This window comes from Chiloscyllium punctatum, chromosome 16 (genome assembly GCF_047496795.1).
Source record: "Chiloscyllium punctatum isolate Juve2018m chromosome 16, sChiPun1.3, whole genome shotgun sequence".
Classification (NCBI taxonomy): Eukaryota; Metazoa; Chordata; class Chondrichthyes; order Orectolobiformes; family Hemiscylliidae; genus Chiloscyllium; species Chiloscyllium punctatum.
The window spans coordinates 51,930,150-52,002,238 of NC_092754.1; the positions used below are offsets into that span (position 1 = coordinate 51,930,150).

Genomic DNA, 72,089 nt, shown 5'->3' on the forward strand with positions numbered 1-72,089 from the left:
CTCTTCGGAGGATTGGTGTAGGACTTATTTTGCCAAAAGGCCTGTTTCCACACTCTTGTGATTCTAATACTAAAAATTAGCCAAAGTGCCCTCTGTTCCTTCATCTAGATCGTTAGCTGTATAAGGTGAAATTTGGTGCTCCCAACACTGAGCCTTGTAGCAATGCTTGTCACTGACTGCCATCGTGAGATGGCACATTTTACGCTTACTCTCTGCTGGCTTCAATCGATGGTAGCATGTTGCCTCTGACACCATGGATCCCCTTTCTCTATAACCTCCAGTGTAGCAATTTGTCAAAGGACGTCTTGAGGTGCACATAGATTATATCCATTGGCTCTCCTAATCTGCTCAGTACTTCCTCAAAACATTCTGGTATGTTTGTCAGGCATGACCGCCCCTTGATGAAACCAGGCTAACTCTGCCCTATTTTACCAGTTACATCCAAGTATTCAGAAATCCCATCCTTCATGATGGATTTCAGAATCTTACCCATAAATGAAGTTAGGTTAATCAGCCTGTAATTTTCTGTCTTCTGCCTTAATCCCTTGTTAAACGGGGTGTCACGTTAGAGATTTTCTAGTCCACTTTGCCCTTTCCTGATTCTAGTCATTCCTGAAAGATCACAACTAACGCTTGCACTACACCTTCAGCTATCTCCCTCACAAGGCTTGGGTGTAGTCCATCTGGTCCAGAATATTTATCTGCATTCTGGCTATTCAGTTTTCTAACCCGTTCTCTTTGTTGATGACCACCATACTCTGTTCTTCCCCTCACTCTGTTGATTTTTTTGGGAAAGTAATCCTATCTTCCACTGTGAAGAGTGATGCAAAGTTCCTCAGCCATTCCTTTGTTCCCCACCACGACCTCTCTGGCATCATTTCCAATATCTACTTTTGCCTCACTTTTGCACTTTATATATCTAAGTGGCTAGCTTACCTCCTTATTTAATTTTCTCCCTCCTGAAACATTTTTGTTGCCCTATGTTGGTCTTTATAAGCTTCCCAATACTTTGGTTTCACACTGCCCTTCACCACATTATATACTTCTCTCCTTTGCTTTGATGCTATCCCTAACTTCCCGCGTCAGCCATGGTTGCCTCATCATCCCTGTACCATGCCTCTTTGTCCTTGCAATGTATCTCTGCTGTGTCTCCTAAATTACTCTTAGAGCCTCCTGCCATTGCCGTTCTACTTTCTTTTCTGCAAGGCTACTCTCCCAGTCAATTCTACCCAACTTCTACCTTATGCCTCTGCAGTTGCCTTTATTCAGCTGAAGTACTGTTGCCTCTGATTCTATCTTCTGCCTATCAAATTGTAGTATAAATTCAACCATGCTATGATCGCTGCTTCCGACGGCTTGCTTCAATTTAAGATCCCTTATCTAGTCTGCCTCTTCGCACAACACTAAAACCAGTATTGCCTGTTCCCTCGTGGATTGCACCACAAGCTACTCAAAAAATATCTTGTAGACACTTCTTGAATTTCTTTTCTTACAATCTACTACCAATCTGATTTTCCCATTCCCCCCTGAATATTGACATCACCCATGATCACTGTAACCTTGCTTTTCCTACACATCTTTTCTATCTCCTGATATATCTGATGGGCCAGCTCCTCACTACTGTTTGGAGGCCTGTATAAGACACCAACTGCGTTGCTTCCTCAATTTTACATATGCAGATGCTACACCATCTGACCCTATGTTATTTCTTGCTATTGATTTAATTTCATTTCTTCCTGATAAGGCAACCCCACCTCATCAACCCACCAGCGTATCGTTTGGATAGGGTGCATATCCTGGAATATTTAGCTCCCAATCCTGATCCCCTTGTAACTATATCTCCGTGATGCCCATCACGCCATACCGGCCAATTTCGATCTGGGTCACAAATTCATTTACCCTATTCCTCATACTGCATGCATTCAGATAAAACGCTGTCAGTCCTGTATTAACCATCTCTCCTCTCATTGTCATTCGTATTCCAGTGTGCTTGAAGTTTGTTTGTTAATCATTTCTAGATACTCTATCCTATTTATGTCTGTGATGGATATTTTAATAAACTATCCTGAATTCTGCACTCTTACCTCCTCTTTTAATTCAGGTTTCTAATTACCCCTATAACTGATTCCCGTTCCCCCACTACTTTTCCATTTACATCTCTGTCTATCGCCCTAGTTAAGCGATTCATTCGGACTCTGGTCCCAACATGGATCTGATAAAGGCTGTCCCATCAGAACAGGTCCTTTCTTACCCAGAAATGATATGCGTTTATTCAACAGAAAATACAGGGTCAAAATGATTTTCTCGACAAACCAAAATATGAAATGTACAAAGAGATAAGATTGTTAAAATACCCTCATGATATCGAGCTGTATGAAGTGAAATGTGGATTACTAAACCATGGAAGTGGGGTGCAAACCTTTTCAGTCATTACTTGACCCACAGCTGAGATGCTGATTTCCCCTCTGACAGTGATCCCCTCACTGAGATTCTCTGGCTCAGTCACTCGCACAGTGTCTCAGGGGGTTATCAGTTCTGCTACCGTTGGCACAGTCGATTTAAATTAATCCACCTTCTCTCTGGAGCCAGTCAATTGGTCTATTGGATTCTGTTTAGCTGTCAGCCACTCAACTCTGTGATATTATAGAAGATAAATGATCTAGGATCGCAACCAGTATCACCATGGTGCTCACAGTGTTTGGCTCCCAAACAAAGAGCTTTTGGTTCAGGGGAAATGTTTAAATAAAACTTCCATTTTCTGTCTATGTCTCCTCATGCTGTCTCCTGATCTACCTAATTTCATCCCCATTTCACACCCCTTCATTTCTCACTCACTCTGTCACTCCGTTTTCTCTCCTCTCTGTTCATCTCCCTTCACATTCTTTCTTTCTATTTCATTCTCTCTCTCTCTCTCTCTCTCTCTCTCTCTCTCTCTCTCTCTCTCTCTATCTCTCTGTCTATCTCCAATAACTCTCTCTGCTTTCTGATTGCATAGTTGGAGAGCTCGTGAATGCACGAAGGACTGAATGGCTTCCGTCTGTTCTCTATTAATTCTGTGGTGCTCTGACCCACAATAAAAATATTAGGTGCCTGTAGAGACAATCTGATTCAGTGAAGGACTCAGGTCACAATCATCCATTGTCTCTTTCTGTTCTCTGGTATACAGCGACTTCAAAATATTTGTTCAAATAAAATAGATTGAAATTCGAACAGTCGAGAGGACGTTCGCCAGATAAAATTTCAATCAGGATTTAATAAACAGTTGCCACGTACAAAATGTGGATTTGCCTGATAGCTACTCCTCCCAATTAACACTCTCTAGCTCCTGCCTGATACTGACATAACTTGCCTTACTCCAATTCCATAGCTTCTCAAAAGGTCCTGACTTATCCATGTTCTTAGGTATCGGAGTTTCCAAAATGATTCCACAATGCTGTCCCCCTAAAATGTCAATCAACTGTCCAGGCTCATTAGCCAATACGAGGTCCAGTATGCCCCTTCCTGTAGTGGACTACCCACATACCGATTCAAGTAACCCGCTTGGATGCACCAAATTCTGCCCCGTTGTAAGCCACTTGCTCTCAGGGAGTCCCAGTTAATATTGGGGATTTTGAAGTCACTCAAAATGACAACTCTGTTTTTATTACACCTTTCCATAACTGGTCCACACATTTGTTCTCAAAGTCTCGGTGGCTGTTGAACGGACTATAGTATAATCCGAACACAGTAATTGCATCAATCTTATTTTTGTGCTCTACTCATATTGCCTCAGTGGATGAGCCCTCCAGTACGACCTCTCTGAGTGCAAATGCAACATGATCCCTGATTAGTAATACAGCTCCTCCACCTCTTTTACCTTTCTTTATATCTCATCTAACACAACAATGTTGAACGCCCAGTCCTGTCCCTCTCCAAACTAAATGCCTGTCAGAGCTGCAACATCATGGTTCCACGTATTGAATCAGGCTGTAAGCTCATCTGCCTTACCCATAATAATTATTGCGTTGACATAAATACACTTCAGCCCAATGCCATCAGATCCTGACTTGATAGGATATACACAAGAAGGACGGGATGGACCTTAATTGGTAGCAATCTCCGATATATGGATCATTGGGATTTGCAGGTCGGTAGGATGTTCGCAAGAAGAAGGGGATGGACCTGAACTGGCAGCAATCTCCTTGCAGGCAGGTTTGCTGTTGTCAAACAGGAGGGTTTAAACTAGTGTGGCCGTTGGGGGGAGGGGGGAGCAGTGGGAACCAGAGCAGTAGGTCCACAAGTACACGACTGAGGCGGGGTTGGTGACTAATCCCAGTACAGCTAAGACCAACAGCAAACAGACAGAGGTTACTGAACACAATGAGCCTGGCAGTCTGAAGTACACTGATTATAATGTGAGGAGTATGACAGGCAAGACGGATGAACTTGGAGCTTGGGTGAGTATATATCACTGCTATATTAATATTATAGATATTTGTTTGAGAGAGGGACTCGGGAATCCCAATGATACACATATCGGAATTGCTGCCTCCTCTACCAGTTCTTTGCCCATGTATTTAACTCTACCTCCATCCTATTCCTAACCTCATTGGCACATTGAATAATCTTGACACATGAAAATGTACATATCATTTCAGCACAACTCCGGCAATTACTTTTTCTTTAAAATGGACAGACCTGACAATAAATACTTAAGAGTGAGTTCATTAACTGGGAATGAAGAGTCCTCTGAATCAGTCCAGTGATTACAGGATCTGATATCTATCACCTCAACCAAACCTGCTTGACAACGACCTCCATTTTTCCAGTGCGGCGGGGAGAGGAGGAAGAGTGAAGCGAGGGCTGCTGGGAAGGTTAGTGCTTAATTTATATCTGAGATGTTGTTATACCGAGATACCACACATATATCTCCCTAACTCCCCCCTCCACTAAACAGAAGAAAACGATCCTGTAAGGTAAGGTTTTTATATCTTATCCATCTTTTGCATTTATTTAAGTGCATTGTTTGGTTTTAGTTAGTTCATATAAAGTTAAACTTACAATGGCAGGGGCCCTCAGATGCGTCGCATGTGACTATTGCTTGATGGGGGAGCTTAGGAACGTGTCTGTCGTTCCTGACTCTTACACTTGCAAGAAATGTGTCCAGCTGCATGATGGCTCTGGAGCTGCGGATGGACTCACTGTGGAGCATCCGCGATGCTGAGGAAGGAGTGGATAGCACATTTAGTGAACTGGTCACACCGCAGGTTAGGATTGATGAGCGAGACAGTGAATGTCTCCAGCTACCACATGATGCAGAAATAACACATCCCCCGACCCACCATCGTTATTGTATTTAGCTAGTGCTGAATTTGTTTTTTTTTTACATTTTTAAATGTTTTTATATCTCTACTTATGCGACTTGTATTCAATAGATAAACAAAATTCAATTTAAGGCAGATTCATATTTCGCAGAGTCCCAATTAGCCAATCAAATCACATCCTTCCTTGCCAAACTTGCACATTATCATCTGAAAGAATTCTGGCAGACTTGTCAGCGAGACCTCTCCTTGACAAAGTCATGCTGACTCAGCCCTATTTTACTATGCACCTCCAAGTACTGCATTACAAGGTCCCAGTTCTGCAGCGAAATATTCCAGGCCAAGCCATCTCCAGCTGCTTCATCAAAGTCCTTCCCTCCATCATAAGTTCAAAAGTGGGAACGTACAATGACAAATGTACAATTAATACCATCCACAACTCCTCAGTTTAAATTTACCGTAGCATAATCCATTAGAGATTGGGCAACTTTAGATTTAGTCCTAACAATGAGAAAGTCTAATTGCTAGGCCCCAAGGGATCCTTCTATATCCGCCACAAATTCAACTGCACCTCCACACATATTTACTGCATCCGCTACACCCGATGTGGCTTCCTCTATATTGGGGAGACAGGCCGCCTACTTGAGGAACGTTTCAGAGAACACCTCTGGGACACCCGGACCAACGAACCCAACCACCCTGTGGCTCAACACTTCAACTTCCCCTCCCACTCCACCAAGGACATGCACGTCCTTGGACTCCTCCATCGCCAGACCATAGCAACACGACGGCTGGAGGAAGAGCGCCTCACCTTCCGCATAGGAATCCTCCAACCACAAGGGATGAACTCAGATTTCTCCAGTTTCCTCATTTCCCCTCACCCCATCTTGTTTCAGCTCCAACCCTCGAACTCAGTACCACATTCCTAACCTGCAATCTTCTTCCTGACCTCTCCGCCCCCACCCCCACTCTGGCCTATCACCCTCACCTTAACCTCCTTCCACCTATCGCATTTCCAACGCCCCTCCCGCAAGTCCCTCCTCCCTACCTTTTATTTTAGCCTGATTGGCACACTTTCCTCATTCCTGAAGAAGGGTTTATGCCCGAAACGTCGATTCTCCTGCTTCTTGGATGCTGCCTGACCTGCTGCGCTTTTTCAGCAACACATTTTCATCTTAAATTATTCACAAGGTTTATAAATAAACCATGCAGAGCTGGCAGAGCGTACGTAAAAGGAGAGTTCAGCTCTGAGTTTATAATGCTACTTCAGGCTCCCTCAGAAATTACCTTAACTACATCACTCTGTACATTCCCAAAATAAGAACAGCAAGAGATTGTCCCACTATTTTCATTGCTGTGAGCATCATGTGGGGAGGAATACAATTTCCAAGATTACACAGCATCCTGGCTTGAATCAATATCATTGTCCCTTCACTGTCATTTGTTTAGAATTCTGTGGCTCTCTTTGAAACATATCAGTTAGTGTCCCTGCACCACGAGGATCACTGCGGTTCACCACTATATTCTGAATGGAAATTAGACATAGGCAATAAATGCTGGTCTTGCTAACGGAATTCACCTTACAAGAACAACTGACAGGAATCTGCTCAATTAACGGCATCCATTCTAACCTGTCTAATTTCTAACGCAGTTTTAATGAGGCTTTTACTTTGACCTAAGCATCTGATCTTTCTGTAACTCCATGAAACTTCCACGAGTGCTTTCTCAGTGCTGATTAAAATCATATTTGCAAGTTGTGCTCATCATTCTGAAAGGGAGAGCCTTTTTGCACTTGAGAATGCTTTCATTATTTGTCAGTATCTAAAGGCAATAGCTACAAAGAAACTAAGATTAGGAGTAAGTGATTGGACAACTTGAACCAAGTCTGCCATGTGATAAGATCATGGATGATCTTATTGTGGCTATGCCCTATAACTTTAATTCATAATTCATAGCCGATAAACTGTCTGACTGTGTCTTAGAATATTCATTGTCTTACCTTTCATCACTCTCTGGGAGGGAAGTTCCCACAGATGCAGAACCCTTTGAGATGGTTAAAACAATCACCAACTCCTTCACTGGGATATTCTCCAGTTTCCAGGAGTCCATCCATTTCTGGAAATCTCTCGCACAAATTGAAATATTGTTTCAGCATTCAACTTGAATCGACTACTGAGAATATTATGGGTTTAAAAGGGATCATGCGTCATTTGCCTAAACCCCACCTGATCCAAGGCCAATCTGACGATGTTCTTCCAGAGATAAATGCTCCTCACAGAAATCAGTTGAGTGAATCTTCTCCGGACGGCTTTTCATGTCATTGGGCCCTCAGCTCTCCGTTCCCTACAAAACTGTAGGATGTCTTCCCTACTCCTGAATGTATTCTCTTTCAAAAGGTTTGAAAATTTATATCGCCTCCCTATGATGTGCACGCAACGTGTTTTTTTTTGTTATCCAGGTGTCTGATTCCTCTGTGCCTCAGCTTTGCAATCTCTCCATTGGATTTATGCACTGTTTTTCATTCAAATCACCAATCTATTCAAACACAGACACATGTTTCCTGCTATGCCCCATATACCAATATATCATTCACTTGACCCACTTCGAACTCTCTATAATATAACGAAGTGGAGGTCAACATCCATCCGATAATTAAAAGCAATGCACCCAGCGAAGAGAGTGTGACAAGTGATGTAACCTACCTCCTTTTTGACAACCCAGTTTGTTATAAAGGAATGGTTCAATGAAATGGAATCCTTTCACGCATTCTGTCATTAACAAGTACTATTTGCTTGTCTAAGGGTGACACTGTGCCTCAGGGGCTAGCACTGCTGCCTCATAGTGCTAAAGACCCCAGGCTTGATTCCAACCTCGGGCAACTGTGTTTGTGGAGTTATCACATTCTACTCGTGTCTGCGTGGGCTCAAAAACGTGCTCCTGTTTCCTTTCACAATCCAATGATGTGCAGGTTACTTAAATTGGGCATGCCAAATTGCCCATAGTGTTCACGGATGTGTAAGTTAGGTGCGTTAGTCGGGGGTAAATATAGTCATTAGTGTAGAGGAATGCATCTGAGTGGTTTACTCTTTGGAGGGTCAGTGTGATCCTTGTTCGTCCGAAGGACCTGTTTCCCTACTCTACGTATTCCATGATTCTAATTTTAACACTGAACAAATCACTTACAAACTGAACAATCTCTCTGTAACTAATTACGTTTTCCGGAAAAAAAAACAAGATTTTCCTGATATGCGGTTTCACTAATGCGGATTCCATTCATAAATCCATTATTACTAAGAGTAAAATTAAAACTTAGTCTCTCAAAGTTCATCCAGTATGGACTGTCTTGAAATTTCTGTATCTTATTCCCTCGTCTTTCTCTGTCTGAAATGCCTTCCCAGTTGTTTTCTGGTTTCAAGAATATTTGCTCAGCGTGTTGTGTACCTTTATTGATGGATAGAGCTTTTTAGGCAGAGCATGGAGATTTTTTGTGAGACCCCAATATTTCTTTCACAGATGACACTTCCCTGTCATCGTTTTTTCAGCTAGCAGTGGACTCTCCCCCTCGCCCAATTGCCTCTCTGTTATATATATCTCCTTGACACAAGAAATTCTTAGTATATGATTGGTTTCATATTGTTAACGCTAAAATGGATCCTTAATCTCCAAGTGCCGTTTTAAGTTAATTGGCAGCATTTGAACTGTTGCCTGGATAAAAATGCTGTTTGGGCCTGAAAACTGAACGGGTTTGATCCATTCTGTCAATTTGGGCACCTGAAAACTGCTTACCCACAGACATTCGTTCGTCTGTTTAATCACCGAAAAGCACCTTACCTTTTCAAAGGTCATCATGGTATTGCCCAAAATTTTGCAAGTTCGCCGTTTTTACGCACCAATAGATTGATATGCACACGGATACCTCCACCTCAATAATAATAGTCCGATCAAAAAATCCTGATGAAGATTTTTTAAAAACTCTTAATTCAAAACCAGGCAGCTGTCAATTCTTCTCCATATTCCTGTCTTCTTTTCTTATTCTTGGGGATTCTGCTTCCCAGGTCTTTGGTTGATAAAGGTCCCTGTCAGAGAGCAGATCTTTCTGCTGCCAGGCTGGACTTGTTAGCGGCTTGCTGCTCTTTGCCGCTCTGACCAACTGTTCAAAATGTTTGATATTTATACCCCAAAAGATTGGATTGTTTCATTGGTTTTAATATTTTAAAAACACTAAATACAAACTTGATTAGCATTTGGCATCTTGGCACATTATTTAAACTGATTGGCTGAATTTGAATTTGAATTTGTCTGATAGAAACCCAGATACTGCTAGCTGTTTGACCAAATATTACATTTTTTATTTTTTCCAGTACTCTGGCCAGCCTTTCAACTCTCTTGAAGGTATAGTACACTTAAATATTCATAACACTGTCCACCCTATCTAACCCTCTGATTATCTTATATAGATCAATTCAGACAGCTCTCATCCTTCTTCTCTCGAATGAAAACAGTGAAACGACCTCAGACTTTCCTTATAAGACCTTCTCTCAAAATCAGGCAACATTCTTGTAAATCTCTTTTGATCCCTTTCCAAACGTTCCACGTCCTTCCTGTAATGCAGCAAGCAGAAATATACAGTACTCCAAGTGCGGCCACATCGGAGTTTTGTGCACCTGCCATATGATCATGTGGCTCCAAAATTCTATTCCTCTTCCAATAAAAGCTAACATACTCTACGCCTTCTTAACAAGCCTATTAAACAGATTGGCAACATTGAGTGATCTACGTACATTGACACCGAGATCTCTCTGCTCATGGACACTGCCAAGAATCTTACCATTGGCCCAGTACTCTTTATTCATTTTACTACTTCCAAAATGAATCACCTCACACTCTTGCACATTAAACTGAAGTTGCCACCGCTCAGTCCAGCTCTGTAGCTTATCTATGTCCCTCTGTAACCTGCATCATCCTTCAGCACTATCCACACTTCACCAATCTTAGTATCATCATTAAATTTACTAACACGTCATTTTATGCCCTCGTCTAGGTAATTTATTAAAATGACAAACAGCAGTAATCCCAAAAAAGTTCCTCTGTTTTTAGTGTAGTCTGTGAAAACAGAAAACATTGCTTTTGAGCCTCTGCCATTTTTGAGTTTTTCATCGTTATCTTGTCAGTTTCATCCTGCAAAGAGCCATCACTGAGTGTCACTCTGGTATTTTTTTTTATGTACTAGTGAAAGCTAATGGTATCAGTATTTATGTTTCCGTTCATTTCCTGTCATAGCTTCTTTTAATGTTGTGTGTTAACCCTTTGCTGATTTTTTTTTGTTTGTTTTCATTAATTCATAGAAAGAGGGCATTGCTGCATAGGCCGGTATTTATTGCCCATCCTTGATTTCCCAGCGGGCAGTTAGGAGTTATCTACATTGATGTGGGTCTGGAGTCACATATCGGCCAGACCAGCGAAGGATGGCAGTTTCCTTCCCCAAAAGACATTAGTGAAACAGTTGAGCATCTCCTGACAATCTATTCATGTTCACCATCAGTCTGTTAATCCCAAATTGGAATTCAAATTCCACCATCTGCCATAGCAAGATTCGAGTCCAGCTCCCCAGAACATTATCTGGGTCTCTCGATGAGCAGTTCAGCTGTAATGCACTAGGCCACCGCCTTACCCAATCCCCGGAGCACGACTAACTTGTGCAGTATGATTTGCCCTAGTGTTTGCCCTCATGCTGTCATTGAATTCCTTATCTAGACATGGATAAATTTTCTCTGTCATGCAATTCCTCTTCTCTCACAAATATACTTTACTTGAGACGTATTTAGTATCCCCTTAAGTATTAGCCAAATTTCTTCACTGTCCTGCCTTTGACTGTTCCCCTCCTCACACCCCGCCCCCCCCCCCCCCCCCCCACCCAACACCTTCCTTAGGCCACTATAAGTATTATTACCCAACACTAAGGCTCTCGTATGTGAAACTGTTCTCACCAGTATGTTGTGGTCATTCTTTCCAAGAGGATCCTTTCCTGCAAGATCGTTTCTCATTCCTTGCTTATATCAAATCTAAAGTACCCTGCTCTCTTTTTGGCTCCATGACATGTGTTCTCAGAAACAATCCTTCATATACTCTATGATTTGTACTTGGAGCCTACCCTTTGCCAAGTTGATTCATTGATTCAATATGCACGTTTATCCCACCGTTGTTACCTTGTCACGAACCCTCATTTCCGACCTCAGAAGTACTTTGGTGAGATGGTGGCTGAAGATTACTCTTCCAAAGAGGTTTCTTCAGTTTCTTTTTATTTGCACCTGGACTGATTTTAATTTGTTCCCTCGTGCCAACATGATTTCTTAATATAGTCTTGACATCATCTGTAACCAATACACCAATTCCACCTCCTTTACATTCATGTCTATCCTTTCGGAATACCGAGTACCCATGTTACAATCATCCTTACCAGGCCATACCCATTTATCTCAATACCTACTGCCAGCTCATCAATTTTATTCCAAATACTGTGTGCTTTTAGGCCTAAGGATTTTAAATAAGACTTTTTCAATTTATTTTTCCCCGTTAATTGTTTCTTGAGTACGAGCTTCCTGATCTCACACACCTCACTCCTTCACATTTCATCTTCATTTGTTAATCGCTGACATACATCTCTATCACTTATTCCAAACTCCAACTCACATTTTGGACTGATTTGATTCCTTCTCGCAGCATGGTTATGAGACTGGCCGTGCCTGATGTCCTACTCACCTCTACCTTCTGCTCCGTTCCTGACCTACTGCTTTGTTTCCCAGCCTCCTGGTTTATTAGTTTAAATCCACCCAATTTGCACGAGAAAACCTCCCCACTAGGATGTTGGTGCTCATCCAGTTAAGATGCAATCTCTCCATTTCTTAAAGCCCCCACCTGTCCTGGAAGAGTGCCCAATGATCCAGAAATCTGAAACCGTCGCCCCTGAACTTGCTCTTTTACCATATGTTAATCGTTACCTAATCCTTACCTCTTTGAAACGAGGCACTGGGTGTAATTCAGACATTACAGAGAATTGTTTTTTTTTTGTCTCTCTCTCTCGCTCTCGCTCTCTCTCTCTCTCACACACACACACTTCATTACTTTGAAGAAGAATAACTGGAACCTTATAAATAATCAGAGTGATAAGTGGAATGAAGAAATTAGGTAAAGGTACGATGCAAGAAATTAGAGTAATGAAATTACTCCTGATTGATCAGAACAGACGAAGATGTGAACATATTGCAGTAATCAAAATTATGAAAAAAAAGGGTAAAATAAGAATACTTCGTTTCTCCTAGCTGGCATTACAGCATCCCAGTTTCAAGATCGTCGGCACAAGACCTTGGAGTGAGATAAGTCAAAAGCTCTTTATTGAGACAGTTGTTAGGATTTGGAATGCCCTACCTGGGAGATTTGTGAATGAAGACTCAAGAGGGAACTGGATATATATTTGAACGTTCCGAAATTAAAGGGCAACAGTGATAGAGGTGGCGAATGAGAGGATTTGGGAGACACTTCACAAGCTGATGCATACACAGTGGCCAAATAGCATCCTTGTGTGTACTCTATCATGTACAGATGCAAGTCAAAGCCAGTATCAGATTATTTCCAGCTGTAAATGTTGGCAAATATCTGTTCATTTTGCTGCAGCATAACCATTTATAATGCAAGTATTGCAAGTTCAGCTTGATGATGAAGTCTAATTAGTACTCAACGCACGAATATTTTAAATTTTGTATCCCAACAAATAAAACAAATATTTCCTTTGCTTTGCCACAAAACTCTTTCGAAAATGTCTGACTGTTCACTCACACGGATATATGTTCTTCATTCTTTTTCACATTTCAGTTTAATACCATTCATTCTGAAAATTGCAAGGTTTCAAATTGTTGTTCACTTCAATTTAATAACACAATTCGTTTATTTAATCTAATATTCTCTGTTCATATTGAATTATTGTCATTTTTCAATTGTTGGTAAAGAACTGAAGCTCGCACATTTAGTGAGAAATTAAACTGATCGATTATGTATAAATATGTAAGAACACAATTTCTATATGACTGTTCAATCGTTTTCTCACTCGAAAAATACAATCATTCAGAAGCCAACGACTTTCCAAATGTTGGAGCAACGATGTATTCATTTGAAAACTGACAATGAGTATGTAATTATAGCGAGTTTTGAGAAGATTTGTAGCTCAGGTTGAAGTTTTGGATGTAGACTTCTTCGCTGAGCTGGGAGGTTCATTTCGAGATGTTTTACCATCTTCATCTTCAGTGGGCCTCAGGGGAACCAACGCTGAAAATTCCTGCTTTCTATTTATATGTTTGAGTTTCTTTAGGTTGGTGATGTCATTTCCTGTGGTGATGTTGTTTCCTGTGGTGAAGTCACGTCCTGTTCCTTTTCTCAGGGGTGATAGTTGAGCTCTAACTCGGTGTTTTTGCTGATAGAGTTCTGGATGAAATGCCATGCTTCTTGGAATTCTCGTGCATGCCTCTGTTTGGTTTGTCCCATGATGGGTGTGTTGTCCCAGTTGAAGTGGTGTCCTTCCTAATCCGTATGTGAGAATACTAGTGAGAGGATCATGTATTTTTATGGTTACTTGATGTTCATGTATGCAAAAGCATGTTATTGTGATCATCACTACAGTCAGAAAACATGTTCTTTGTTCGGTATTAAATAAAATATACAATCTTAATTTTTGTATCATGAAATGTTGGCAGGAAAGTATATTTTAGTTCCATAAATATACCATTGACCTAATTGTTTTCAGAGCTGATGCAATTATTGTTTGGTTGAATAATGATAATTCACACATTTGTGAATCACAATTCACGAACATAGCAAATATCTGATTTTTTCAGATCAGATTGCAATCATAACCTACATTGAAAAAAGACATTAAAAGATTTGAATTCAGACACAGCTGCCTGTGATCCTGGGTAAGACATTTGTCTGCTCTTAAATGAATCCAGAGAGCTTCCACCTGGGTCAGGGCAGTCATTCAAACATTATTTCACAACAAATTATTTCGACTCCATCTTCGGTCTGAAGCTTGACTGGGGGCAGATGAATGGACATGGAGTGTCAGAATCACATCGCACAAGTTAATTATGGTGATGATATCTGGCCTGCCCCCCAGACTCCAAGCATCTGCTATCTGGACCACACACTGGGTAAAGACAAGTTGACAGTATTCTGCAGCACATTGTGTCTAGCAAAGAAAGCTCCAAAACCGTTTCCAATAAATGTCACCTTCACATTCACCAGTATACAAATAAAATTGCACATCTCTGTTGATGGACAAAAAATAACACATGGGTCAACCAACAAAATCTTTCTGAAGAAAACAACAGCAAATGACAAGTCCAGAATCACCTTAATAACAGAACTTGACGGATTCTGTCTGGTGTAGGTCATCACACATATATTGTACTGGTACTCAGGTGACTGTAAGAATGCACCCCAGAAGTGGACGTCTTGGCCTAACTCCCCTACAGAGCTTCCTGATCTCACACACATCACTCCCTTACACATTCAACAATTGAAAATAATCCACATGCTAAGTGAAATATAGAACACTACAGTGCAGACCCTTTGGCCTTGACATCCTGCCGACACTTTATCCTACTCTAACATCAGACTTATCTACATACCCTTCATTATACTATCATTCAATTGCCTATCCAATCGTCTCTTAATATATCCCCAATGCAGCTGACTCTACTACAGTTGCCAGCAGTACATTTCCAACCATCCACCATTCTCTGTGAAAAGAACCTACCTCTGACATCTCCATTCAACCTTCCTCCACTTACCTTTAGGTTCTTCTCCCTTGTGATAGATATTTGCACCATGGGAAAAAGTATCTGGCTATCCACTCTATCTTTGCCTCTCGTCATCTTATAGACCTCTATCAAGTCATCTCTCATACTTCTTTGTATTCATCAAATGCAACTTTCCAGAACTAAGTAATGGAGAAAGTGAGAACTGCAGATCCTGATGAACTGCTGATGCCCAAAGCTTTGACTCTCCTGTTCCTCAGATGCTTCCCCAATGGCTGTGCTTTGCCAGCGCCACACGTTTCGACTCTGATCCCCAGTACCTGCAGTTCTCACTTTCTCCATTACTTAGAGCTCTCCCCTCTGCACACTGAACAGGGAATTAATCAGCAGAAACTCATTGCATGTGAAGCTGACTGCTTAGTTCTGGAAAGTTGCATTTGATGAATACAGATATTAAAAGAGAAATTGCAATTCAATAAATATTCATTCATTCCCAAAGTTACAGTTTTGGTTCATGAATTGGGCAGCTTGAGAACAAACAATGAATGACTAAAAAACTCCGTGTTATAGAGTATTCCAGGTGTTACATTCCAGGCTGGATGTCGTTTACCTTAATGCTGGGAATGTTATCGGATAAACAGAAGTGATAACGGAATGAGGTGAAATGGAGAAGTGTGATATTTTTGCCATCACAGAGATGTGTTTGAAGGAGGTCAGGGCTGACAACTCAATGTCCTGTGGTACAAGATCTAGAAGCACGACACGAGAGGTGGTAAAAGAGGAAATGGGGTTGCATTATTAATTGTGGAGTTAGTTACTGCAGTAAGGAGGATCTAATGAGGCTTGGTGTTTAGAGCTCAGGATCAAAACCATGAAGACACACCGCTGGGGATATAATCCCAAACAAAAGAAAGTACAGGAGCTGATATAGAACCAATTACTGAGGTGTGCTAATACAACAATAGGATCGTTATAATCGGGCATTTCACTTCCAAACATTCATTCGGGCAGTGATAACATTCTTAAGAGGGGACAGATGCCTTGAAATTTATTCCAGGGAGCTTCTTATGTCAACGTGTAGCAGATACAACAATGGGCGTGGCTGTGCTGGGCCTCATCGTGGGGAATGAAGCCAGTCAGATGTTGCAGGCAGGATTGGGGTGAGCATGAAAGGACTAGTGACCGTGACTCCTATGTTTTGGGTTTGCTAAGGGAAAGACCCAAACATGTTTGAAAAATAAAAGCTTTTTGGATTTGGGAGACCGATTTTATGAAAATATATGACAGGATCTGGCCAAAGTACAGATGCTTCTGGGTGGAACTGCAGCAGAACAGCGTGGGGCGCGAGTTAGGGGGTCACTTGATCAAAATGCGATTGATGACAGTATCAGCCCAGCATGTTTAACCGAAGATGAATTTTAGGAACACAAGCCCAGAGAACCTTGGGTGTCGACACAAATTCCGAACAGAATTAATAAGGAAAGAAAAGATTAACGCAGTTACAAAGTGAGCAGGTCAATGGAGGTCCGAAAAGAATATAGAAAGTGTAGGGCTAAACTTAAAAAGTCAGTAGAAGAGCAGAAGTGTTGGTGGGGAGTTAAAACATTCGAGTGTAGAGATTAGCAAGAATTCAAAGACATTCTTTCGGGTTATTAAGGGGAAGAGGATAACGCGGGAGAGAATGGGGAGTTTTTGGGACCAAGGGGGCAGCCTGTGCACGGAGCCAGAGAATATGTTAAACACTGACTTTCTTCCGACCTTCAGTTTGAAGAAGGAGTTCCTGGATTCAAGGAGAGTGACCGTGTGATCCTTGAGTGAATTGATACAGAAGCTGACAATGAATGGGAAGTTTTTGTGGGATAGAGAGTAGGCAAGTGCACTGACCAGGATGCGCTGTATCTTAGGCTGACGTGAGGAGATTACAGTCTCTTAACTTTTCATTTTTGTTTTGCCTCTGGCCACAGAGAAGGTGTGATAGGACAGGATAACATCTAATATTGATACAACTTTCAAACAGAGTGCTAGAAATACCGCATGGGGTTAAAGACCACCAAGTCTCACATCAGTGAGAGGGAAATCATTTTCGAAAATTCTGTGGGCTGTTGAGGCTGGATCATTAAATATCTTTAGGATTGAGGCAGACTGATTTTCATACAAGGCTTATGGGGAAAATATAGACAAGTGGAATGGGGGATTATCAAAATCGATCTCACCTAATTGAGTGGAAAAGCAGACTCAGTGAGCGGATAGACATATTTTTGTCCCTATGTCGAATTGTATCATTTTCACAATAGCCTTGTATTTACCGGAACATCAACCTCTCTCGCTGTGGAGTGAGACACAGTTTGGAATGCAGTCGATGGATTCAAGGAATTAATAAATGCAGTACTATTAGACAGAAAGGACCAAGGGACTGTGACAACGCAGATTGGCTGTCGGGGTGAAGATTAGCAGCAGTGCAGTTAGCACGACCAGAAGGAAAATCTCAGTAAGACATCTTCCAAGGCCAATCAGTGATCTTGGATGGAGAGCAGGTCGTCAGTGGCCAGGTGTCAAGGAGTGCTTAATGCCCAAGTGCTAATCACTGCAGTGTCTCCCTCCTTCTTTAACTAAAACTAAATGTGAAGGGGTAGAGAGACATGCGGTTGGTAGCAGAGTCAGTAGTAATATTTGGCTCAAGAGGTTTTGGACAGCAGCAGCTCAGTGAAAACTACAGGCAAGCTCAAATAAAGTCCTTTCAACTTTCGTCTTGCAGCAATGGAGATGGCAGTTAGGACTGTTGAAAGTTCCTCCTACGGGATGTGGGGAGCTCAGGGAAATTCCCACAGTCCCTGGTAACTACATGTGTGGAAAATGCACCCGGCTGCAACTCCTGGGAGACCGTGTTCGGGAGCTGGAGCTGGATGCCCTCAGGATCATCTGAGATATTGAGAACTTCATAGATAAGAGCTTTCGTGTTGTGGTCACACCCAAGACTCGCCACAATCATGTTTCTGTAATGACTATAATATCCCAGTCCCGGTTAAGATCCATGCTATGAGTACATCAGGCTTACCTATCTGTCCTGTTGCATTTAAATGAAGGCAATTTAATCCAACAAGAGTCCTTGCTCCCTGTTGTTTTCAAGACAGAGAGGAAGTTGGCGACGACCTGGAATGGCAAACGGAGTTGGCAGAGAGTGCAGGAATCCCCTGTGGCAATTCCCCACGAAAACAAGTACACCGATTTGGATACTGTTCAGGGGAAATACATTCCAGGGGAAAGCAGCAGTAGCCAGGTTGGTGGCACTACCATTGACTCTGGGGCACAGTGGGAAAGGGTAACAGTTAACAGGACCTTCGAGATAGGAGAGTCGATTGTTAGAGGGACAGATTGGAGATTCTGTGGCCTCAAATGGGAATCCAGAATGTTGAGTTACCGCCCAGGTGCCGGGGTCCAGGATGTCTCCGAGCGGCTGCAGAACATTCTCAAGGGGGAGGGGGAGCAGCCAGAAATCATTATGCACGTTGCACAAATGACACAGGTAGATGTAGGAATGAGGTCGTACAGAGTGATTAGTGAGAGCTGGGAGAAAAGTTAAAAATCAGGACCTTGACGGTAGTAATCTCCTGATTACTTCCATTGTAATGAGCTAATGAAAGTAAGAACAGGAGGATATGGCAGATAAATAAGTAACTAAAGAATCGGTGCGGGGGTGGGGGGGCAGAGAGATTGAGATTTTTACATTGTTGTCTTTTCTGTGACAGAGTGGTCCTGATCAGGAGGGACAGGGGGTGCATGCACTGGGAAGGGGACCAATATCTTGTTGGCGAATTTTGTTCATGCTACAAGGGAGGATTTAAACTATATTAGCGAAGAGCAATACCCTCATGATCAGGGAGGCAAGAACGAGGCTGGTAGGAGATACAGTAATCAGAAACAATAAAGTGAAGAGACAGGTCAGGCTGGAACATGATAAGGAGTAAGGAATGCCTGTTGGATTAAACTACTGTTATTTCGGTGCAAGAGGGCTGGCAGGTAAGACCAATAAACTAATGGCGTGGATAGGAACATGGGATTGGGATAATATAGCCTTTATAGAAACATGGCTAAGCGAGGGTCAGGACTGGCAGCTTAACGCATCAGGTACAGGTGCTTTAGGCGGGACATGGATGGTGGAAGGAGGGGAGGAGGAGTTGAATTTCTGATTAAGGGGATTATCACAGCAGTAATCAGAGATAAAATAACTGACCAATCATCCAGTGAGGCTTCGCGGGTGGATTTAAGAAGTAGGAAGTGGATGATGATGTCACCGGGGTTGTACTATAGGCCTCCAAGTAGTCAACGTGAATTTGAGTAACAAATATGCAGGGACAAGGGAGACATGCAGGAGCAATATGGTTGTCATAAGAGTGGATTTTAATTTTTGTAACAGACTGAGACTGCCAGAGCGTGAAGGAATTTGATGGAGTGGGATCCGATAAGTGAATTCAGGAAAGTTTCCTCCAGCAGTATGTAGAGGGTCCTACTTGGAAAGGGGCAAAACTCGAACAACTCTTGGGAAACAGAGCAGGACAGGTGACTGAGGTGACAGTGGGGGAGCACTTTGGGACCAGTGACCATCGTCCTATTAATTTACAAATAGCTATGGAGAGGGACAAAGCTGGTCCACAGGTTCAAGTTGTAAATTGGGACAAGGGGAATGTTGATGGGATTGGACAGGATCTTGCAGGGGTCGACTGGAGTAATTTGTTTGCAGGTAAATGGCCCGCTGGCGAGTGGGAAGCCTTTAAACATGAGATAGCTAGAGTTCAAGGTCTATATGTTTCTGTGACGGTGAAGGGCAAGGTTGGCAGGAATGGGCAACCCAGGATGACAAGAGATATTTAGGCATTGACTGGAGAAAAGAGGGATGCGTGGCTCAGGCACAGGCAACTAGGATCAAGGGAGTCCCTGGTGCACAATAAGGGATATAGGAGTTTACCTTTGATGGAAATCAGGAGGGCGACAAAGTGGATATGAAAGAACCTTGGCGGAGAAGATTAGGATGAATCCAAAGAGGCACTTTAAGAATATGTGAGAAGTCTGGTTGAATTTATAACACAGATGGCAAGCTGGAAGATTAAGTCCAATCCCAAGATCCTGTGCTTAAACAAAGTAGACAACAACAGGATGAGGCAGTAATTTTTCAAAGTGCACATCAAAATTATATACATTAGTGAAAAGGAAGGACTGTAGGAAAAGGAGTAATCTGCTGTTTGTGTCTAAGGAAATAAGGGAGTCTATCAAATTGAAATAGAAGGCATACAAATTGGCAAAGACCAAGGAGAAACTAGGAGATTAGAAACAGTTTAAAGATCAACAAAAAGCTTGATGGGATTTTGACTGGGTATACAAATGAGCAGCTATCCCCAGATCAAGAATAGCAGTTTACACTGCTTGAGGAAACCTATTGCGTGGGGAACATATGGCCTATTTAATTGTTGAAGTACTTATCTGAAGAAGTCTGTCAGCATAGTGATGAACCTGATAAAGTTAAAAATTACATCGTGCTTGGAAAGCTAGTGCTTCCTAATAAACCTGTTGGACGATAACCTAGTGTCGTGTGATTTTTAACTTTGTCCACCCCATTCCAAGACCGGCTCCTCCACATGAGAATCCTGACAGACAACCTCACCGAAACTGAAGCACCTGTCAAGTACTTGACTGAGCCACGGAGGTGTTGGGAGGGGTGTGTTGTTTAAACACAAAGTGCTGAATTGAACTAGACTTTTTAAACTGCCGTTGCCACGGAGATAATCCTGACAACCAGCCTCCATGCAAAGCCACAAAGCACGTTAACATGGACGTGGCTGTGTCTCAGTACTTTTCCAGTCACACTGAGATTTGAAATATTTGCCCACGGACAGAGTGCACACCTTTCCTTCCAGAGGAAAAGGCCAATGATATTCAGATCGGCACAGATCAAGTAACCATGAGATCTGAACATGAAGTTCAATTTGAATTTCTCATCTGCAAATCCACCCTTTCCGTACCCTACAACAGAAAAACATAAGTCACCATTGTTAATACAGGATGGAACTTTATAAGACAATGATAGTATTAAATTGTAGTTTCCTTGTTCCCCCAAAGCTTTAAATCTCAGTCTCACAATTTCTCTCTCTTGTTAACTGAAATCCAAACTAGTCTCATCCCTCCTTTCCTCCACACCCCATTCTCACAATCTCTCTCCTCGCCTTGCATTCAGTTTCCGAGCTGCTGTCTGCAGACTCAGAACCAAATCAATGGGTTTGACTTGGAGCCTCCAGGGTGTTGGTGAATCCTCCCCACCCCCCCATCTCCAAGAACCCCCATTCTCTGATGAGAACCATTCTGCATACACTGGCCAAATCATATCTGGTTGAACTAAAATTAACCAAATTAGAACTCTAATTAGAGACCCATCCTTATCATTTTCCATAACAATCCTGACTATTCATAAGAGTTCTGAAAACTTGCTGCAAAATGCTCCCCCATTGATACTTTGACCACTCGTCAGGACACCAGGAAAAGGGCTATTCCCCTGGGTCGTGTCCTCAGAAGAAAGAAGGAAGGGAGCTGCTAATGACAGATTAATCCCACACATCCACAGCCTCCCTCCCTGGCACTGACCCACCCTGCACATACGCCAACAACTGGCCAGCACTGCGCCCGTGCACTGATCTCCCTTCCTACGGAACATGCTCTCGATCACACAGGAGCCTGGATGATTGCTATCGGCTGCTGCCCAATAGAGTGGAGGGGCCGGGGCTGGAGAACAGGAAATAATGGGATTGTAAACAATGAATTAATGTGGAGGACACTGGAGGATGGACAGGTCAATGAGGGACAGGATCAGTGCAGCAGCAGGAGGGGATCCTGGACAAACTGAGTAATGGGAGAGTCTGACAGGAGAGAAACTACAAGAAGATTCTGTTTGGAGGCTCAGGCAGGGACAGCTGGGAGACAGTATGGCCTGGTGGCTTGGGCATGTTTTCTAATCATCCTCTTCAAAACCGCTGTTACCAAACTCTGAACCCGATCCTCTTGGTCCAGAGGAAAGGACACTACCACCATTTCATAGTGGGTGGTGGAAAGAAAGGAAGATTTGCTCAACCTCACTCACATGGAAACTCCATGAGCTCCTCGTACTTCCTGTCTACGGTGGGGCTGGAGGAGACAGAGCAGGTGGGAGGGGGTCGGGATATAGGGACTGCCTTTCAAAAGGAACTCACCTGTGTTGGTGTTATTAACAAGACTCAATACGCAGTCACCAACACAAAGCTGGTGTACGTGAACGTTATCCAGACTATTAACTCCTGTTACTGGGCGACGCAGACCCCAATGTACAGAGTTAAGTCCTGGATATCAATAACAGTCTTGCGCGTGGGAAATCATGTCTCATGAACTGGACTGAGTTTACTGAAGAAGTAACAAAGTGGATTGATGAGGGCAGAGCGGTGAACATGATCTTCATGGACTTGAGTAAGGCGTTCGACAATGTTCCGCATGGGAGATTGGTTCGCAAGGTTAGATCTCATGGAATACTGGGAGAACTAGTCATTTGAATATAGAACTGGTTCAAAGGTCGAAGACAGAGAGTGGTGGTGGAGTGATGCTTTTCAGGCTGGAGGCCTGTGACCAATGGAATGTCACAAAGATTGGTGCTGAATCCACTACTGTTTGCCATTTACATCAATGTGAACATAAGAGGTATTGTTAGCATGTTTGCAGATAACACCAAAATTGGCAGTGTAGTGGACAGTGAAAAAGATTACCTCAGAGTACAACGGGATCTGGATCAGATGGGCGAATGGGCTGAGGCGTTCAGTTTACAAAAATGTGAGATGCTGCTTTTCAGGAAAGCAAACCTGAGCAGGACCTTTGCAGTTAATCGTAAGTTCCTGGGGAGTGTTGCGAAACAAAGAGACCTTGGAGTGCAGGTTCATAGTTCCTCGAAAGTAGAGTCACAGGTGGATAGGATCGTGAAGAAGGCAGTGGGTATGCTTTGCTTTATTGGTCAGAGAATGTAGTATAGGTGTTGGGATGTCATTGTGGCTGTACAGGACATTGATTAGGCAACTTTTGAAATATTCCAGCAATTCTGGTCTCCTTCTTATCGGAAGGATGTTCTCAAACTTGAAAGGGGTCAGAAAGGAATTACAAGGATGTTGCCAGCGTTGGATAGGGTGTTTTCCCTGCAGCGACGGAGGCTGAGGGGTGACCTGATAAAGATTTATAAAATCAGCCGGTCATGTGTAGGGCAAATAGACAAGGTCCTTTCCCTTGGGGTATACAGAACTAGGTGAGAGGGAGGGGAGAGTAGGCAGAGAGGATGGGCTGAGGGTGGGGGGAAAGAGAGGATGTGGGGATTGAGAGTGGTCGCACAGGTGAGGATAGAGATGGGGACAGGGGAGGACAGGCAGAGGCAGGGGAGAATCAGAGAACGGGGAGTGGAACAGAGGGGGAGGGAAACAGAGAGGGGGGAACAGAGAGTTATTTTATGGATCTACAACTCAACCCTGTTCCTGTTTTCTCCTCCTCACTTTCAATCCCTCTGAAGAGCTCAGAACTGCATAGTTCCTGGAAAGTCCAGTTTCAGGGAGACTGGGTGCTGAAGACTGCATTTCGGACGCTGACCTTTATTGGTCTGTGCACTCATCAATCAAGGGACCTGGGTTCGATTCCACTCTGTGTCGTGTTTACACATTCTCCCTCTGTGTTTGCACGGGCATCCTCTGGGCGCTCTGGTTTCCTCAAAAAATCCAAAGACGTGCAGGTTAGGTGGATTAACTGTGGGTAATGCTGGGTTACATGGTTCAGGTGGGATGCTATTCCGATGGTTGGTCACGTCTCATGGGCTGAATGGGCTGCTTCCACACTGTAGGGATTCTGTCACTGAGTATAAGAGTTAGGAGGTCACGTTGTGGCTGTACAGGGCATTGGTGAGGCCAGTTTTAGAATACTACTTAACAGTGTGAAACGGACTGTTAAGCTCGAAGAGATACCTGTTAGGAAGGAAGATGTGTTGGACATTTTGAACAACTTGAGGATAGACAAGTCCCCCGGGCCTGACGGGATATATCCTAGGTTTATGTGGGAAGCAAGAGAGGAAATTACAGTACCGTTGGCAATGATCTTCTCGTCTTCACTGGCAACGGCGGTGGTACCAGGGGACTGGAGAGTAGCGAATGTTGTGCCCCTGTTCAAAAAAGGGAATAGGGATAACCCCGGGAATTACAGGCCAGTTAGTCTTACTTCTGTGGTAGGCAAAGTAACGGAAAGGGTACTGAGGGATAGGATTTAAGAGTATCTGGAAAGACACTGCTTGATTAGGGACAGCCAGCACGGATTTGTGAAGGGTAGGTCTTGCCTTACAAGTCTTATTGAATTCTTCGAGGAGGTGACCAAGCATGTGGATGAGGGTAGAGCAGTGGATGTCGTGTACATGGATTTTAGTAAGGCATTTGATAAGGTTCCCCATGGTAGGCTTGTGCGGAAATTCAGGAGGCATGGGATAGAGGGAAACTTGGCCAATTGGATAGAAAACTGGCTAACCGGTCGAAGGCAGAGAGTGGTGGTAGATGGTAAATATTCAGCCTGGAGCCCAGTTACAAGTGGAGTTCCGCAGGGATCAGTTCTGGGTCCTCTGCTGTTTGTAATTTTTATTAATGACTTAGATGAGGGAGTCGAAGGGTGGATCAGTAAATTTGCAGATGATACGAAGATAGGTGGAGTTGTGGACAGTGAGGAGGGCTGTTGTCGGCTGCAGAGGGACTTAGATATGATGCAGAGCTGGGCTGAGGAGTGGCAGATGGAGTTCAACCCTGCCAAGTGTGAGGTTGTCCATTTTGGAAGAACAAATAAGAATGTGGAATACAGGGTTAATGGTAGGATTCTTAGTCAGGTGGAGGAACAGAGGGATCTTGGGGTCTATGTACATAGATCTTTGAAGGTTGCCACTCAGGTGGATAGAGTTTGTAAGGCCTATGGAGTATTATCGTTCATTAGCAGAGGAATTTAATTCAAGAGTCGTGAAGTGATGTTGCAGCTGTACAGGACTTTGGTTCGGCCACAGTTGGAGTACTGTGTGCAGTTCTGGTCGCCTCACTTTAGGAAAGATGTGGAAGCTTTGGAGAGGGTGCAGAGAAGATTTACCAGGATGTTGCCTGGAATGGAGAGTAGGTCGTACGAGGATAGGTTGAGAGTTCTCGGCCTTTTCTCGTTGGAACGGCGAAGGATGAGGGGTGACTTGATAGAGGTTTATAAGATGGATAGAGTAGACAGTCAGAAACTTTTTCCCTGGGTACAACAGAGTGTTACAAGGGGACATAAATTTAAGGTGAAGGGTGGAAGGGATAGGGGAGATGTCAGGGGTGGGTTCTTTACCCAGAGAGTGGTGGGGGCATGGAATGCGCTGCCCGTGGGAGTGGTAGAGTCAGAATCATTGGCGACCTTTAAGCGGCATTTGGAGAGGTACATGGATGGGTGCTTAATCTAGGTTAGAAGTTCGGCACAACATCGTGGGCCGAAGGGCCTGTTCTGTGCTGTATTGTTCTATGTTCTATGTTCTATGTTCTACATTCAATTCTAGTCTCCCCGATTTCAGGAAGATAGGACTCAGCCCCATAATAACAAGTTCCTGGGAAGTGTTGACGAACAAATACACTGTGCAGAGTTGTTTGATAGTTCCTTGAAAGTGGGGCTGAAGGTAGACAGGTCGGTGAAGGTGGTGTTTGGTATGCTACCTGTTATTGGGCAGTGCATTGAGTTTAGGAGTTAGGAGATCATGGTTCGGTTGTACAGTTTATTAGCTCAGCCACTTTTGGAATGTCCAGACTACTTTACATTCTAGTCTCCCTGCTATAGGAAAGATGTTGGGAAACCTGAAAAAGTCCAGAAAAGATTTATAAGGGTGCTGCCAGTATGGAAACATGTGAACCATAAGGAGGGGCTGAGGAGATTTTGCCTGGAGTAGTGGATGTTGTGGGATGGCATTATACAACGTCTTCAAAACTGCAATGTTTCCTGCAACTGTCATAATTTAAGATGCTGCCAGACCTGCTGAGGATCTCCAGCAATTTTTTGTTTTGTTTATATTTCAGATTTCCACGATTTTGCTGAGGCACTTAAGAGTCATAGACATCTAAAAGGCCTCATATTTTGTTGACTCTCACCCCTGGGATGGCAGGACTGATGGATGAAGAGGACTCAATCCTCGTTTAATTCTCCTTTCCTTTGTCTTTCTGAGCTGTTGCCTGCATCACGAATACTCTCTCTCCCATTCCCTGACCTGAATCTGGCCCATCTAAGCCACCCTTTAGCTCCCAACCCCCTGCCAAACTAGTTACAATCTCACCAATGGAACTGGCAATCACCCCACCAAGAGATTTCTCCCAGCCCTGCCCAGGGGTAACCAATCAAGCTGGTACAAGTCTCACCTAGCCCAGAACCAGTCGCAGTGCCTGGTAAATCTAAACCCTTCTCTAGTACACCATTTCTCCAGCCACACATCCAGCTGATCTATCCTCTTGTTCCTGCTCTCACTAGCACATGGCACTGGGTGTAAGTCTGACATTATTACTTTTCATTTGAATATATCTCTGATTTTCCCTTATACATATTTCAGGCCCTCATCCCTTTGTTTCGCAATGTCGTTGGTATCTGTGTGTTCCACAACCATTGGTTATTTACCCTCCAGCTGCAGAACTCACTGTAGCCACTCCATGCTATTACGGATCCGAGCACCAGGGAGGTCACATGCCATCCTTGATTCATGTCTGTGGCCACAGAAGTACCTGCCCTTACTCTGATGATTGATCCTATGTCACTATCGCCCTGCAACTGTCTTTCCTCCTGTTCGGTGCAGCAGAGCTATCTGTGGTGTCATGACCCTGGTTGTTGCTGATTTCCCCGAGAGGCCACCCCACCCATTCACCCCCAACAGAATTCCAACTGGTATACAGTATCTGTTTGAGAAGGGGATTATCAATGGGGACTCCTGCACTCCCTTACTGAGCCTTTAACTTGATGTGATGGTCACCCATTCCCTTTGTGCCTGTGTAACCCTCACCTGCAGTGTGACGAACTCACTAAACGTGCTGTCCATAATATTCTCAGTATCATAGATGGTCCACAGTGAGTCCACTCACAGCTCCAGGTCTGAAAAGCAGTTTCCCAGTAGCGCAGGTGGACACACTTCCTACACACATTGACGTCAGGGACACTAGAAGCGTCCCTTATTTCCCACATTGTACAAGAGGAGCCCGCCACGGGTCTGAGGGTTCCTGTCTCAATGTCTCTCTAGATTCAGCTAGTTACTCCCATTAAGAGAATTTAAAAGTGCTTTCAACCTTCCTTCACTTCAAACATGTCCATTATAATCAATAGCCCCAATCTTTACTTAAGCTGATATATTATACTTTAAAAATTGTTAACAAATACTCCACAGTGTCGCTTACAAATTGGCTGTTCCCATTGGGACCATGCGAAATTCTGAATGGCCTGAACTAAAACTGAGTTTCAGCTTCACCTTCTCCCTGTCTGATCTCCCTCTGTTTTCACCCAACTCCAAAACATTCTCATTGAGCCAAGCAGCACTCAGCGTCAACATGGTCTTCAGCAATTTCTGGATGAACAAATAATTGTCAGAATCTGTAAAATTCCACCTGAAAAGTTACTGGAATTTGAGTCCATAAGAAATTTTAATGGGAAATTTACAGGGAATTGAAAATAAGGAGTTCACAGGTTAAAGTCATGAAGTGGTTGACTGGGTCTAAACATGACAGTTCCTGCAAAGAGTCGAGGTGTAGTTTGGATAAATCTATGTTCCCTCTCAGACCAATATCTCCTTCCCGGGCTGCACTGCCCAGAACAGAGCACATACCCCAAGGGTGATCCAACCATGAATTTGCTTGACAAAAATATGAGAGTCTGGAATAGGGTGGTTCTGGAAAAGCACAGCAGTTCAGGCAGCATCCGAGGAGCAGTAAAATCGACGTTTCGGGCAAAAGCCCTTCATCAGGAATAGAGAAAGGGTGCCTGAAGGGTGCAGAGATAAATGAGAGGAGGGTGAGGGTGGGGAAAACGTAGGAAAGAGTACAATAGGTGCGTCGGGTGATGCTGAAGGTGATGGGTCAGAGAGGAGGGTGGAGTGGATAGGTGGAAAGGAAGATCGGCAGGTAGGACAAGTCATGGGACAGTGCTGAGCTGGACGTTTGGAACTGGGGTGAGGTGGGGGAAGGGGAAATGAGGAAACTGGTGAAGTCTACATTGATGCCCTGGGGTTGAAGTGTTCAAAGGATGAGGCGTTCTTCCTCCAGGCGTCGAGTGGTGAGGGAGCTGCGGTGAAGGAGGCCCAGGACCTCCATGTCCTTGCTAAGTGGGAGGGGAGTTGAAATGTTGGGCCACAGGACATTGTTTTTACCTAAAAATATGAGCTACTTTTCGACAGACAGAACCGACAAACCTTTCTCGTTCCACAGTTAAATGCCAATGATATTCAGATCCTGATGACTCTGCTGACTGTAGAAACATGCTTTTGATATCCCAGTCTCAATTATTCTCAATTAATATCTGATAAAAAAAAATCACAAGACAAAGCTCACAGTCAGTGCAAGATGAATATCAAAGACAAATATTTCCCTGGTATGTGTTTGATGTGTAAATGTTTCTCTTCAAATCGCCCCGCCCCCATCAGGAAGAGGACATGTCCATGCGCCTCGCTGTACCTTGTCCCCAATAAAGATGGCGGCTATAACCCAGGATCTATCATTGCCTGAGGGTCACAGACATTTTCCCATTTGCTGCAAACGTGGGAGCAGGAGTTTCTAATTCAGGACTAGCGACCTGTACAGAGTGTAATTAAACCCCTCCCAGTCTATCCTGATACATTTCATTCAGTTTCCGTTGCCACTTCCCCTTTCCCGTTTCCACCTCCTTCACACACCAAGGGTCATTCTGGTACCTGTGACCCTTCCTTCGATCCGATTGAAGGAATTCTAAACTTTCCCAGCTACCGTGTGGAAACAGGGCCATCAGCCCAACTAGCTCACACCCACCCTCCGATGATTATCCCACCCAAACCCATTCCCCGACCCTATTACTCTACATTTCCTCTGACTAATGCACCTAAACTATGCATCCCAGAACACTATGGGAAATGTAGCTAGTCCAATTTACCGAACCTGCATATCTTTGGACTGCAGGAGATAGGGGATAAAGAGTAAATAATAGGTTGAGATGGAGTGCAAAGAGAGACAGGAAAGACAAAAGAGTGGATAATGACCTTGCTGGGAGGGTGCATAGCTGTTAATGGAGGGGACAGGAACCTGTGTCTGGCAGCATCTCAGTGGCGGTGGTGGAAATGGTGGCTAATGATCTACGTTCTGCTGCAAAAACAGACCCTGAGCTTCCAGTTGCCTGCCACTTTAACACACGAGCCTGTTCCCTGGCCAACATCTCTGTCTCAAGCTTACTGCAGTGTTCCAGTGAAACTTGATCCAAGCTGGCAGAACACTCCAGAACATACCAAATTGCCTCCTCTTTCAAGGATTCACAATTTCCCCTCCCATGTGGTCAACAATGCTCTCCAGTGTATCTCCTCCACCTCCTGCACCTCTACTCTTGAACCCCACACCTCCAACGCAACAAGGATAGAACCCCCCAGTCCTCACCTTCCACCCAGATACAACACATCATCCTCTGCCAGTTCCACCCCCTACAATCAGACCGCATCATCAGAGATATATTTCCCTTCCCACCCCTTTCAGCATTCCACAAAGACCATTTCCTCTGCGACTCCCTCATTAGATCCATGCTCCCCACCAACCCACCCTCCACTCCCAGCACCTTTGCTTGCCAGTTCAAGAGGTGTAAAACCTGTGCCCACACCTTCACCTCACGTCAATCCACGGCTCTAAAGGATCCTCCCACATCCAGCAGAGATTCCCTGCACATCCAGATACCTCACCTATTTTATCCTTTGCTCTCGATGTGGTCTCCTCTACATTGGGGAATCAGGACGCCAACTTGATTCAGAGAACATTTCTGGAACACATGCACCAAACAACTCCACCACCCTGTGGCCGACCACTTCAACGCCCTCTCCCACTCCACCAAGGACATGCAGGTTCTGGGCTGCCTCCATCGCCAAATCCCGGCCACCCGACGCCTGGAGGAATAACACCTTATCTTCCATCTTGGGACCCTTCAACCATACGGCATCAAGGTTTGCTCATCTCCCCTCCCCCCACCTTATCTCAGATCCAACCCTCCAACTTGACACTGGCCTCTTGAACTGTCCCACCTGTCCATCTTCCTTCCCAATTATCCACTCCAACCTTTCATCATTACCTCCCATCTACATCGACCTATTGCCTTCCGAGTTCCCATCCCACCAACCCCACACACCCCTCTTATTTACCTCTCAGCCCTCTTACCTTTGGAGAGCTGATGAGTGAAGCAGCCTCCTTTCAGCATTTACAATTCTGTGAACATTTCATTCTCAGCCCTCCAAGGAAATATCAGGGCAGGGTTTGTAAAGAGATCAGATTGAATGAGGGTCTCAGTGAACAAAAGTGAGACACAGATACAGAGAGGTTTTGGGATGGATTGATTCAAATGTTATCAATTTGCACGGCTGACAACATTACAGAAGGTACAAATGGGAGTGATCAAGAGAGTGGAATTAGAGCAGCAAATAAATGTTAAACATTTATGGAGCTAAAGGGGTTGCTGGGTAAAGATACCACAGTTAGTGCTGATTTCATTCCAGGCACACCAGCCAGGGCACACACCCTTGCTGTGTCTACCATATTGATCTCTTTAAGATTTTTGTTCATTTGAAGTGTTTCATGTTTAGATAGTCCAGAGAAGACAGCTTCATTCTCCTCAATCTATTCTGCCAAGGCAATGCTGCTGTTAGAATTCAAGTCACTATGGCGTGTTACTGGCTGCTTCAAGGACTGGAACTGACAATTGAGACTGAAAGGTTTCTGTATAAAATATCTTCAATTGTATTGCCAGACACATGAGGGGCTTTAAGAAAAAGAACTTAAATGATGGGCACTGAGTGTCAGAGTGCCTACTGTTGTGGGGACATTCTGTTCAGATCCAATCTATTGGTAATTGTTAGAATTGACTTATCCTGGCTCCAGAGAAGTGGGCAGAGCGTTATAACGGTCATCGAAGATGGTAACAAATTTCCCAGAGGTTACAAATCGTAAATGACAGAGTAGGCATGAGTTCTGCTGGTAAAATGTATAAATTTATTCAAAATGGCTCCAATTTACTTTCAGAAACAAGTGAGAGAAAAGCACATTACTGAAGTCTGTGCATTAGTCCAAATTTAGACGTTCAGGAGAGCTGAAGGGAGAGCTGGTGTTGGGAGTTGTAGTAATGATAGGAAAAAACTTGTTTCACAGACAGAGAGAGTTCACAGGTGGAAAACTCAGCTTTAACATCACATCAACTGCAGAGTCGTCCAATTCTGCAGGTCCTGATCCTTATCAGTAATATAAAAGGGGAAAGCAGCATTCCTAGCTCAGAGAAATCATTCCCATGTTAGGCAGCTGGTCGAATATTGAACCAGTCATGTGATCTGGGAAGACACCAATGTAACGGGACAAGGGCGAAGCTGTGTAAATGTAAAGAAATTTACTTACCCCTCCCAGTGGGACACTCACTGACACAGTCACACTGGGGAGAGGCTGTTCACCTGCCTCACGTATGGGAAGGGATTTACTCGATCTTACAATCTGCTGAGGCACCAGAGGGGGTACACAATGGATTTAGATCCTTCACCTGCTCCATGTGTGGGAAAGGATTCACTCTGTCCTCTGATCTGCTGAAACACCAGCGAGCTCACTCTGGAGAATGACCATTCACTTGCTCCCAATGTGGCGAGATTCACTCAAATGCACCACCTGCTGTGACCCCAATGAGCCCACATAGGGGAGAGGCCATTCAGATAGTCAGTGTGTGATAGGGGCTTCAGTGATTCATCCTGACCCCCTGAGACACCAGCGGGTTCACACTGGGTAGGAGCTGTTTCCCTCTCTGTGTGACAAGGGATTTGCTGAGACTCAACACGACTGAGAGACCAGTGAGTGCTCACAGGGAAGTGGGCATCCACTTGCTCCCTGTGGACTGCAGGACTCTGATTCTGATGTTACTGTCCATCAGAGTCAGGAGTGGACCTTGTACATGATGACAATGTTGGAGTACTGATGTTGTTGTTAACCACATTAACTGGGCTGGAGTTGACTGAACTTACATTGCCACTTTCTGAACCTCAGGATGCCTCTCTGGGCAGTAGGTCACCACACACAGCAATGTGACAAGGAGCAGGGTTCATCTGTATTGATTTAAATTGTGATCATAGCACTGCTGTCTCACAGCACCAGGTAAAAGGTTGGAGTCCAGCCTTGGTCAATGGCCTATGTGGGGTATCCACATTCTCCCCATAATAGTGTGGGTCCCCTCCATGTGCGCTGGTTTTCTCCCACAATTCAAAGATATGCAGGTTAGGTGGATCGGTCGTCATAAATTGTCCACAGTGTTCAGAATTTGCAGACTAAGTGTATCAGCCATGGGAAATGCAGTGTTACAGGGATGGAGTGCTCTGGGCGGGATGTTCTTCAGATGGTTGGTGGGATTTGATGGACCAATGCTCTCCTTCCACACTGTAGGGATTATATTCTATGATTGAGGATAAAGAATATTCTCAGGGTCGCCTTGGAGGAGGGACATGTGATGTGTATCAATGCTCTTAATGCCATTAGATAGAGGTGGGCACCGCAGGGGATACAGTGCTTTATCTCCACCGCCACCGCCACCCCTCACCCCCAACTCTACTTTGATTTAGTCCCTTCCCACTCTGTCACTTGTAATGGTTTGCTTTGCCCATAATGGGCTTTGTTTGTAAATATTCAACTGACGACACTGGTGTGCTACTGCTGATGACTAAATGTTAACAAAAAGCAAAATACTGGAATAATGATGTTGATGGTGGGAAGGTTGCTCAGCTGTGTGAGATAACACTTCTGGGTAGGAGAAATGGGAGAAAAATGCTTCACAGCTCACAGAACGAGAACTGAAAGTAGTTAAATCATACCAAAGATCCAGAGAGAGAAGGAATATTTCCCTGGAGTTTGAGTAACTGAAAAGTGATGGCGCCCGGGAGTAGACAGGATTTTGTTTAAAGGGCATTTGAAATTTTAAAAACTGTCATATGCAGATAGTTTCGATTCTTTAAGTTTTATTTATTGTGGAATAAATTTGTACTTTTTAAAAAAATTCAAATTCACAAACCTTGTGTTAAAGACAAATGTTAAATAAAATCCATCAAACCATTCCTCACTGAAAACTGAGGTGGAAGTGCAATCTCCTGCAGAATCCCTGCCCTGACTACTTCTTCCTACCCGGGCTCCATGGCTATATACATACCTGGGAGATAGCAGCAGAAGGCCATTCGGCCTTTGAATCTGGCTCCACCATTCAATGAGAAACAGCTGACCATCCAGCTCAGTCTCCTGTTCCTGCTCTGTTCCAATCCGCTTTCATGACTTTACCTTGAAGAACTATATTTCAGTCCTCCTTGGGCTTCACTGCCTTTTATACCAGTGATGTTGCTGTGTTATTGCGTGGGTGTAGGCAGGGGTAATGTGATGGTGCTCTTCCTGGAGGACACACTTAGCGTCCGTCATCATCCTGCAGTAACATCAACTGGGTTTCAGCAATGAGAGATAGAACCCATTTCCAGGATATGGTCATCACTGGCTCAGCCTGCATTTTATACCCCATCTCTAGGTACCATTGAGAAGATGGTCGTGAGCTGCTGTCTTCAACCATTCACAGTCCATTTGGCGCAGATAGACCGACAATGCTGGGAGAGAGAGTGTTGCAGGATTTTGGCCCAGTGATTCTCCATCTTTGCTTCTTCAAACGCTGGTTCACGAAATCACAATCTACACATGATTTTGAGATTTCAGTCTGCAAATCTTCACCATCTAGCACCCTGTATAAAGGAATATGCACAGATAAGAAATTCAGAACAGACTATTCTAGTTTCTCTGGAAAATCGTTTACCCCTTTCTTCCCCCAAATCTGTAACCCTCCAGCCCACTTACTCTCTCTCACCATTCTGACTCTGCTGCCCCTAATGTACACCCTCCTCATTCTCATGGAGTTACTGATAAACAGATCCATGCCACCACTTCCCATCCTGGTTAGACTCTGCGCCCTTTCTGGGTTCACTTCCGTTCCCTTCAGTTGCTGCAAGTCAATAATGTAACAGCAGAATGAAACAGACGGAAACAGCAAGGGAGGTGGCAGATCCTGGACAGAAGAGGAACCTTCAGTCTGGGAGAATGGTTCAGATTCTTCCTTGTTTCCCATTAGTTTATTGCCAGCATTACAATGAATTGGGGATGGAGAGTGGTCCCACGTGGGTGTAGTGACACTTTGACCCCCCCCCCCCCAACTGATCAATACGACAAGCAGATACGTTCCTCCTCTTGCCAATCACGGTGTGAAATACTTTCCCCTCATTACCCCAAAACATGTGCTCCAAAACCCGCCCACATTCTGTACATATACAGTGCTGGGTTTCCCAGTACACCTGTGGTTCCTGCCTCAGGAATTATGGGAGTTGCAGTCCCCATGAAGTCACTGGAGCCCTGTCTCTGGAAAGTGAATGAAACGTGTGGGGTGGAGGGTGTTGTGTATAGGATCCCCATTCAGACAGACAGGACATATGGCTTGTCACTGGGTTTGACTGAAACATCTGGTTAGACAACCCAGTTTCTGACGTAAGGAATATAGATTCAGTCAATTGCGGGGTGGAGGGGTCAATACGGGGAAGCAGTTTTAGGCAGAGGTAGCTCAGTGGCTAGCACCTCTGCCTCACAGCTTCAGAGACCCTGGTTTGATTCAAGCCTTAGGTGACTATGTGGAGTTTACACATTCTCCGAGTGGCTGCATGGCTTTGTTCGGTGTTCCAGTTTCTTCCCGAAGTCCAAAGATGTGCAGGTTAGGTGGATTCGCCAGGCTAAACCACAGTGTCCACGCATGTGCAGGTTAAGCCATTAACCATGGGAAATACTGGGAATGGGTGAGTCTGAATGGGAGTTAAAGGTACACAAGTCTCATTGCCCTGATGGAATACATCCCAGGATACCAAGAGAGTTTGGGGGACAAATAGCAAATGCACTTACTTACAGCATCCTACAGCAGAGACAGGCCCTTTGGCCCAAAATGGCCCATGCCGATCAGAATGTCCATCCACGCTGAGCCCATTTCCCTGCACTTGGCTCATCTTCCTCTGAAACTTTGCTATCCATGTATTTGTCCAAATGCCTTTTACATGTTGTTAGTGTATCCGCCTCAACCACTTCCACTGTCAGCTCATTCCATATGCGTACCACCCTCAGTGTAAAACAGTTGCCCCTTAGCTTACCTTTTATTCTTTCTCCTCTAACCTTAAACTGATGCCCTCCAGTCCTTGGTTACCTGGGAAAAAGACTGAGTGCATTCACCTTACCCACGCCTCTCATGGTCTTATACACTTCTATAAAATATTCCCCCTCGGTTTCCTATGCTCTCAACAAAAAAGCCCTCGCTTGTCCAACCTCTCCCTGTAACTCAGACACCTGAGCCCTGGCATCATCCTTGTAAATTTCTTCTGCACCTTTTCCAGTTTAATAACTGAAACTTACACTGCATTCATCACATTTCCAGTGTTTCCCCAGGCGCTGGAACAGACATGACAACGCCAATGGATTATAATCAATGATCGATAATTTACTCCGTTACAACAATCCCATTTTGATAGCTTTTTCCATGATGCAGGAATCCTTTTGTCTTTCTGGTTTCATGGTTAATTGTCCTCATACAAAACCAATCTGTGGCTTACCTGTTCCAGGGAAATATGCCATGATTGTTTAGACTTTCAAACACCAATGAAATCTCTCTCCACAGTACCCACGCTGACATGGACTTCACTGTCTCAGTACTTTTTTCCCCAGTCACACTGACATTTGAAATATTCGTCCACGGGCAGAATGCACACCTTTCCATCCAGATGAAAAGGTCAATGGTATTCAGATTGTCACGGATCAAGTAACTATCAAAACTGAACATGAAGTTCAATTTGAATTTCTCAACTGCAAATCCCCCCTTTCAGTACTCTACAGCAGAGAAAACAGAAAGTGCTGGAGATCCTCAGCAGGTCTGGCAGCATCTGAAATGCTGACAGATGCAGGAAACATTGCAGCCTTGAAGAAGTGGTTAGATTATCACACCAGGCACGTGCGCTTGGTGGCCAGTATGTAGAAGATGGGGGCATTGTGTTCAACAGTTTTATACCAGAGACTCTGACCTCATTTGATTCCATGTTTCTCTGCGATTCCTTCTTTTCGGAAGCAGACAAGAGTGGGAAGCAGTGGGGAATGTAAATGATGGGTGACCTTCCTAGTGAGAGGATTCGTGTACAGTAGCAGGGATCCCTTTCTGGAAGGGCCTTGTTGAGACCACACCGGAAGTACTGTGCATACGTTTGTTCCCCTTTCCCAAGGAAGGCTCTCCTGGTTGTTGAGAGAGTAAAGGAGGGTCACCAGCCTGAGTCCTGGGATGTGGAGATAGTTAAGGGCTGCAGATGCTGGAAGTCAGAGTCCATACAATGTGGATCTGGGGAAGTGCAGCAGGTCAGGCTGCATCACAGGAGCAGGAAGGTCGATGTTTTGGGTCGGAATCCTTTGTCAGCCCTGATGAAGAGTCCTGACCCGAAACGTCACCTTTCCAGCCCCATCGTATTCATGCTGGTCATCAAGCACCTATTAATTCTAGTCCCACGTTCTGGCACTCAGCGTGTCACCGATATTATAGTGCTTAGTGTGATCATCTCAACACTTCTTCAAGGCTGCAATGTTTCCTGCATCTGTCAGCATTTCGGATGCTGCCCGACCTGCTGAGGATCTCCAGCACTTTTTGTTTTTATTGTGGATTTCACCCATTTTGCTCAAGCACTTAGAGACAGAGAGCTGTACAGCTCCATATTTTGCTGACTATAATTCCTGGGATGGCAGGACTGATGGATGAAGAGGGACTCAATCCTCATTTCATCCTCCTTTCCTTTGGCTTTCTGAGCCGCTGACTACATCACTAATATTCTACCTCCCATTCCCTGTCCTGAATCTGACCCATCTAAGCCTACACTTTAGTTCCCATCCCCCTGTTAGACTAGTTAAAACTGCACCAATGGGACTGGCAAAAGCCTCCACCAGGAGATTTCTCCCAGCTCTGCCCAGGGGTAACCGGTCAGGCTGGTACAGGACCCACCCAGAAACGGTCCCAGTGCCTGAAGAATCTGAACCCTTCTCTGGTCCACCATTTCACCAGTCACACGTCTAGCTGATCTATCCTCTTATTCCTGCTCTCACTAGCACATGGCACTGTGAGTAAGTCTGACATTATTTTATTTCAGGAGCTACATTTTACTGTATCCCTGATCTCCCTATATCCAGCTTTCAGGACCTCATCCCTTTGTTTAGTGATGTCATTGGTATCGGTGTGTTCCACAATCACTGGCTTTACACTCCAGCTCCAGAATGTCCTACAGCTGCTCCATGATAATCGCGGATCCTGGCCTCAGGGAGGTAACTGTACCAGCCTCAGACTTACCTCTTTTCTCACCATCTCTTTGAGTTTACCCACATTCCCTCACTGGTTTAATGACTCCTGAGTAGCACGAGCAAATCTCCTTGCCTGGATATCAGACACCTTCCAATTCAGGTACAATCCATCCTTCTTATGCACATCAACTCTACTCAAGAGGAGATTACAATGATCAAAAGATGTGAATCCTTCTGCCCTACACCAGCTCCTTAGCCAATCATTGATCTCCTCCATCCTGCTATTCCTACTCTCACGAGCATGTAGCACCTGGAGTAATCCACATATTATGACCGAGGACCTGATTTAGACAATAGACAATAGACAATAGATGCAGGAGTAGGCCATTCTGCCCTTCGAGCCTGCACCGCCATTCAATATGATCATGGCTGATCATTCCTAATCAGTATCCTGTTCCAGCCTTATCTCCATACCCCTTGACTCCACTATCTTTAAGAGCTCTATCCAATTCTTTCTTAAAAGAATCCAGAGACTGGGCCTCCACTGCCCTCTGGGGCAGAGCATTCCACACAGCCACCACTCTCTGGGTGAAGTAGTTTCTCCTCATCTCTGTCCTAAATGGTCTACCCCGTATTTTTAAGTTGTGTCCTCTGGTTCGGCACTCCCCCATCAACGGAAATATGTTCCCTCCTGCCAGAGTGTCCAGTCCTTTCATAAGCCTATACGTTTCAATCAGATCCCCTCTCAGTCTTCTAAACTCAAGGGTATACAAGCCCAGTCGCTTCAGTCTTTCCGTGTAAGGCAATCCTGCCATTCCAGGAATTGACCTCGTGAACCTACGCTGCACTCCCTCAATAGCCAGAATGTCTTTCCTCAAATTTGGAGACCAGAACTGTACACAGTACTCCAGGTGTGGTCTCACCAGGGCCCTGTACAGCTGCAAAAGCACCTCTTTGCTTCTATACTCAATCCCTCTTGTTATGAAGGCCAGCATGCTATTTGCCTTCTTCACGACCTGCTGTACCTGCATGCTTGCCTTCATTGACTGGTGGACAAGAACACCCAGATCTCTCTGAACAGCCCCTTTACCTAATTTGATACCATTGAGGTAGTAATCTGCCTTCCTGTTCTTGCCACCAAAGTGGATAACCAGACATTTATCCACATTAAACTGCATCTGCCATGCATCTGCCCACTCACCTAACTTGTCCAGGTCACCCTGTAATCCCCTAACATCCTCATCACATTTCACCCTACCACCTAGCTTTGTGTCATCAGCAAATTTGCTAATGTTATTGCTGATACCATCTTCTATATCATTTACATATATTGTAAAAAGCTGCGGTCCCAGCACGGATCCCTGCGGTACCCCACTGGTCACTGCCTGCCATTTCGAAATGGAGCCGTTAATCACTACCCTTTGTTTCCTATTAGCCAACCAATTCTCTATCCAATCTAGTACTTTGCCCCCAATACCGTGCGCCCTAATTTTACTCACTAACCTCTTGTGTGGGACTTTATCAAAAGCTTTCTGAAAGTCCAGGTACACTACATCCACTGGATCTCCCTCGTCCATCTTCCGAGTTACATCCTCAAAAAATTCAAGAAGATTAGTCAAGCATGATTTCCCCTTCATAAATCCATGCTGACTCTGTCCTATCCTGTTACTATTATCCAGATGTGCCGTAATTTCATCCTTTATAATAGACCCCAGCATCTTTCCCACCACTGAGGTCAGACTAACTGGTCTATAATTTCCTGCTTTCTCCCGCCCACCCTTCTTAAAAAGTGGCACAACATTAGCCGCCCTCCAATCCTCAGGAACCGACCCCGATTCTATTGAACTCTGGAAAATAATCACCAGCGCATCCACGATTTCCCGAGCCACCTCCTTCAGTACCCTGGGATGCAGGCCATCAGGTCCCGGAGACTTATCAACCTTCAGACCTAACAGTCTCTCCAACACCAAATCCTGGCAAATAGAAATTCCCTTCAGTTCAGGTCCTTCAGCCACTGTTACCTCAGGGAGATTGCTTGTGTCTTCCCCAGTGAACACAGATCTGAAGTACCCATTTAATTCCTCTGCCATTTCTTCATTCCCAGTAATATATTCCCCTGCTTCTGTCTTCAAGGGCCCAATTTTTGTCCTAACCATTTTTTTGCCTTGGACATACCTAAAAAAGCTTTTACTATCCTCCTTTATATTCTTGGCCAGTTTACCTTCGTACCTCATTTTTTCTCTGCGTATTTCCTTCTTACTAATCCTCTGTTGTTCTTTAAAAGCTTCCCAGTCCTCCGTTTTCCCGCTTATCTTTGCTAAGTTATACTTTTTCTCTTTTAACCTTATATGTTTCTTTACTTCCCTTGTCAACCACGGCCGCCCATGTCTCCTCCTGGGATCTTTCTTCCTTTTAGGAATGAACTGATCCTGCATCTTCTGCATTATACACAGAAATATCCGCCATTGTTCCTCCACGGTCTTCCCTGTTAAGGTATTAAACCATTGAACTTTGGCCAGTTGCTCCCTCATAGCTCCATATTTCCCTTTATTCAACTGAAATATTGTCACTTCCGATTGTACCCACTCCCTCTCAAATTGCAGATTGAAGCTTATTGTATTATGGTCACTACTTCCCAATGGCTCCTTCACTTCGAGGTCACTGACCAATTCTGGTTCGTTACACAATACCAGATCCAGAATCGCCTTATCCCTGGTCGGCTCCAGCACCAGCTGCTCTAAAAATCCATCTCTGAGGCACTCCACAAAGTCTCTTTCTTATATTCCAGGTTAATTTGCTATATTCTCTCATCAGGACTTTATCTTTTCCCCTTACTTTGTCATTGGTACCAATGTACAATGACCTCCCAGGGGTCATTCTTTCCTTTGAGAATATTCTGCTACCTGTCCGAAACATCCTTGACCCTGGCACCAGGGAGGTACCACCCCATTCTGATGTCTCACTGTCAGCTGCAGAAACAGCAGTCTGTGCCCGACTAGTAAGTCCCTGATCACTGTTGAGCATTTGAAATCTGATATACCTCTCATTATAGTGGAGCCAATCTCAGTACCGGTAACTTGGCTGTCAGTACAACATTCCCTCAAAGTCTATGACCACCTACATTATCCAAAACACTATACTTGTTTGAGATGGGGATAGCCACAGGAGACTCATGGCTGAAAAAATGTGTTGATGGAAAAGCGCAGCAGGTCAGGCAGCATTAAAGGAGCAGGAGAATCGACTTTTCGGGCAGAAGCCCTTTTTATGCCCGAAACGTCAATTCTGCTGCTCCTTGGATGCTGCCTGACCTGCTGCGCTTTTCTAGCAACTCATTTTTCAGCTCTGATCTCCAGCATCTGCAGTCCTCACTTTCTGTACAGGAGACTGATGCTCTACCTATCTCCCTCTCCTACCTTTCCGAGAGGTAACCCATCTACCTGACTGTATCTGCAGTTTCCAACCTGAAACTGCCACCTATCACACATCCTGACTCTGTAAATTCTTCATTACCATTAAGCACCGCTCCACCTGATCCATGTGATCCAAGAGGATTTGCATCACTTCCTGCAGGCTATCATCAGGATCATTCAAACTCCCCCTACTCCCCTCCAGGAAGTGCACATCACTGTACGAATGGCCATCTCTGCACCTTCATCTGTAGACCCAGAAAAAGGCAGGGTCTTACTGCTTTACAAAAGACTACTTTCGAATACATTAGTACCTGTATTTTATATTTAAAACATTCAACCAAAAGATCATAACAGAGGCAATTAAACTAGTAAACACTCACCCTACTGAATGTTGCGGATTTTAAAAAGTAAAACAGATTTACCTTTGAAGAGACTGAAACCCACTGAGCTGATCCCCGGCTACGAGTCACAGACATACAGCACGGAAACAGACTCTTCAGTCAAACTCGTCCATACCGACCAGATATCCGAACCTAATCTCGTCCCATTTGCCAGTACTTGGTTAATATCCCTCTAAACCCTTCCTATTCATATACCCATCCAGATGCCTAATAAATGTTGCAATTGTACCAACCTTCACAACTCCCTCTGGCAGCTCATTCCATAAACGCACCACCGTCGCATAATATGGTTGCCCCTTAGGCCCCCTTTACATCTTTCCCCTCTCATGCTAAATCTATACCCTCTAGTTCTAGACTCCCCCACTCCAGTGAAAATACCTTGTCTATCTATCCGATCCATGCTCATGATTTTATAAACCTCTGAAATCACTGCTTAGCCTCTGACACTCCAGGGAAAACAGCCCCAGCCTGTACAGCCTCTCCCTATATCTCAAACCCTCCAACCTTGGCAATATCCTTATAAATCTTTTGTGAACCTTTCAAGTTACACAACATCCTTGTGATAGGTGGAGAACAGAATTGTGCACAATATTGCAAGAGTGGCCAAACCAATGTCCTGAACAGCTGCCACATGACTTCCCAACTCTCTTACTCAATACTCTGACCAATAAAGGAAATCATACCTTCACTATCCTATCTACCTGCGCCTCTACTTTCAAGGAGCTGTGAACCTGCACAGCAAGGTCTCTTTGTTCAGCAACACTCCCCAAGACCTGACCATGATGTGTATCAGTCCTGCTAAGCTTTGCTTTTCCAAAATGCAGCACCTCGCACTTATCTGAATTAAACTCCATCTGCCACTCCTCAGCCCATTTGCCCATCTGATCAAAGTCCCATTGAAATCTGAGGTAACCTTCTTCACTGTCCACTACACCTCCAATTTTGGTGCCATCTACAAACTTACTAACTATACCTCCTGTGTTCACATCCAATTCATTTATATAAATGATGAGAAGTAGTGGACCCAGCACCAATCCTTGTGGCATTCCACTAGTCACAGGCCTCCAGTCTGAAAAATAATCATCCATCACCACCACCCTCTGTCTTCTGCCTTTGAGCCAGTTCTATATCCAGATGGCTACTTCCATGAGATCTAACCTTGCTAACCATTCTCCCATGGGGAACCTTGTCGAAAACCTTACTGAAGTCCATATAGATCACATCTACTACTCTTCTCTCATCAATCCTCTTTGTTACTTTTTAAAAACCAGATCAAGTACGTGACATGATTTCCCATACAGAAAGTTATGCTGACTACCCCTAATCAGTCTGTGCTTTTTCAAATACACGCAAATCCTGTCGCTCAGGGCTCCCTCCAACACCTAGTCTAGCACAGCATCTGTAGTTCCCGGGCTTGTCCAAACCACCTTCGTTAAATAGTAGCACCATATTAACCAACTCGCAGTCTTCTGGCACCTCAGCTATGACTATCAATAATGCAAAAATCTCAGCAAGAGGCCCAGAAATCACTTCCCTCGCTTCCTACAGAATTTTTGGATACACCTGATCAAAGCCTGGGGATTGCTCCATCTTTATGCGTTTCCAGATATCCAGTACTCTGTATTATGGACAATTTTCAAGATGTCACCATTTATTTCCCCACATTCTACATCTCCCATGTCCTTCTCCACATTAAACCCTGATGCCACACGTTTAGTATCCCCCCAACAAGCCCCTCTCCTGCGTCTTCACACACAGGCTGCCTTGCTGATCTTTGAGGTGGCCTATTCTCTCTCTAGTGACCCATTTGCTCTTAAATGTATTTCTAAAAACCCTTTCCCTATTCGCCAAAGCGGTCTCCTGTCCCCTTTTTGCCTTACTGATTTAACACTTAAGTATACTCCTCTTGTCTTTATACTCAAAGGATGTGATTTTTGGATTGGAATAAATGCGAAATATTACATCTTGATAAAACAAACGAGGGCAGGACTTACACTGATTAAAAGTTAGGCCTTGGATAGTGATATGGAACAAAGAGACCGAGGGGTTCAGGTCTTTGAACTATGTGTCACATGCAGACAGGATGGTTCAGAAGGGCTTTAGCACATTTGCCTTCATTGCTCAGATCTTTGAATATAGGAGTTAGGACGTTATGTTGAGGTTGTACAGGATGTTGGGGAGGCCTCTTCTGGAATACTGTGTCTAGTTCTGGTTGTGCTGTTATAGGAAGGATATTATTAAATTGGAGCAGGTTCAGAATAGATTTACCAGGATGGTGATGGGAATGGATGGTTTGAGTTATAAGCAGAGTCTGGATAGGCTGGGTCCTTTTTCACTGGAGCACAGGAGGCTGAGAGGTGACCTTATTAGAGGTTTATAAAATCCTGAAGAGTTTCGGTCATGTGAACAGCAGGTTCCCTTTCCAGGAGGGGGCGCGATTCAAGATTGGGGACATACGTTTCTCACGTTAAAAAGTAAGGCTTTAAATAGATGTCCCGGATTTTATTTTTTGTTTTTGCACAAAGAGTGGCTCACATATCGAATAAACTTGCATAGGACGTGGTAGATGTGAATGCAATTATAATTTCAGGGTGGCACAGTGGCTCAATGGTTAGCAATGCTACCTCTCAGCGCCAGGAACACAGGCTCAATTCCTGTATTGTGTGACTGTCCATGTGGAGTTTGCATATTCGTCCCCATGACAGCGTGGGTTCCTCCAGGTGCTCCCGTTTCCTCCCACAATCCACAGATGTACAGGGTAGGTGAACTGGCCATGCTCAATTGCCCACAGTGTTCAGGGATGATTGGGTTGAGTGAATTAGTCAGGGGTAAATATAGAGCAAAAGGGTAGGGGAATGGGATTCTAATAGGAAAAAAAACATTTGGACCCGTATATCAATAGGGAATGCTAGGATGGACTTGGACCAAGTGGAGGCAGGTGCGATTAGTTCAGTTCGAATTTATGGTCGACACGGACTGGTTGGACCACAGGGTCTGCGTCGATGCCGTATAATTTTATGACTTGTTATCTCTGTAAATTCCTCTATGCTTGGAACTCTCCCTATCAGTGCCACCTCATCCAGCCTTACAAATCCTCCTCATCTCTATAATTCCTTTCCAGCCTCAAAATCAAAAAAACCTCTATCACAAATCTCTCTATCTCTGTAACATCCTCCATCCTCACAATCCTTTCCAACTTGCATCTCCTCCAGCTTCATTATACTCCCCATGTCTAATCCCCTCCAGTCTCTCAAAGCTCTGCTTTTTGTGCCTTTCATTATTTCCAGCTTTCAGGATGCCCAATGTTTATTTCTCACTTGATAATAGCCCTTTACAATTCCTGCGCTGAGCTTCTGAATTTGCTTTTAAACCTCTGTCTCACTTTCCTTCCAAAAATATCGACCAATCACGTGTCATCTATTCTAGTATCACTTTTTCTGACTAGATGTCCAACGGAGCCTGTCATATTCCTATAATAAACATCTCAGCGGTCTACAGATCAGAAAAAGGCTCTGGTGGTCCATCGGGTCTGTGAGAAAGAAAACTACCACCGAACTATCCTCATTTATTTTCCAGTACTTGTGGAAAAGTGTCATCTATCGTGGCATAGCAAGTGCACACTAAATACATCTCAAATGTTTTGGGGATTTGTGTCTCCCACCCTCACAGACAGTGAGGTTTAGTGCAACTGTTGCTCGATGATGACATCACCCACAGGAACACAGAGCAGCTGGGTCTGTGCAAACCAGAGATCGCCCACACATTGGGAAGGATGGCAGGGTCCCTGAGAGGGGGCACAGGAGAGTTACCAGGATGGTTCAAGGAATGGGGGATTTTAGTTGCAGGGACATGGGTGTTGTTAATACATATCAAGAATATCCATCTATAATAGATGGACTCTCATTCTCAACCTCTCCCCTTGCCTGGGCTGTGGTAACCTTCAGTTTAAACCACCACCAGACATCTCTCCCTAATAAGAGAGCAGCCCTATGGTCTGGTAGGACAATGCTGACTTTATGTTTCACACACTGATGCCACTGTGCATCAGGGGTGGAGAGAGGGAATGCTGAAGGTGGTGGATGGGACACCACTCAGGCACGGTGCGTTGTCCTGGAGGATGTTCGCTTTCTTTAATACTGTTGAGGGCTGCACAGATGAAGGCAAGTGGAGAATGTTCCAACACGATCCTGATGTGTGCCTTATTGAGAGCAAACAGATATTGGGGAATCAGGGGTTTGGGAAAACTGAGGTGTTCTCCTTGTAGCAAAGGAAATTGAGGGGAGCTGAGAGACAAGTGCTTACAAAACATATACATCAGGATCTTAAACCTTGCACTCATCAACTCATCATAAATGGATTACTGGACACATGTTGAAGATTTTGGGGAGATCTATTGACAGGACGGTTTGATTCAAAGGAGAATTTTTATGCAGAAAATGGAATTGAGCTGGAACAAAATACTCACACACAGTGCAAATATCCAGGTCCTGATGAATGGAGTAATTCAATCAGAGTTTGGCGTTACAATTACTGAGATTGCCATCTGAATATCCACCTGTAGTATCCTGTAATACAAGTTTATAAAATCTGTCACTGTCAGGTCAGGTTAGAAACTCACACCATCCCCTCCTCCTGGTCCAGGATGACTGTACACATTACCCCTTGTGGAGACCAGCAGTCAGTTCACGGGGAAATCTGTGTGGGTTTCTATGAGTTTCCACCTTGGGACATCATGTGACTGAACAGGGCAGATCTTTGACACATGGGACAGAATGTTCCAAGAGTCAGTGAGATGCGGACAGCAGGATTTTCTTCCTTTTCTTTCCTTCCATGCTGCCACTTTGCCTCATCAATAAGATATGGGGGGGTGAAAGTCTCATGCAGCTTGATGGGCAAGTTGTCTCCATTCTCACCAAGGGGCAGCAAGATCCTCCCAGTCACTCCAAAGAGTCTCTCTGAAAAGACAGCAACTCAGCATGCTTCCCACTGTCCGGTGCTCCCTGGAAAGATTTAGAAGAATGGGGGGGGGGTGAATCTCCTAGAAAATGTAGACCAGTAAACTTCCAAAAGGATTATAAACAGTTTACAGAGAGGGATTCGGAGAAGTGGACAAGTTGGTCAATGGAGCATAACTTGGGATAATGTGAAGTTGTTCATTTTGGAGGAGGTATTAAAAGAACAGAGGACTATTTAAATGGTGGAAACTGTAGAAACCTGCAACACAAAAGGGACCGGGGGAAACTGTGCAGGAAACACAGAAAGCTAGCACACAGTTACAACAGGTCATCAGGAAGGGGAATGGAATATTATTCCTGATTCCAGGGGATTTGCAGTATAAGAGATTGGAATATATACCTGAGAGCCACTTTATATAGTGCGAGTGAGACCACATATGGAGTAATGAGAGACGTTTTGGTCCCTTTATTTAAGGAAATACATCACTTCATCGGAGGCATTTAGAGAAGATTGACTGGGATGATCCCTGGTTTGCAGGGACTCTCGTTTAAGAAAATGCTGAAGAAGTTGGGACTTGACTCACTGGATTTGGGGGAGAATGAGAGGGGATCTTATTGAAACATATAGACTTATTAAGGGGTATGACAGGGTAAATACTGAGAGGATGTGTCCCATCATGAGGGAACCTAGAACCAGATTCTGGGTCAGTTGCAGAATCGAGGGTTCTGTTTTAGATTTGTCAATTTTAATGCAACACAGACATGGGTAAGGGGTTTCAGTCGCAATGGAGCTGGGGTGAGGTGGAGAATAGCAACATTTTAGAGATTGGAATTCCTGGTGTTTGCAATTGTGTAGATGTCTGATCAGAAGGTCATCTTGGGGTCAGAATATGAGCGCAATATTGTGAAGTTCTGCCTCAGGCATTTCCCAGTAAGAGGGAGGGGCTCAGCAGTTAGGGAAAGTAATTTGTAATAGCAACTGAAGGCAATGGGTTTAACCATTGCAGTGTTTCATTGGAGGAAATTGCAGCCAATCGAGTTGTAGGCGTGTGGTAAGCAGCTTAATGAATGAGGAACAGTGGAGCAATGGAGAGGGATGATAGGGAGAGAGAGCTGGGCATTGTCAGTGTACATGTGAAACCAATACAATGTCACCTCCTGGCAGTATGTAGGTGAGATAAAGGAAGGAACAAAGATAGATCCTGGATGAACACCACATATGAGGAATTCAGAAAGGAAAGGGAGAGTGGAGATGGAGCAGGATTTTCCAACAACCGTGAGGTCAAATATTATTCCTTAGCAGAATTGGAGAGAAGGACATAACCAGAAAAGACAGACAGAACAAGGAACAATATTTGTGAATTGGTGAGGGCGAGTGATGAGGAGGAGCCCGACTACAAAACTGCTATTTCTACATCAGTGACATCACCCAACTCCACCCTAGTCTCAGCTCATTTACTGAAATACTCGTCCATCCCTGTGTTATCTCCAGACTTCGTTATCCAAACACACTCCTGGCCAGCCTCCCACATTCAACTTACTTATAAGCTCAAGAGTATCTAAAACCCTACTGCCCAAGTGCTCACTTGTACCAAAACTTGTTGATTCATCAAAAGGCTCCTATTTACGAGCAACAATTTAAAATTCTCTCGCTTAATATAATTCCTGGCTGTGAACATCCCTGTCTCCCTGCACCACACAACCTGGAAGATCTCGACAACTCATTTTCTTTCAGACTCCCAAAGATGCATTTATTCATTGCTTCACCTGTCGGCTGCTTCGACAGTTGCCAAGGCAACACGGTCTGGAATTCGCACCCTGACCCTCTCAGACCTGCTTTCCTCCTTTAAGGTATTCCTGAAAACCTGCTTATTTGGCAATACTTTTGATCACCTGACCTAATATCCCCATCTGTGGCCTTATGTCAGAAATTCTCAATTTCTGTGAAATTATAAAAATGATAAAAATACAAACTGTTGTTAATTTGCACACACATTGTCAACTCTTCACTGTCGCTGAGTGAATAATCTGTAACATCTCTTACCCAAGTTAATTGTGGGAGCACATTCACCACGCGAACTGCAGCTGTACAAAGAAGTCAAACATCACCCTCTCCACAGGTAATGGGACTCTGGCATTAATCACTGGTGTCTGTGGAGAGAGAAACACATAGTTGATATTTCAGGGAGTGCTAAATGCATTACAGGAAGTGAGAATGTTGCAGAATTTGATGGTCAGAAATGGAAGGAAAATGCACTCTTTTGTTGAAAAAAAGAATTATTCACTGTCAAAGATACTGTGGAAAATTTAGTCCATTGAGAGAACAGCACATTATCAGGGGTTGGGCAGCAGAGGAAAATTAACTTACAAAAGGTCTGTGAAAGTAACAGTAAAACACTAAACAAGCCAAACAGCCTGTGCCCAAAGACTTTAACTCCCCTTCCCGCTCCACCAAAGATATGTAGGTCCTGGGCCATCTCCACCGCCAAATCCCAGGCATCTGATGCCTGGACGAAGAACGCCTCATCATCTGTGTTCAGATCCTCCAATCACATGGGATCAATGTGGATTTCACCAGTTTCCTCATTTCCACTCCACCCACCTTATCCCAGATCCAGCCTTCCAACTCGGCACTGCCCTTTTGACCTGTCCTACGTTTCCATCTTCCTTCCCACCAATCGGCTGCTGCCTGACCTGCTGTACGTTTCTAGCATCACACTCTTTGACATTGAAAACATCCTGACTCTGAAACTGTGTAAATCCTGCCCGATCACTCCCTGCCAAGGAAGGCTGCGCATGCGTCCCCCGACAGCTTGCCCCTCTCAAAGTTGGCAGCCACGCACACGTGTCCCGTGGATCACTGCCCCCAATAAAGATGGCGACGATCACTCACGCCTTTCAGCATTTGAAGCATTTTCCCGTTTGCCACAAACACGGACCTGGGATTTTCAAATTTGTGTTTTCCGATGTGCACTAAGTTCTGTAAAACGTCTCAGCCTGTTCCATTAAAATTTCCTTCTCTTCCTGGTCAATATGTCTTTCCTTAACCATGCCCTGCACCTTCACACATTTCCAATGCCTTGGTCACAACATCACAGTGCTGCCAGTGAAGCTTATCACGTGGTATCACTTTATTCCTGATGAAGGGCTTTTGCCCGAAACGTCAATTTCGCTGCTCCTTGGATGCTGCCTGAATTGCGGTGCTCTTCCAGCACCACTAATCCAGAAGCTTATCACATGGTTGAGTGTAGCCACGCCCCTCATTCACTCAGACCAACCGGCAGTACCTTGTCTTCCAGCCCCATCCCCATCCTCTTATTGGTCCTGCACTGAGATCAATCACCAGAGGCCCTTTGTGGGCTGGAGCATGCTCAGTGCTTCCTGCTTTTGCTGCTGTTCATCAGGTATAAGAGAGAGCGTTCATTCCTGTTTCTCCTAATGTCAGACATGAACAACAACGACCTGCATTGGATGGAGCCTTTCACACTGACAATTCTCCTAAAGTGCTTCACGAATGCTGGAAACATTGATTAAAGAGAACAACTTTAAGATACATCTTTGAGGAGTACAGAGGGGGTTGGGAAGGATATTGAAGAGGTTTTTAGATCAGACAAACCGTCGAAAGAGCAACCCACCCAGACCCATTCCCCTACATCTAACACTACGGGCAATTTAGCACGGACAATTCACCTAACCTGTACATTTTTGGACTGTGGGAGGAAACTGGAGCACCCAGAGGAAACCCACGCAGACACTGGGAGAATGTGCAAACTCCACACAGACAGTTGCCTGGGGTGGGAATAGAACCCGGATCTCTGGCGCTGAGAGACGGCAGTGATAACCACTATGCCACCGTGCCGCCCATCTGCAGCTGTCCTCTGCAGCTCCAATCATGGAGTGATGTCTGTGGAGAACAGCTGACAACGGAGACAGTTAGTGGCTAACCATAGTTTAGCAACCCCATGTCCTCGCCCCCCTACCCCACACCCCAGTCCTTGTTCTCACAGCATGTCATTACACATTACCTAAGGTTAGCCACTAACAGTTTCCATTACCAGCTAGTCGCCCTCCCCCAGCCAGATCGTTATCCACTCCTTTATCCAACCCTTCTTCTCGCTCTGTCCCCACCTATGCTTTACTCCTTACATCCTCCCCTAAACCCTACCTGCTGCATATAAACCAACATTTTTTCTCTCAGTATCAGTTCTGAGGAAGGGACACCGGATCTGAAACTTTAACTCTGATTTTTCATCACAGATCCTGCCAGACCTGCGGAGCTTTTCCAAAACCTCCTGGTTGTTGTTTCTGATTTACATCTCCTGCAGTTCTTTTGGTTCTAATTTACCGGGAGTTTGTAATTCAGGTCCCACAGCCTCTGTCCCAGTGTCTGCTGTCTCTCCCAACCCCAAACAGTGACACGACACCTGCACAGCTCATGGACATGTGTCATCTTGCTGGCCACACCCCCTCATTCACTCCCATTGGCTGGAGGACCACACAGACTCTCCTCCCATTGTCTGGAGCTGCCGTCAATCAGCCGGGCCCCATTGTGATGAGTGGAGGGCTAATCCCACTGTCTGCCCTGGGATGAACTTCATCATTCAGAGTGAATGGGGCAGTATCACAGAGCACAGGACCTGGGGGCTATTCAGCCCATTGGGGCTGTACTCTCTCCCTCTGGAGATGCTGTAAATCTGTCCCAATTCCCCTCCTATTTGCCCACAGCTCCCCAAATCTTTCCTTAAAAATTAAAATTCCAAGTCTCTTTCAGAATACCTGCTGAATCTGTGTCGTTCAGAAAGTTCCAGTTGCTCAGAACTTACTGAGTGCAATAATGTTCACATTTTCACTTTGTATTATTTGCCAATTACTTGAAAGTAGTTACTAAAAGTTGTGACAGTGTTAACAATTCCTCTCTCTCTCTGCAAATTCAAGACCTTGGAACCAAATCTGCACCTGGTCAAAATCACTGCTTCACCTTCTCAGCTCCAAGCACAATTATCTGTGCTGCAGCTTGCTCTCCACAAAAGAGGAACGCATCTTTGTTTATTAACGTCGTAGACATATACAGCACAGAAACAGAACTTCGGTCCAATTCATCCATGCCAACTAGGAATCCTAAACTACTGAAGTCCCACTTGCCAGCTATTGGCCTGTATCCATCAAAACCCTTCCTGTTCACGTACCCAATCGGATGCCTTTTAAATGTTGTGATTTTATCAGCCTCCACTACTTCATCTGGCAGCTCATTCCATACATACACCACACTCAGCTTGAAAACGTTGGCCTTAGATTCCTTTTAAATCGTTGCCTTCTCAACCATGTGCTCCAGTTTTGGAGCTACCTAACCTCAGGATAAAGAACCCCGTCTGCTCACCTTATCCATGCCCCTCGTGATTTTATAAATCTCCATGAAGTCACCTCTCAGTCTTGGACTCTCCAGGGAAATTAACCCCAGCCTATTCAGCCTCTCCCTGTAGCCCAAATCCTCCAAACCTGGCAACGTTTTTGTAAATCTTGTCCGAACCTTTACACATTTCACAACATCCTTCCCAGAACAGGGAAATTCAAACAGAAAACAGAATTCGAGAAGTGGCTTAATCAATGTCTTTTAAATGTTGTAATTGTACTCTCACCCCTTCCCTTGGCAGCTCACTCCAAACATGCACTGCCCTCAAACTGTCCAACTCTGGCAAAGTCCTTGCAAACATTTTCTGAAATGTTTCAAGTTTCACAACATCATTCCTGGAACAGGGAGATTGGAACTGAAAACAGAATTCCAGAAGGGCCTTAATCAATGTACTGTACAGCCACAACATGATGGAGAGCATAACAAACGCTGCAATCACTCCCTTACCTACCTGTGACTCTACTTTCAAGGAACTATGAACCTGCACTCCAAGGTCTCTTTGTTCAGCAACACTCCCCAGGACCTTACCAGTCAGTGGATAAGTCCTGCCCTGATTTGGCCTTTCCAAAATCCAACAGCCAACATTTATCTAAATTGAACTCTATCTGCCATTCCTTGCTCCACTGGCCCATCTGATCAAGATCCTGTTGTATTCTGAACTAACCTTCTTCGCTGCCCACTACACCTCCAATTTTGGTGTCTTGTGTAAAGCTACTAACCATACCTCATATTCACATCCAAGTCATTTATTTAAGGACCCAATAATCGATCCTTGTAGCACACTGCTGCTCACAGTCCTCCAGACCACAAAGCAAACCTCCATCATCACCCTCTGTCTCCTACCATTAAGACAGTTTTGTACCCAATGGCTTGTTCTCCCTTCATTCCATGTTATGTAACCATGCTAACCAGTCTGCTTTGTGGAACCTTGTTGAATGTCCATATAAACAATGTTCACAGCCTGGTTTAATCAATTTTCTTTGTCACTTCAAAACATTCAGTCAAGTTAGTGAGACACGATTGTGCATGTACAAAGCCACATTGACAACAGGAGAAAGTGAGGACTGCAGATGCTGGAGATCAGAGCTGAAGATGTGTTGTTGGAAAAGCGCAGGTTAACAGCATCCAAGGAACAGGAGAATCGACGTTTCGAGAAGGGCTGATGCCCGAAACTTCGATTCTCCTGTTCTTTGGATGCTGCCTGACCTGCTGCGCTTTTCCAGCAACACATTTTCAGCTCCACATTGACAACAGTAAATGATTATTCCTTACTTTTCCAAATAGATCGATATCCTGTCCCTCAGAATCCCTTCCAACAACTTGCCTGCCACTGACTTCAGGCTCACTATTCTCTTGTTCCATGGCCTCTCCTTACCAACTTTTCAAAATAATGGCACCTCACCTGTCACTATCAATGATACAAATACCTCAGGAGAGGCCCAACAATCACTTCCCTAGATTTCCAGAAAGTTCCGGGATACATCTGATCAGGTCCCAGGGCTTTATCCACCTTGATGCGATTCAAGACATCCAGTAACACCTCCACTGTAACATGGATACTTTTCAAGTTCTCTCTGTTTATTTCTCCAACCTCTCGAGCTTCCATATTTTTCTCCAGTAAAAATGACGTGAAATATTTGCATATCTTTCCCACCCCCGGTGGTTCCATAGACAGCCTCGTTAATCTTTAAGGGGTCCTATTCTCTGGTCCAGTTCATCTTTTGTCTGAGATATATTTGTTTAATCTCTTTGATTTCTACTTAAACCATTTCCTGAAGCTATTTCATGTCTAACAGCATCAGCAGCAAGCAACAGAGCTAAACGATCCCACAACCAATGGAAGAGATCGGAGCTCTGCAGTTCTGTCACACCCAATTATGAACGGTAATGGACATTTAAACAACTTACTGGAGGAAGTATCACAGATATCCCCACCCTTACTGATGGAGGGGCCTCACACACCCATGCACCAGATAAGATGACAGCATTTGCAGCAATCTGCAGCCAGAAGTGCAAAGTGGGATGATCCATCTTAGCCTTCTCCAGTGGTTTCCAACATCACAGATGTGAGTTCTAAGCCAGTTTGATTCAGTTTGAATAACATCAAGAAATGGTTTAATAGTGCAAAGACTACGGGGCCTGCAAATATTCTGGCAATAATACTGATGGTTTGTGCTCTAGAACTTGCCACCCACCAAGTCACGTACCGCTCCAGCACTGGCATCTACCGACAATGTGGAACATTGCCCAGGCATGTTCAACACAAAAACAGGGCAATCCAACCCAGGCAATTTCCCTCTATCAGTCCACACTCGATCAGCAGTGAAGTGATGGAAGATGTCATCAACAGGGCTATCAAGCAGCAGCTGCTCAGCAACAGCCAGCTGAGTGACACTCATTTTAGGCTCCACCAGGGCCACTCAGCTCCCGATTGTGTTACCGCCCTGATTCACAACCTGACAACCAGCTGAATCCCAGAGGTGAGGTGAGTGTGATAACTCAGTCCCACTCCAACACTACTATTTCTAGCTGTGTCTACCCTTGTCTCAGCTCATATACTCTCATCTACCTTGTGTTATCTCCAGACTTCAGTATCCAAACATACTCCTGGCCAGCTTCCCACATTCAATCTCCCTGTAATCTTAAGAAAAACTAAATCTCTGCTGCCCAAGTACTCCCTCGTACCAAAACTTGTTGATCCATCAAAAGGCTCCTATTCATAATCAACAACATACAGCCACAGAGATGTACAGTATGGAAACAGATCCTTCAATCCAACCCGTCCATGCTGACCAGATATTCCAACCCAATTCCGTCTCACCTGCCAGCATCCGGCCCACATCCCTCAATTTAAAATTCTCACCCTTGATTTAATTCCTGGTTGTGATCATCCCTAGCTCACCGCATCACACATCCTTGAAGACCTCGACAACCCATCCTGTTCGAGACTCCCAATGACCTGTTAATTCATTACTTCACCTGTGAGGCTGCTTTTACAGTTGCCAAAGCAACATTTTCTGAAATTTGCAGCCAAAACCTCTCAGGTCTGCTTTCCTCCTTTAAGACATTCCTCAAAGCCTGCTTATTTGGCAATGCTTTTGGTCACCTTACCTAATATCATCCTTCTCTGACCTTATGTCTAAAGTTCCCAATAATATTTTTGTGAAATTATAAGCAGGATAATAAAACTACAAACTGTTCTTGATGTGGACATTACCTTCAAATCATCACTATTGCTGTAATGAATACTCTAATGTCTCTTACCCAACCACATTGTGGGAGCACCTTCACCACACAAACTGCAGTTGTAAAAGAAAGTCAAACATCACCCTCTCCACAAGCAACAGGGTTTTGGCATTAATCACTGGTAACTGTGGAAGGAGAAACACAGTTGATGTTTCAGGGAGTGCAAAACAGATTACAGGGAATGAAAATGGTGCAGAATGTGATCTTCAGAAACGGAAGGAAAATACACTTGCTTATTGGAAAAATGAATTCTTGACTGTCAAAGATTTTCCAGAAAAAAATTAATATGCAGCACATGCTCAGGGGCTGGGCGGCAGAGAAAAATTAACTTACAAAAATGTCTGTAAAAGTCATCGTAAAATACTTAACAGACCAAAAATACACCCATTGTTCGGTACTGAGCAAGCTAGATATTGACAAAGTGGTCATAAGGGAGCCGAGAGATGAAGCAAAGCAGTATAAGCTGTTATGATCCTACAGTCATCGAGATTTATAGCACCGACACAGACCCTTCGGTTTAAGTCATCCATGCCAACCAGGTATCCGAACCTAATCTATTCCCATTTGCCAGCACTTGGCCCATATCCCTGTAAACGCTTCCCAATCATATCATGTGTCTATTTAGATGCCTTCAACAAGTTTTAATTGTACTAGCCTCCACCACTTCCTCTGGCAGCTCATTCCACTCACTGCATGAAAGAGTTGCCCTTTAGCCCCCTTTGAATTTTTGCCCCGTTCACCCTAAAGCAATGTCCTCTACTTTTGGAGACCACTACTCCAGGGAAAACACCTTGTTCATTTACTCTGTTCATGCTCCTCATGATTGTATAAACCTCCATAACATCACCGCTCAGCCTATGGCACTCCAGGGAAAACAGCCCCAGCCTTTCATGCCTCATCCTGTAGCTCAAATCCTCCAACCCTAACAACATCCTTGTAAGTCTTTTTTGAAACCTTTCAAGTTTCACAGCACCCTTCTGATAGGAGGCAGGCCAGAATTGCACACAATATTCCAAAAGTGGCCTAACGAATGTCCTGAACAGCAACATGACCTCCCACATCCTATACTCAATGCTCTAACCAATAAAGGAGAATATACTGAACACCTTCTTCATCATCCTATCTACCTGCAACTTGAATTGCAAGGACTATGAACCTGCAGTCCAAGGTCTCTTTATTCCGCAAGCGTCTCCAGGGCTTTGCCATTCAGTGTATAAGTCCTGGGCTGAAAAACGTGTTGCTGGAAAAGCACAGCAGGTCAGGCAGCAACCAGAGATCAGAAGAATCGACATTTCGGGCATGAGCCCTTCTTCAGGAATCCTGGAGAAGGGCTCATGCCCGAAATGTCGATTCTCCTGATCTTTGAATGCTGCTTGACCTGCTGTGATTTTCCAGCAACCCGTTTTTCAGCTCTGATCACCAGCATCTGCAGTCTTCACTTTCCCCTAGTGTAGAAGTCCTGCCGTGACTTGCTTTTCCAAAACGCAGCACCTCACATTTATCTAAATTCATCCGTATCTGACCAATATCTCACTGTAACCTGAGGTAACCTTCTTCACTATGCACAATACCTCCAATTTTGAATGACATGCAAACTCAGTTACAATAGCAAGTCATTTAAATGAATGACGAAACAAATGCAGAAATAAACATCCATTTCTCTGAGTTTGAATGTGCTCTGTGTAAATCCTGCCCAATGACTCTGTACCAGAGAAAGGCTGCACATGCGCCTGGCTGCACCTTGCCCCCTACAAAGATGGCGTCGCGCACGTGTCTAGTGAATCGTTGCCTCGAATAAAGATGGCGGCGCTCACTCAGACCTGCGGCCACACTGAGGCAATTCACCGTTTACTCCAAACACGGGACCGGGACGTTCAAATTTGTGTTTTCCGACGTGCACAACATGTTTGTAAAACCTCTCCGCTCATAGCAACACAGTTTTTCTCCCGTTTCCCTCTGTTTGTTTATTTCTTTCCTTACCGTATCCTTTCGCTCCATAACTTCCCGAGCATCCATTACAGTGACTCTCCGCTGCGCGCGAGGGTGATCACGTGGTTTAGTCTAGTTCTGCCCCTCGTTCACTTTGATTGGTTGGAGGACCAACCTCCCGCCAGGTCCTTCAGCTCCGCCCACCGTCCTTTCATTGGTCCGGAGCTGACATCAATCACCCGGGGGTCCCTTTGTTGGCTAGAGCATGCGTAGTGCGTCCTGCTTTTACTGATATGTTGGGTAATGGGATGGGAGAGTTTACTGAGGGGAAGGATCCCTTTGTGCGAGCTCTGCAGTAGATTTCCTTTATTCATGGAGGAAATTGCCTTCCTACTCATGACCTGTGATTGATGAATCAATGCCATCTGAACCAGTACATAAACACACCATTTTCACAACATCTGAGATGTTCAGCACATTGTATCACACTCTTCTTTGGAGATAAAAAAAAGCATGAAATGGAGCCTCAAGGAATTGGAGCAGGAGGAGGGCATTCATCTACTCCAGCTTGTTCCCCCATTCTATCAGATCATGGCTGGGCAAACCCAGACCTCAACACCTCTTTTATGCTTGATCCGCATAGCCCTTAACTGCTCAATGTTTCAAAAATCTATCTGCCCTCATTTAGAATAATTTGAGATAGAAACATAAATTCCCTACTGTATGGAAACAGGCCCTTCGGCCCCACAAGCCACACTGACCCTCTGAAGAGTAACCCAGCCAGATCCATTCCCCTACCACATTTAACTTTCACAATTGTTTGGGCGAGAAAATTCTAGCCATTCACTGAGAGAAAAAAAATCTTTACATTTTTTACAAAATGAATGTTCCCTTGTGTAATGTTTGGTTTGAGACTTCATTGGTGCGAGAAGATCTCGTGTGGGTGCTTGCATTTCAGTCATAAAGTCAAAGAGATGTACAATACGGAAACAGACCCTTCGGTCCAACCTATCCATTCCGACCAGATATGTTTGTAGGCGGCACGGTGGCTCAGTGGATAGCACTGCTGCCTCACAGCGCCAGAGACCTGGGTTCATTTCCCGCCTCAGGCGACTGACTGTGTGGAGTTTGCACGTTCTCCCCGTGTCTGCGTGGGTTTCCTCCCACAGTCCAAAGATGTGCAGGTCAGGTGAATTGGCCATGCTAAATTGCCCGTAGTATTAGGTAAGGGGTAAATGTAGGGGTATGGGTGGGTTACGGTTCGACGGGGCTGTGTGGACTTGTTGGGCCGAAGGGCCTGTTTCCATACTGTAAGTAATCTAATCTAGTCAACATCTACCCTGTCAAGCTCCTCAGAATCTTGTTTCCATAAGATGACCCCTTATATTATGTGGGTGGCACAGTGGTTAGCACTGATGTCTCAGAGTGCCAGAGACCTGGGTTTAATTCCTGCCTCAGGTGACTCTCTGTGTGGAGTTTGCATGTTGTCTGCGTGGGTTTCCTCCGGGTGCTCTGGTATCCTCCCACAATCCAAAAAAAAGTGCAGGTTAGGTGAATTGGCAATGCTAAATTGCCTGTAGTGTTAGTGAAGGGGTAAATGTAGAGGAATGGGTCTGGGTGGGTTGTGCTTCGGCGGATCAGTGCGGACTTGTTGGGCCAAAGGGCCTGTTTACACACTGTAAGTAATCTGTTTGCCGAGATTGTATTGAATAATGACCTAACCTGTTTAGCTATTCTTGATAGGTCGGTCTCAAAGCAGCTAGCTGAATCTTTTTTTGAATGGTCTCCAATACTGGTTTATCCCTTATTAAGTATGGGAGCTAACATTGTATACAGTACTCCAAGTGAGGTCTCGGCAACAGCCAGTGTGGTTAACCAATCCTCACTCCATGCAAATACATTACCCCTGACACAGTGAGCTCCTGTATTATGCAATTAACTTTTATGTAGCACCTTATCATTTGCATTTTTAAAATCCAAATACAGAACATCATTGGATTGCCCTTTATCAGCTCTGCTTGTTATCTCCTCAATGAACTGTCGCAAATTTGTCATAGTGTCTCTTTCACAAAACCCAGTCTACCATGTTAAATGATAAGCTTTTCTAAATGTCCTGCTATTTATTACTTTAATATTCGACTCTGCCGTATTACAAAAGCAGATATTAAACTAACTAGTGTATAGTTTCCTGATTTCTGTCTGCATTCCCTTCTTGAACAGGTACATCAATCCACTGGATGCTTCCTGTCTCCCCTGATTCTGGAATATTCCAATCGATGCCTTGAATATCTCTGCAGTCAGTTGCCCTAAAAGTGTTTGATCCAGCCCATTAGGTCCTGTCTGCCTTTAGTCCTATTAGTTGGTCAATACTTTGTCCCTTGTGACAAAGACTGATATAACATTTTTCTACTCATGAGTAACTTGCTTATTTGCTACCTTTAGGATGATAACGGTATCCTCCTTCATGAAGATCAATGTAAAATATAGGTTTAAATTATCTGCTGTTTCCTTGTACCCATTATCAATTCCACAGTCAGAACCTCCAAGGGTTCGATGCTGACTTTAGATACTCAATTTTTATATACCTGTACAACTCTTGCCATTCATTTTTGTTTCTTGTCAATTTAATTACATGATCAGTTTTCTCCCTTTTTCGTCATCCGCGGCTGTGTCATTCTTTTCCTTGTGGGTATTGCTCTTGACTGCCTTTGTTACCCACGGGCGGTTCACCTTTCTCTTCGCGTTCTCCTTTTTGCTTCAAATTAACTTTTGCTAAGAATTATGTAAAACAAAACTCATCATATTCCAGTGACTGAACATGTGATTTTTTTAAACATTGGAGGCCTTAATGTTCTCATTGGGTTTTGCTGTTTCAAGGAAGATCTGAGATCCTCTGCAAAGGAGGTGGCAGCTGATTCACTGTTAATTTCCAAAATTAACTTAAATACTTGCAAAAAGAAATTATTTGCATTACTGTGAGAGCAGGGATCTAGCCAAATAGCTATTTTAAAAAGGTGGCACAGTTGTGATAGGTTGAATAGGGGCCTCTGATTTCAAAAGCACAATATGATCCAAGTTGTCTTCTAACCTGTGCTGTACTAATTCTTTCTGATCGAGATGACTGGGTTGGCATGTGTGCAGGTTGTAGCAGGATCTCTGACTGCCACAAACCGATCTGGGGGAACAGCTCCTGTGTCAGTGGCAGTGCTGTTGGACTAATAGAGGCAACAACATTCAGACTTCATGAAGCAACTGCGAACCAAGGCTGCAAACCCACAATCCAAAGAACTGCAGGTTAGGTGAATTGGTCATGCTAAATTGCCATAGTGTCCAGCGATGCAGTTTCAGTGCATTAATCAGGGGTAAACATTGAAGAATGGGTTTAGTTGGGATACTCTTTGGACTGTTGGTGTGGATTTGTTGGGCTGAAGGGCCTGTTTCCACTACGTAGGGATTCCATGCTCTGAGTAATTTTGGGGATCTAACAGAATCCTGGTATTCAGAGGGTTCTCTGTTAGTTAAAATAGTATTGTACACTCAGCTTACATTACCTTCTGAAGCAGTTTGAGGTAGACTGCTCTGTGCAATTTTACAGAACAGATGCTCTGGAACCAATCATGGAACAGCTATTTTAGACCTGATAATATGATTGATTAATGAGCTCAATGTAAAAGACCTTTTTGGTAAGATGCAATGCAGCATGATAGAATCTAGCTTTAGGGTGAGGAATTTGGTTCTTCAACTAGTATCTAAACTTAAAGGCAGTCACAAGGGGATAAGGTAGTAGTTCGCTAAACTGGAATGGGACTATAGTTAGAATGTTGAAGCAGAAGAATACATTCAGTTATTTTATAATTCTCAACAATGTATATTAACTTGTAAAAGAAATGCATGATGAACAGCGGTACATAGCTGAGGGAATTATGAGTGACATCAAACTGAAAGAAAAGATGTACAAAACTGCAAAGATGATGGTAGACCAGAAGGTTTAAAAATTTCAAACTACCGAAGTATGAACAAAACAACAGATGGAAGATATTTTGTCCCTTGTCAGAGAGACTGTTGTAACATCTTTGCTCCCATTAATACCTTGCTTATTTCCCAGCATTAGGATGGTTACAGTATCTTCTGGATTAGTAAGATAATTGGACAAATTAACCCACCAGTTACTCAGCCTAAAACACAGTGCTCTTGTGATGCTGTGGTAGTGTCTCCAACTTTGAGCCAGAAGTCCTGAAACTGTCCCACCTGCTCCAGAGGTGTCATAATGCATTGAAATAGGTTGATTGCGAAAGCAATACTGAGACAAACTTCAGTAATTGAATGGACAATCTTGATGGTCTCTGGAAATTCCAAACTTGACTGTTTTGTATCCTCACATGAGGCCTGATCTCAATTAATCTGCCTCATTTAAATGGTATTGCCTTTTCTTGTGTTGAATATAATTGAAGTTTGTCCTGTCTACATGCCCCCTTGTGCAAAACATGTTGCAATCTGTCAAAGAACAAGATTGAAAACTCAGATCAGCTGATAGCCTGTTCAAGGGCTTCGTGGCCTTTTCCACTGGGACAGTAGGCGCTACAGAATTGATCCCATTTCCCATTAAACTGAGACAGGAGGTGGTGAGCTTGTTGGAATGTCTTTCACTGAAACATTTTTGAATTAAAATAAATTACTTTGGTTGCGGTGCAATTGAATTTAGAGATTTAGCGGGGAGTATCGACTGTTATCTCTTTGTTTGTTTCATTGCAGAAGGAATGAGACCAGCCCAACGCCAGCCGAAACTGCGGAGAAACTGCCAGATATTAAAATGCGTAACTCTGCTTCATTAGCCAGTCTGACTGAGTCATCCAGACTCAAACATCATAACTGGAGGTGGGCCTTTTGTGTTCACTTTGGATGCTTTTACAGAGTTCAAAATTAATACATATATTTCTTGAGAACTGAAAACAACAAATACTGAAGATCACAGGAGGGAGCCGATGGCTGAGTGGTATTACTGCTAGACTGTTTATCCAATGATCCAGGTTGTATTCTGGAGAACCAGGTTCGAATTGTGCCACAGGAAATGGTGGAATTTGAATTCAGTGAATATCTGGAATTAAGAATTTCATGACCATGAATCCTTTGTCGCGTTACGGAAAACCCATCTGGTTCACTAACATGATTGAAGTAAGAAGCTACCATCCTTACCTAGTTTGTCCTACATGTGACTCCAGACACACAGCAATGAGCTTGACTTTTAACTGCCCATTGGGCAATTAGGGATGAACAATGAATGCTGCTGAGCCAATGACATCCTCATCCCATGAACTTCTTTTTAAAAAAAAATCGATGGAGAGACCAAGCTAACATTTTGAGTCCAGATGATTCTACATCAGATCTCTCATCGAGTCATTGAGACACATCGTTAGCTTGCTTGGTGTCCATGGATGCTTTCTGACCTGCTGTCAGCTCCAGCATTTGCTGTTTTCAGTACAGGTTCCACCATCTGTAGTAATTTCCTTCTATACTTCTTCATTATGTTGTTTATTAATTGTCCACTAAATTGCAGCTACTACTCAACACCTTACCTACAGAGTACTGAGGCCCTGGTGTCAAAAGCCTCCATTAACTTGTTCAATTACACTATAGTTTAGGACAATTGCAAAATGCCACTGTGGCTGAAAAGAATAGAATCATAGTCACCAACATGGAAATGAACCCTTCGGTCCAACTCATCCATGTCAACCAAATTTCCCAAACTATGCCAGTGCAGTTTGCCTGCATTTGGCTCATATTCCTCAACCTTTCCTATTCACGTACCTCTGCAAATGTCTTTTAAATGTTGTAACTGTACTTGCATCTACCACTTCTTCTGGCCGTTCATCCCGTATCCCAACCAATCTCTTTGTGAAAACGTTGGCAACTGATAGTTTCACTGTTGACTACGGTGTGTGAATCACTGGGGATGATTGTTCGTTCAGGACCACCCCTGTCTGAGCACGGCTTGAATGTAGCTTGGGCCTCCTTGTGGGTTACCACATGCTGCTGAAGGCTTTGTATTTGCGCAGCGCAGCTGTCTATGGTTGGGGGTGTTGTGGAAGGAAGGAGGAGGCATGAAGGAATTAATGAATTTCTGGAATATGGGTGTCACTGGCTGCGTGAACATTTATTGCCTCATTCTAATGCCCTTGAGAAGGTGGTTGTGAGCTCCCTTTTTGAATCACTGCAGTCCACGTTGGTTGTAGACCTATTGGTAGTGCTGTTGGGAGGGAATTCCAGAATTTTGGCTCAATGACACTTCAGGACTGCTGAAAGATTTTCAACTCCAGATGGTAGTGGCTTGGAAGGGAACCTGCAGGAGATGATGTTCCCATGAATCTGCTTCCCTTTTCCTTTTATTTGGTATTGGTCATAGGTTTGGAAGATGCTATTGAAGTGTTATGAATTGATGTAATGTATCTTGTAGATAGTACATAGTGCTGCTCTGGGCATCAGTGGAGGAGGGAGTGAATGTGGTGCCAATCAAGCAGTCTGCTTTTTCCTGACACTGTCAAGCTTCTTGAGTGTTCTTGGAGCTGCACCCAAACCTAGCCAAGTAGTGAATATCCTATTGCACACCTGAGTTGATTCTTGTAGATGGTGGACAGGCTTCAGAGATTTGGAGGGTGGTTTACTTACCGTAGTTATATGGAAAGTCCACTTCAATTTCTAGTCAATAGTAAACCCCTAGAATGTTGATGGTGGGGGATTCGGTGATGGTGGGTTTGAAGAAAGAGGCTGCAAAATTTTTGGTGAAGGAACTTCAGGCTGAAAGCTAGGGAGGGGGCAATAAGTTAGAGGGTAGAAATGGATAGGTGGGGAAAGATGCTGCAAAGAAGACATTACGGTCTTTTCTCTGTGCTGGGCCCAGCTGGTCTGCTGACACTACTGTAGAGATATTGTGCCTCACCTCACCAAATCAAACAGCCTCTCACCATAGTCTTTCCAATACCATGCCCATTAAACACCTTGTATTAGTCCATTCCTCTTACTTCCTCCTTTTGAAATAAGAACATAAGAGCATCATAATTAGGAGCAGGAGTATTAATCCAGCCCCTTGTACCTGCTCTGCCATTCGAGACAGACATGGTTAATCTCATCTTGGCCTGAACACCACTTTCCTGCCAGCTCTCCTTGACTCTTCAACCCATTACTAATTAAAAACCTATGTGTCTCTTATTTAAATTTAATTCATGTCCCAGAATCCACATTGTTCTGAGGTAGTGAATTCCCAAGATTCACCATCCTCTGAGAGAAGTAATTCCTCCAACTTTCCCTTTATTGTAAAATTACAACGACTCATTTTAGATTTAATCATCGTCTCTGCATCTACTTGATCAATCCCTTGACCATTTTATCGACTCTCAATGATATCACCTCTCAGTCTTGGGCTCCAATGAATATGAATGCAAATAGTGGTTGTAGTTCATCTTGTTAAAATTTTAATAACTGTGGCAGAGGATATTTGTTCAAAAATGAGCTGGACGGTTAGTGCTTTTCAAATAAGAAATAGTTGATGAGATTAAGTACATTAATATATTGGAGTTTTGTTTTTAGGAAGACTTACTGTTGGGAGGATTTGGTTAAGGGAATATTGCAGTCAAAGCTGTGGAAGATTAACCTCCACCCATGTGTGAGGTAGTACACTGTGGTCAAAAGACTAAAGAGACCACTTCCTCTTTGGAAATATGTCCTTAAATAGGGCAGAGGGATCTGGAGATAGGAATGAGTCACTGGCAGTAAATGGCACCGGTTTGTGAGGTTAGATAGAAAAGTAGATCATGGGTTTATTTCTTGGGCGACAAAATGGAAATGTGTTCGATATGTGTAGGACCATGGACAGATCACCCTTGGAGCACTGCACACAGTTCCGATCTGGGAAGATAAAGAATAGTTACTGGAATTATATCCAAACTGAATTTGAATTCATCAAGTAAGATTGGGCAGTCTTGTCTCATTGAAAAAGAGTGACATGGTCCAGTTACGTTTGATCGAGTAGACATGGAAAAGATGTTTCTGCTTGGGAATGACAGAATCCACTGGATCTGTAGATAAAATTGTAATCACTATTAAATCTAATGGAGAATTTGCAGAGGGGGACAAAGTCTTTACAAAAAAGGGGTTTGAATGTAGAACTTACTTCATCAGGAATAATTGAAGCAAATAACAGATGAATTCAAGGAGGAGCTTGGAATACAAGAAATCGAAGAAAACTATCTTGATGGGTTTAGGTTGAGAAGGAAGTCTGTGTTAATCACAAATACTGAGAACCTGTGTTTGTGTCCTGAAACTATACATCTGTGTTGTTCTGTGACATTTCTATTTCTATAGGAGCAGCAGCGGCAGCAGTAAACAAGGCAGCTCACCCTTACCATTCTTGGAGAAAAGCAGAACCTCTGGCCACACAAAAGGGAAATAGCTCTATTGAGGAGGTGGTTCAAACAGTGGCCAACGACTCGATCCGCAGAGACAGTGTGCCTTCATTACCTGGTGAGAAAGGTGAATTCTTTAACCAGGAATAATGTTTTGTCCTTCCACTGATCTCATGACTTAAGCATGGAAATGTTTCTCTTCAGTTAGATGATTTGAATCAATCAAATCTTTTGCTACGTTAGCACTCCTTCCCTACCCAAAGGATATGTGGGTCAAATAGGCACATGTCCTGCACTGATTTATTTCAAGCTTCCTTATTCAGTCATGTGCTTAAGCTATTCAATCCAACTTCCTTGTGTTTCCCTTGGATCTGTGGTTGTGCATAAGGAAACTTAAACAATGTCTGACTCAATATCAAAGTTGTGTTGAATCAATGATTGTAGCCCCACTCTGCTCTTTGAGCAGATAATTAACCCAAGGATTCTAGCTCAGCCCTTAACTTCAAGTTCAATTTATAAACCTTTCAGTGAGCAATGCAAAATAACAAAGAACAATATCAATCATTTATTGTCTCTCCAGACTCTACTTCTGTTCCCACTGAGAACTCCCATGAGTTCGACGAGTCAATGACTAAAGATCAGATTGAAGAGAAATCATTCCATTCCTTCTGCCATCAGAGAGCCATCACCACTTTAATCAGGGAAGAAACGCAGCCAGCAGGATGATTCAGATGAGGACATAGGGTGGGACCAATCGGCTTCTCCAATGGATTAGGGTGAGTGGTGGTACCAATTACTGGGATCTCAGTGCTTGGAATAGTTGCTCCTCTCCATGTTCAAGGTATCTTGTCATGAGATTCAGATGGAGACGACGAGGACCACATTGTGTAACGGGTGTGAGCCAACAGTTGGGCGGGGCCTGTGTTTTTGAAAAAAAAGCGAGTACCACTCGGTAACAATGTGCCCAGAGTTTATCAATCATGAAGGAGAATAAATATTTCACATTGTTAATCTTTGTGATCGAGTTACCATGTGGTGAAGACAAAGATTAATATTTAATGGTATTCATTGCTCCCCCAATCAGATAAACACAAGGCAAATTTGACTGCGAAGAATGTCCCTGAATTTACACCTTTCTACTGTCCATTAAAGGTAATAAGATGCAAAATATGTCCTTGCAGAGGAATTTGATTTGAACAAGAGACATTTGTGTCGATAATAAGACGTATTCTCATTGGAAGGGTATGGTTAGTGATACGCTGCACGGATCGATGTTGGAGCCCTATTTATTCACTATTAGATTAGATTACTTACAGTGTGGAAACAGGCCTTTCGGCCCAACAAGTCCACACCGCCCCGCTAAAGCGCAACCCACCCATACATGTACCCCTCACCTAACACTACGGGCAATTTAGCATGGACAATTCACCTAACCTGCACATCTTTGGACTGTGGGAGGAAACCGGAGCACCCGGAGGAAAACCACGCAGACACGGGGAGAATGTGCAAACTCCACACAGTCAGTCACCCGAGGCAGGAATTGAACCCGGGTCTCTGGCGCTGTGAGGCAGCAGTGCTAACCACTGTGCAACCGTGCTGCCCGTAATGATAATGAAAGGAAAACCACATTCAAAATTTGGGGCCACTCTGCAGATTACAGCGATTCCAAGTGTAGATAGATGGAAGCATAGCATTAGAAAGCAATCTTGATAGATTCAGTAAATGAGAAAAACAATGACAGATGAGTTTTTGTCGGCAAGTGAGAGATTGGATCAAAATAGGATATTTCTTGATTGTGAAAATAGAGAGAGAGTGATTGATCCAGCTGTAGAGTTTATGAAAATGTCACAGACAGGTTCAGAAAAGTGACCAAGGGACCGGTAGAATGTTGACATTCATCTCGACAGAAGACGAGATACCAAAGGATTAGAAGTCATGCTTCAGCAAATCCGAACCGAGTTAGACCAAGCTGTCAGGGCTGGGCACCATGGCTTAAGGAGAGTATCACTCTGAGTGGAAGTGCAGTGTAGATTTACTGATGTGATACTTGGATTCCAAGGCTTAATTTAAGAAGAAAGATTAAACAGATAAAGTGTTAGAGTCAGAACGTTTATACACAGAAATGGATAAAGTTCCACAAATAGCAATTGATTGGAAATCATTTGCAAATTTTAAATCTGAGATTGGTAGATTTGGAATGAAAATGCTGAAGGATTATGGGACAAAGACAGGGATTTGTCATGATGATGAAGATTACCATGATTTGGGTGAATAGTGGAATAGGCTCACGGAACTAAATAGCCTCCTCGTGCTATGATGTTGATGCAACCATGGCACCCTTATTGTCTGCAAGTGCAACGCCTGTTGTGTTTTTGGTTATTATCAGAACCTGGCAGCAAGTTAGTGACTGGAGTCCTGACCAGAAAATCATCAGCATGAGGGACTTCGACGGTCTTAATGTGTTTCACAGATGATGAAATGACATAGCCAGCACTCTCCTTCCGTCTCTCCCCCACTCTCTGCCCCCTCTCTACTCCCCTCCCACCCCCCCCACCCACTTGCACGCCCCCAGCACCCCCCTCTTAACACCCCACCCCTCTCTTCCCCCCTCGCCCCCTCTTCACCCTCTCTCGCCCCCTTGCCCCCTTACCCCCCACTTGCCCCCCACAAATCCCCCTCGCCTCCTCCTCTCGCCCCCCTCTTGCTACCCTCTCGCACCCCCTGCCACCCCTCGCCCCCGCTCTCCTCCCTTCGCCCCCCTTGCATCCCCTCTCTAACACCCCTCTTGCCTCCCCTCTCGACCCCCTCGATCCCTCCCCTCTCGCTCCCCCCTCGCCCCCCCTCGCCCCCCCTCGCCCCACTCACGCCCCCCCCTCATCCCCCCACGCCTCCCCACTCGCCCGCCGCCTTGCCCCCCCTCTCGCACCCCCCCGGACGCCCAGGCCATCCATTCGCCCCACCCCACCCCCTTCTCACGCCTTCTCCCCCCTTCCCCACTCCCTCCCACCCCATCGCCCCCCCTTTCGTCGTCCCCCTCTTGTCACCCCCCTCTTGCTTTCACCCTCTCGCTCCCCCGCACCCCCTCGCACCAATTCTCCCACCCCACTCTACCCCCCTCCCTCTACCCCCCTCTATCCACCTACTCCCTGCCTCTACCCCCCTCCCTCTACCCCCTCCCTCTACACCACTACCTGCCCTCCCTCTACCCCCATGCTCTCCTCCTCCCTCTCCGACCCCCCTACCCCCCCTCTACCCCCCTCTTCCTCTACTCCCTCTCCCTCGACCCCCTCCTTCTATCCCCTCCCTCTAACCCCCCTCCCTCTATCCACCCTCCCCATCTCTCTCACTTTCTTTCTTGCCGCTCCCTCACAGCCACTCTGCCACTCTCGCTCTTTCTCACTCCCTCACTCCCTTGTTCCCACGCTCCCACGCTTCCATGCTCCCACTCTGCCAATCTCGCTCTCTCCTTTCTCTCTCTCGCTCTCTCTCGTATCTGCCCTCTCTCTCTCTCTTGCTGTTTCTTGCAGCTCTCTCTTGCGCTCTCTCTTGCTCGTGCTCTCTGTCTCAGCCCTCCCTCCCTCTCTCACACCACTCTGTCTCTCATCCCTCTGTCGCTCACTCAACCCCTGTTTCTCTCGCCCTCTCACTCTCCCCATCTCTCTCTCTCACTCCTCTCTCTCTCACTCCTTCTCTCTCTCGCTCTCCTTTCTCCCCTCTCTCACATCCCCTTTCTCTCCTCTCTCTCCCCCATCACTGACACCCTCTCTTGCCTCTCTCTCTTTTGCACGTGACCCTCTCTCTCTTTTACACACACTTTCGCCCCTCTCTCTCGATATATCTCTCTCTTTGTTCCCCCTGTCACCATCACTCACCTCTCTCGCTCTCTCTCTATCCTTCTCTATCACCTCTCCCTCTCGTTCCTCTCACTCGCTCTCACTCTCTCTGTCGCCCTTCTCTAACCCCTCCCTTGCTCTTTCTCAGTCACTCTCTCCCTCACCCTCTCTCCCACACCCTCTCTCCCTCTCTCCTTCCCTCGCTCTCTCTCTCGTATTTGCCCCCTCCTTCCCTCTTTCTTGCAACTCTCTCCCTCTTTCTCTCGCTCGTTCTCTCTCTCACTCACTCTCGGTCACTCTCTCCCTCTCTCTATGACGCCCCCCTCTCTCCATCTCGCTTCTCTCTCTCTCTGTCTCTCTCTCTCCACTCTATCCCACTCTCTCCCGTATCCCTCACTCTTGCCCCACTCTTTCTTTGGCACATCTCTCTCTCACCACCTCTCTCCCTCATTTGCTCTTGCCTCATCCCTCTCGCTTCCTCTCTCACCCCTCTGTCTCTCGCCTCCTCTCTCTCTCTTTCACCCATCTCTCATTGCTTTACCTCTTGCTCGCCCCGTCTCTCCATCTCACTATCCCTTCTCTCTCGCTTCGGCTCTCTATTGCGGCCTCTCTCTCACACTTTCACTTCCCCCATTCTTTCTCTGTAGCCCTCTCTCTCTATCCTGCCCCCTCCTCTCTCTCTACCAATCCTCTCTCTCTCGACCATCTCTCTCTCTCGTGTTCACTCTCTCTCTGTCTCTTACTCTCTCTCTCTTGCCCCCTCTCTCCGTCTCTCCAGCAACACCCTCTCTCGCCGCCTCATTCTCTCGCTGTCCCTCTCACGCGCTCGCTCGCTCACTTGCTCGCCCAAATTGTTCATCTCTCTGTGTCTCCTGCTCTCGTTCTGGCTCTCTCTCGCACTTGCCCTCTTCTCACTCGCCCTCTTCTCACTCGCCCTCCTCTCACTCGCCATCCTCTCTCTCACCCCCTCTCTCTCTCTCTCGCCCCCCTCCCCCTCAGACTCGCCCTCTCTCTCTTGCCCCCCCTCTCACTCTCGCCCACTCCTTCTCTCTCTCGCCCCACTCCCACTTTCTCTCGCCCCCTCCCACTCTCTCTTGTACCCCTCCCTCTCTCTTGACCCCCTCTCTCTCACCCCCTCCCTCTCTCACTCACCCCCTCCCTCTCAGACTCGCCCACTCTCTCTCGCCCCTCTCCCTCTCAGACTCGCCCCCTCGCTCTCTCTCTCGCCACCCTTCCTCTCTCTCTTGCCCCCCTCCCTCTCACTCTCGCCCACTCCCTCTCTCTCTCTCCCCACTCCCACTTTCTCTCGCCCCTTCCCACTCTCTCTTGTACCCCTCCTTCTCTCTCGAACCCCTCTCTCTCACCCCCTCCCTCTCTCTCGCCCCCTTTCTCTCTCTCTCTCATCCTCTCTCCCTCTCTCACTCCCCTCTCTCTCTCTCGCCCCCTTCCTTCTCTATCATCCCTCTCTCTCGTCCCTCTCTCTCTCTCCCTCGCCCCCTCCCTCTCTCTCTCTCTTGCCACCACCCGTTCTCTCTCGTCCGCCTCCCAATCTCTCTCGCCCCCTCCTCTCTCTCTCGCCCACCCCCTCCCTCTCTCTCTTGCCTCCCTCCCTCTCTCTCCCCCTCTCTCTCTCACTCCCTCTCTCTCTCTCTCGCCCCCTCCCTCTCTCTCGCATCCTCCCCCTCTCTCTCTCTCCCCTCCCTTTCTCTCTCTCTCGCCTCCTCCCTCTCTCTCTTGCCTCCTCCCTATCTCTCTCTCACCCCCTCCATCTCTTTAAATCCCCCATCTCTCTTGCCCCGTCCCTCTCTCTCTCATCCCCTCCCTCTCACTCTCTCGCCCCCACCCTCTCTCTCTCACGCCCTCCCACTCTTTCTCTCACCCCCCTCCCTCTCGCTCTCTCTTGCCCCCTCCCTCTCTCTCTCATCCCCCTCCCTCTCTCTCCTGTCCCCCTCCCTCTCTCGCTCGGCCCCTCCCCCTCACTCTCTCTCTCGCACACTCTCTCTCCCTCTCTTGCTCTCACCCTCTCCCTCTCTCTCTCTCACCCCATCCTCTCTCTCTCACCCCCTCCCTATCTCTTGCCCCTTTCGCTCTCTCTCTCGCCCTCCTCAGTCTCTCTCTCTCTCTCTCTCGCCCCCTCCCTCGCTCTCTCGTCCCTCTCACACTATCTCTCACCCCTCTCTCTCTCTCGCCCCTCCCTCTCTCTCTCTCTCTCTCTACCCGTCTCTCTTTCGCCCCCTCCCTATCTCGCCCCTCCTTCTCTCTCTCGTCCCTCTCTCTCTCTCGCCCACTCCCTCTCTCTCTTACCCCCGCCTCTCCCTCTCTCGTCCCTCTCTCTCTCTCCCGCCCACACCCTCTCTCTCATCCCCCTCCCTCTCTCACTCCCCCTCGTTTTGTCTCTCGCACCCTCCATCTCTCTCTCGCCCCCTCCCTCTCTCACTCACCCCCATCCCTAGCTCACCCACCCCTCTCCCTCCTCCCTCTCACTCTCTCTCTCTCCCCCTCCATCTCTCTCTCTCGCGCCCCCCTCTCTCTCACCACCTCCCTTTCCCTCTCGTCGCCCTTCCTCTCTCTCTCGCCCCTTCCCGCTCTCGCTCTCACCCTTTCACTCTCTCTTTCTCAGCCCATCCCTCTCTCTCACTCGCCCCATCCCTTTCTCTCTCTCTCGTCCCTGCCTCTCTCTCTCTCTCGCCCCCCTCACTCTCTCTCCCCCCTCCCTCTCTCTCTCGTCCCTGTCTCTCTCTCGCCCACGCCCTCTCTCTCTCCGCTCTCTCCCTC

General features: G+C 45.0%; 1 long non-coding RNA gene across 1 annotated transcript; it reads right to left on the reverse strand.

Moving 5' to 3' along the window:
• Positions 1-13,159: 13,159 nt before the first annotated feature.
• Positions 13,160-57,221, reverse strand: LOC140487186 (uncharacterized). The gene is made up of 7 exons (XR_011962728.1): positions 57,137-57,221; positions 48,545-48,651; positions 46,011-46,110; positions 33,551-34,121; positions 28,572-28,678; positions 21,004-21,121; positions 13,160-13,891 (listed from the first exon to the last, which is right to left on the reverse strand). It is a non-coding gene; the product is annotated as an uncharacterized lncRNA (long non-coding RNA).
• Between the last annotated feature and the right edge of the window lie 14,868 nt (positions 57,222-72,089).